Here is a 69,853-nt window from a genome sequence, read left to right as displayed (position 1 = left end):
GTTAGCAAATAAGGAAGTGGTGAAGCGGTGATGCCTGTTGTTGACAAGGTTAAATAAGTTGTTGCCGTCTTGATGCAGACTATACGGAGCCTCCATGCTATTATTTTATCACCTTCATAAAGTGTAGTTGCAACGTAACCCTCGGCTACACAAGCTAAAACAAAAGCAGTCTGTATGTAGTCTAACTGTCTAGCTTAGTTTGCCACATATCTTAAAATGGTTATAAACTAAGCAGCTGGCTGAGAAAAAGCAGCCCCTCCTCCGTCTACTAGCATTACCTGCAGGCAGTGCTTCTAGTTTTACGTCCTTTTTGCTCCTATTTTTGCATACAAAGAATTGAGGGGATGAAAAATAATGATAATAAAAATGTGGCAAAAACAGCCCAACCTTACAGAGTGGAAACAATCTTCATCTTCTTTTCTGTCGTAATTCAAATGACTGTATGGAGAAAACGGGATACACAATACATAACAAAACAAGGTCGATGCCTTCTCAGAAATAATCAGAAGATATCATGAAACAAAATGACACATAAACATATCAAAACTAAATGTAATCTTGTATAACATTACTAATGTGTGTGCAGAACTGCTTCTGGTGCCATGTTCACTATCCTTTGCATGTCATCATTTTTGACTCTAGCTCCCTATTTAAAGCTTTGAGACTTTTATTTGCACACATCTGGACATATGAATAACAAATCACACATAAACAGCTGCGTGAGTTCAGCACACAAATATTTATTTATTTTTATTTTATTTTATCTTTATTTAACCACATAAGTCAATTGAGAACCAATTCTCATTTACAATGACGACGTGGCCAAGAGGCAGCAAGACATTAGAACAGGGTCTCCAACCTGTTTCCCTCTGAGAGCTAATTTGACAAAATGAAAGTGGCTGAGAGCTACTCAAAGCACCAAGTCTTTCTTACTTTTATGGTCCTTTAATAACGTTTCAGCCACCGCAGTCATCGCCTCTATTACAATTCTTTCATAGGTGAAGTTTTTTTTTGTTTCGTTAGGATGTGCGCCACTAAACGATGGCTCTTTGCTTCATCGGCCTTCTTTGGTAAACAGAGACTGTCGTCTTTTAAGTATTGTTTTTGGCTCCTTTACCTTCTTTGATCATAAACTGCTACCAGCCGGAAAGTCCCATGAAAAGTTGCTGTGGACTTGGCGCTCGATGTCACATTTTTTACTGACTGGCACGCTCACACCGCAAATGTGACACATACCGATTCCTCATGAAAGTATTGTATTTTTTTGCCTTTTATTGGCCTGCTATTTTCTGCGGTCATTGTCAATTCTGGTCTCTGTATGTTATGGCGTTACAAACCTGACAGCAGCCTAACTAGTTTAATTGACAGCCGATAGGCATATAATCATTTGGTCTCAGAATGGGGTGGGATGTCTGTGAATTTGATTGGGTCGTAATTTAAGCAGTTTTACAAAAAAACTTTAGCGAGCCGCTCAGAAACGGGTAGCTTGCGAGCTATTTGTTGGAGACCCCTGCATTAGAACATAGAACATAAATACGACTAGTGCAATAAAACAGACAAAATTAAAACATCACAATATATACAGTATATACAACAATATGTATATAGATTCACCGGCGCTTTCTCCCCCAGTCACACCTCAACCTCAGCCTGCGCTGCTTCTGGAGTCAGAAATTCTTTTTTTTGCTTTAATATTATTATTTGCAGCTTTGTCATTCTATTATGCTTCTTTGCATTTATGAAACTCAGACTGATAATCATTAAAATCATATTAGGCACACCTGTTCAATTGCTTGTTAATACAAATAGCTAATCAGCCAATCACATGGCAGCAACTCAATGCATTTGGGCATCTAGACGTGGCTAAGACGACTTGTTGAAGTTCAAACCGAGCATCAGAATGGGGAAGAAAGGGGATTTAAGTGACTTTGAACGTGGCATGGTTGTTGGTGCCAGACGGGCTGGTCTGAGTATTTCAAAAACTGCTGATCTACTGGGATTTTCACGCACAACCATCTCTAGGGTTTACAGAGAATGGTCCAAAACAAGAGAAAATATCCAGTGAGCGGCAGTTGTGTGGATGGGAATGCCTTGTTGATGTCAGAGGTCAGAGGAGAATGGGCAGAGTGGTTCGAGATGATAGAAAGGCAACAGTAACTCAAATAACCACTCGTTACAACCAAGGTATGCAGAATACCACCTCTGAACGTACAACACGTCGAACCTTGAAGCAAATGGGCTACAGCAGCAGAAGACCACCCGGTACTAGCAAGGTGTACCTAATAAAGTGGCCGGTGAGTGTATATGTGCTGTGTTCCAGCAAGGCAAATTCAGAAGCAGGTGCAGTGATCAAAAACTATCGCTTCTAATGAGTCATTAAAGGAGGGTAACAGAATGATGGTGTGGAGTTTTAGCATCTTTTGCAACTCATTCCAGTCACTAGGAGCAGCAAACTGGAGTGAGTGACGACCAAAGGAGGAATGACCATACTGAAGAATTTGATTTGCTAGAACGTAAATTGCAGTTCCTGTTGTAGATATTGAGTAGTGAGCGGAGATATGGAGGGGTTTTGCCAATGATAGTCTTCTGGTCTGACGCCTGCTATGGAGGGATGGCCAGTTGACTAGAGAATACAGGTTACAGTGATGAGTGTTGAAAGGGACACCGGTGACAAAGCGAATGGCAGTATGGTAGATGACGTCCACTTTATTGAGATGATTTTTGGAGGCGAGTCTGTAGATTAAGTCACCATAATCCAGGATTGGGAGAATATGTTGATAACTGACATTGAAAATCTGCAGGATGTGGATGTTTTAAATTTCTCTCCATTGAACTGTAGGCAGCAAAGACAACATTAAGGCACATTAAATATGAACTCTACACAAATGTATTTTTTGTCTTTTAACAAGAGCACTCAGTTTCTCTTCACTTGAGCGTAGAGATCCTCTGGGCCGTCGGCGGTCTTTCTTAAACTATTTGCTGTCTGGGACACTTTGACCTGTGCGTACAGCGTATCCTGCTGCTGTCCACCGTCCTGCACCGAGGCCGAGGACGGCTCAGGTCTCCGCTTGGAGAAGTCGATCTCTCCATAATGGATGTCTTCTTCTGTTTTGCTGGTTGGCATTTGAAGAGTCAGCTCGTCACCTCTTTGACTCTGTGAGAAAAAACGTGTTAAATGATACGTCTGAATACTGATTCAGGTTAAATTAGTTGATGCTGCTAGATTACAGTGCAACCTTTAATATTGTTGTAAAGTACTTCTAGACTGGCTGAAAAATTACACTAAATTACAACCCTCACTAGAGTCAGGCCATATCTTGAAGGTAGGGGCTATGCTGTCGCCCTTAGTGATCATTATTCAGAGTGGAGTCCCCCAGGGTTCGATTCTCGGGCCTCGATTATTTAATCTCTGTGTGCTTCCACTAGGCTAAATCATGAAAGACAAAAAGACTGCTTATCATAGCTATCCAAATAAGACCAGATCCAATCAAATAATATGGATGGAAACTTATTTCCTTCAGTTAAATCAAGATAAGAAAGTTGATTTTGCAACAAGGAGGAAAGACTCAAAGTTATCGCTCAGGTTACATTATAAAGACTAAAGGCAAACATTTTGTATTCATATACTTATCAAAACACAATGCAATTGTACAAAAGGATGACCATAGAAAACTATGAAGAAGAGTAGGCTATACTAATTGTTTGTTTGTTTTTTCTCACTTACATGGGCGCTGTGGGCGGAGGCGGGTAATGTTCCTGTTTCTTAACCGCTTCAATGTTTCATCTTTCTTTAAAGGGACTGTTTGTAACTTCCTACACGTATAAATCAATCTGGGTCGGTGTCCATTGCGCGCTCGTGTGTGGCTACGCTGTTCAGACTCAGACTCCAACACTACACGGAAGCACCAAAAGTTATATCTAGTGAAGCCCGTCGTGCAAAACAGTGTTGGCCGCGGTCGGAGGACGCGGGGGAGAACGTAGCTTTGGTCTCCAGGGCCGGAGTCTCTGCTGTACTCTGATCCTCTGCCTGCTTGCTTTCACTCACACACTGCGTGCGTTCTCGCTCTTTTGGTCCACCTCACGTGCATGCGCGCACACTACACACTGCAAAATAGTTAGTAGCTCTGAGAATATCTAGTAAATGTTCAGTGGACGTTTGTGCAGAAATAAATGCTGCAGCTCCTCCAGACTAACAGAGGTTTTCCGTGTCTTGTGAAGTGACGGGGCTCCGGAGCGAGAAACGTTATCGTCTCCAACCGGGAGCCGGTGTCTTCCCTGTTCCCTTCGGCCGCGGTCGGGAGGCTGAGGCAGGAAAAGTTGACACTAGGATCAGCAGTGATTCATGGAGAGACCTTCGTCTGGTCAGCTAACATTACTGCCAAGCAGGTGAAATATAGAGTGATATTGTGGTTTTAGCTGACGTGTGTCGCCTCACTGTTTTGACGGATGCTCGCTCACATTCATGTAGCGCGTGCACGCGGGCGAGCGTGAGCAACAGGACGCTGACTTTCGTTGACTCAATGGCCACAGGTGTCGCTGTTGCAAACAATTTCTTATTCTTACAAACAGTCCCTTTAAAAAAACAAAGACAAAGGCAAGAGCAAGTCATTCCTAATGTAACTACCAGTCCTTTGTAAATGTATGTATGACTTTAGCAGACTTGGAGAATGTGTGTTTCGGAGAGTATTCATACAGATTAAAATGAGTGGGAAACAAAAATTAAGGTTATGCTAACAAAACTGACGTTATTTTGGTTTTAGTTAATTAGGCTAATGTCATAACCTTTGGTAACTGATGTATACTATGTTATTTCTGTGAAATTTAATTTCAAATCTTCCCAGTTTACATAGTTATTAAATAACACTTTAAGGTAGGATTGATAGTGTTGTTCAAATACATTTTTTGTTATATTTGTTGAAATTCTCATTGCATGACAGGGTGCTCCAACTTTAGCCATTTTCAGATCTAAACTTAACAAAGTTTATATCATCCTCCAAAATTTTTTGGAGGATGATTTCTTACAGGTTCCAAACACAGCATGTTGCCAACAGGTTGTTTTGTCACATTTGTCGTGCTTCCTAATATTAACCTCTCAAAGATTGTCAATTTAGTATCGAGACAGATACTTTCGACATAGTCACTGTGAGCACATTTAAAATATTCACAACACACACTGTACAATGAAGTTTAATATTCACCTGAGTTTGTGGACGTTTCGACTTAAACCACCTGGAAGACATGAGAGAGCTGTCAGAATAATTATTGTACTGTCTGTTTCAGGTTAAATAAATAGTGTGCTGCCAATAGAGAGTAAGGACTGATGGGAGACAGACATTATTGAATGTGCATCAGTGGAAAGAAAATCAAGATTGAAAATCAAGTTTTGTCAAAGTCAATTCACAGAACAGGTGCAGAAATGAACAAAACTGACAGATCACATACTCATCCATGCCCTCAGGGTTACCAACATAGGTTTAGTTGAAACTTTATTGCCAGAAACTGAATTAATTTCATTAATTTACTTACCAAACACAGATAGCAAGGCAGATGAGTATGATGACAAGGATCCCTCCAAGAGCTGAACCCCACTGTAGCGAGCTGACAGAGCTCTCTGTTCATAGAAACACAAAACCAGGTGACTAAAAGAAAACAGTTTATATGTAGACATGTAACAATACAGGTGTAACCATTATTTGTATAAAATCATTTCATAAAAAAAAACTAAAACAAAACAAGTGAAAAACAGAAAAGAGAGGAGAGCAGATTAGATTAAAATAAACAGATTCAGTTCAATTCTACATTTACCTGCATTATTAATCCATGATGACTGATTACCGAGATCATTTGTGGCCACACAGTAATGATCTTCTATATCTGCCACAGAGGTCACCTTGAAGCTGTAAAAGTCTCCTTCAGATACACTGACAGGTCCGTCTTTGCTGGTCTTGAACCAGGTGTAGCGGCTGACGGGAGGATTGGCTCTGCTGGAGCAGGTCAGGTTCACCAGGCTACCTGCTGACACCAAACCTGATGGACTGATGGACACTGAGGTGTTCTTGGGAGCATCTGAGGAAAATGTGAGATTCACTTTATTCATTAAAATCATCCCATGAATCATCATGTGCTGACAGGATCCAATAACAAACACTTATTATCTTACATGAAACACTGAGCGTCGTTCTCTCCTCTGCTGTCTTGACGTCTTCTCCTGCATTTACAGGATATCTGGCTGAACAGGTGATGATGAATCCATCATGTTCGTCTGACAGAGTGAAGGTCTTCTGGATTTTAGTTGTGAAGGTTCGATCTGTGTTTTCCTCTATTTTGTTGTGAGGGTCTTGTTGGAGAGTCCAGGTGAGTTTAGGAGGGGAGTGTGGACAGGGAGTGAAAGCTGAGCAGTTTATAGTAACAGACTGATTCTCCTTCAGATCACCTGAGATCTCAATGCTGGGCCTCGGAGGAGAATCTGGGGTTTCAAATCAAACACAGATTGTACAATAAAAAATAGATCATGATATATTAGAACACTTTTAAAAACCAAAGCTGACACAGAAGGTGACAATCTTGTATTATTGTCTTGTATTTTTATTCTCAACAATAACATTATAGACTGACTGATAAAAAACAAAACTCTCTCACCTTTGACTGTTATTTGAAGACTATCACAAGAAGCTGTTGCCTTGAATGGTCCGTTCTCAATTCTGAAGTAGTACTTGTCTGTGTAACTTGTGATTAAACTGGAAAATAAAGTGGTGCAGTTATTCTGACTCAGGTCTCCAGTAAGACTCATTGGATAGATATTATTCATCCTGCTACTGTTGAAAATCCCATTATGTGGATTTTTAGCAAAATCTGTGGTACTTTTCATCCACACTCCGAAGGTTGGTCGTGTGCTGTTGAATGCCTCTCCTGGTTTAACTGTAAAGTTACATGGGATTTGCAGACAGGATCCACTCAGTGCTTCCATCTGCTTTGGTGTAGTGATGAATATGGATGGTGTTTTAGGACAATCAGCCAAAGCACCTGTGAAACAGACTCATGATGAACAAATTGTGAAGCAAAATCTGCATGAAGAGAAAGTTCATGATGCACAAACTGCAATTCAGCAGCAACATGTTTGGTCTTTTTAACAATGTCAGTATGAAACATTTCACTTTGCAGACAGAGCATGAACAGTTGGAAAAAGTAACGTCTCCAGATAAAAGTGACTGAACAAACAGCTCACCTGAAACTAAGAAGACGCTCAGTAACATGATGGCTGTCAACATTTTCACAGACTGGACTGAAATGACACTCATCACCTGGATTTGACAAAAATGTACTTTTCATAAAACATCTTTTAAACGAAGCATTCATGTTCTTTTAAAGCCACCTCAAATTAATACATTCAAACCAGGAACTCTCCGTGTATAAGCAGATATTACTGTGTTACAATAGTGATTAATTAACTCTAAAAAGTTGAAAACAGTTTAAATATAAAATGATCCAGTGTGAGTTTATGATGTTTCTGCTAAAACAAAACCCAACAAATAAAAGTAGAGTTCATTAAAAACAGCAAAATAAAAAACTCTCTGAGTTAAACATAAAAGCAGCAACATGTTACCTTACCAAAGGAGCCGGCAGCTAAAACGAAGAAACAATTAGTTTTAAAATCAGACAATTTGTGGATGTCAGCAGAACTGCAACAGACCCAGTAGCTACCCGACTTCCCTGCTAAGCCGTTGTGATATAAAAGCAAATATGAAATGACTGAAATACTGCAGAAAAAGAAGAAGTCTTCACCCCTCCTGCTCGCACCCTGTGAATGAGGAAATCATCTTTTGAGACAACTTGATCTCATCAGGGTGCGAATGACATATTTATTCTCAAAGATTATTTTTATCACATGACTCACAGCAAGCCTGTATGACTTATTAGGGGCAGAACAGTTATGCTGCTGGTCCCTCTTGTTTTTGTCAATATTATCTTCTCCTGTAGTTCTTGGAGACTACTAAGACTACTAAACGTCATCATGCCGACTCGTCCACCATTACAGCCTCGTTGTTTATACTCGTGCTCATGTGACCGTGGTGTAGTTTATTTATAGCCTAATGTTAACTTTTTACTTCATAAAAGTGGTGTTCATTTGTGGAGATTATCTTGCTGAACAAAATGTATAAGTATCATAAACGTTTGTTTGCCACGGAGCTTATTTTCTGCAATAATCCAAAACCCAATGTAAAAATCCCATTGGCTTTTTGTCGAGGGAACCAGGGAGATGCTAACTTCCTGGCTGGCCTACAAAAATACGTCATCACTGGAGCACTCTGTAGAGGGAGTTTTATTACGAGTGGTTTAGTTGTTGTGGTACTGTTTTGTTATTACTGAGGAGGATGATTTGAGACCATCAGTACAGAAAGCCAGTGTTCATCATATCAGATCATATAACCAAAGAGTAATTTATTATACAACAAACAGCTTTTTCTTCTGTAGGAAAGCTCAGATAATACAAGTTAATACGTAGCAGCTGTATACTGTGTTGTTGCTGTAACCTTCACTGTTAGCCAACAGAGATTTATAATGTAGATCTGCATGTTGTTCACTGTCAACTATCAAGTGATCCAGTTAGTTTAGATAAAGATCTAGATGTACTCATGCTGAATTTCTTATTTTTAAACATGCAACTTCTCATTAATGTTAGCAAATACAGAAGTGGTGAAGCGGTGATGCTCTGTTGTTGACAAGGTTAATGAAGTTGTTGCCGTCTTGGTGCAGACTATATAGAGCCTCGTTGCTATTATTTTATTACCTTCATATAGTATACCCGCAACGTATTTAGCTTAGTTTTCCACATATCTTAAAATGCTTGTAAACTAAGCAGCTGGCTGAGACAAAGCAGCCCCTCCTCCCTCTACCAGGCTGAAGAGGGAAATGTATAACTAATATACACACTTCAATATTTGTTTATTTGTCGTCGCAATACTGAACAATGTTATCGCACATCTCAGATTTTACTCGTATCCTGCAGGCCTACACTCAGCTTAAATTCAGAGGAGCAAACTAACAAGTCAAGTTCCTCAGAAAGTGTTCCACGTCAAAGAGTAAATAGTCAATAAGTGAATAATAAACACATTCTGGACTGAGGAAGACGTTTTGTCGCTATGACGATCCTGCAGAAGGACTTGTCGATAAAACCCAGCCAACCAACTTCCCCTTTTTACTCAGTTCTCAGCTTTTTCTCAGCGCTCTGTTCATGACTTCACCAGTTTACATCCCACCACTTCTCTTTGGCTGTGAGGTGTCTATGTTTCCTTGTAGAACTGAACAGAATATTTATTAATACCAACATCATGCCTCAACTTATTCTAAAGTGTATTTCACAAATGTAGGTAGCACAGAGTTTATGCTGACTTGTGCACAGTCTGTATCACTGCTGCTCTGCATTGCCGTGCTGATGAGAGAACCTCAGTGATTAAAACGCTTTGTTCACTTCAAATGCTTTTAATGCTTTTAATTCAGCAGGCTTATACACACGTATATACAAAAACATGATATATAATACTACAATATAATCTTGTAGTACATTGTTAATGTGTGAACTGCTTCTTCTCATGTCACCATTTAGAATAGTTCCCCATTAAGAGCCTTTTCGGACTTATACTTACACTGATCTGATATAGAGATTGCTCATCGCACAGCAGCAGTCATATGAGGTCAGTTCACACATATGATTTATTATATCTTGATGGCAAAACTATTTGAGCTGCAGTGTGTGGAGGTTTTGAGTTCCCCTTTAACTGTGGCCAGTGAAGGTTGCATTTTCCTCTCCAGTGTCTTTTCCTACAATAACTGATGTATAAAACTTCTTGTATAAGTAAAAAATAAAGGTATATTACAAATCCCACCCAAACATGATCACAAAACAACACTTATTTTTTCTTCACTTGAGCGTAGAGATCCTCTGGGACGTCAGCAGCCTGTCTTAAGCTGCTCACTGTCTCGGACACGTTGACCTGTGCATACAGCGTATCCTGCTGCTGTCCACTGTTCTGCTCCGAGGCCGAGGACTGTTCAGGTCTCCGCTTGGAGAAGTCTATCTCTCCATAATGGATGTCTTCTTCTGTTTTGCTTGCTGGCATTTCAAGAGTCAGCTCGTCACCTCTTTGACTCTGTGAAAAAAAAGGTGATAAAGGTGTTAAATGATACGTCTGAATACTGATTCAGGTTAAATTAGTTATGATGCTGGTAGATTACAGTGCAACCTTTAATATTGTTGTACAGTACTTCTAGACTGGCTGAAAAATTACACTAAATTACAACCCTCACTAGAGTCAGGCCATATCTTGAAGGTAGGGGCTATGCTGTCGCCCTTAGTGATCATTATTCAGAGAGTGGAGTCCCCCAGGGTTCGATTCTCGGGCCTCGATTATTCAACCTCTGTGTGCTTCCACTAGGCCAAATCATGAAAGACAAAAAGACTGCTTATCATAGCTATCCAAATAACGTCCAAATCGAAATAAATAATATGGATGGAAACTTATTTCCTTCAGTTAAATCAAGATAAGAAAGTTGATTTTGCAACAAGGAGGAAAGACTCAAAGTTATCGCTCAGGTTACATTATAAAGACTAAAGGCCAACATTTTGTATTCATATACTTATCAAAACACAATGCAATTGTACAAAAGGATGACCGTAGAAAACTATGAAGAAGAGTAGGCTACACTAATTTTGTATTTCTCACATACATGGTGGAGGCGGGTAATGTTCCTGTTTCTTAACCACTTCAATGTTTCATCTATTTTCTTTAAAACAATATAGACTAAAGTTAAGAGCAAACCATTCCTAATGTACTAACTACCAATTATTTGTAAATGTATGACTTTAGCAGACTTAGAGAATGTGTGTTTCAGAGAGTATTCATACAGATTAAAATCAGTTAACTCAGTTACTGAACACTTACACCTTGGAGTTACTATAAATATATAGTAGCTAACAACTAATCTCCATGTAAGAAACTGTTTTAATGTAGTGAGGCATTAATCTCCATTTATGTATAATAACAGCTGGTGCATATTCCTCCTGTTCTTAAATCTTTACACTAGCTTACAGTAAGCTATAAAATACATTTTAAACTGCTGCTGCTAGTTTATAAATCATGTCAAAATGTGTTTCTGATATGTGTGAAGAATACAAATGTTGACTTTTAGGAAGCAGCTAGTGTCTCGAGTCAGAACCAAACTCTTTTAGCTATCATGCTGTAAACAGATAAAACCAGCATCCTGTTGATAATGAATGTGCTCCAACTTTAGCCATTTTCAGATCTAAACTTAAAAAAAAAGCTAAAAGATTAATATCTGTGTGTTTTTTTTTGAGGATGATTGCTTACAGTTGCATCACATTTGTCATGCTTCTTATTATTTAACCTCTAAAAGATTGCCAACTTAGTATTAAGACCGATGCTTTCGACATATTCACTGTGAGCAGATTTAAAATATTCACAACACACACTGTACAATGAAGTTTAATATTCACCTGAGTTTGTGGACGTTTTGACTTAAACCACCTGGAAGACATGAGAGAGCTGTCAGAATAATTATTGTACTTTCTGTTTCAGGTTAAATAAATAGTGTGCTGCCAACAAACAGTAAGGACTGATGGGAGACAGACATAGTTGAATGTGCATCAGTGGAAAGAAAATCAAGATTGAAACTAAGGATTTGTAAAGTCAATTCATAGAACAGGTGCAGAAATGAGCAAAATTGATATGCCCTCACCATGAACATAGTTGAAACTTCAGTGCCAGAAACTGAATTAATTTAACTAATTTACTTACCAAACACAGATAGCAAAGCAGATGAGTATGATGACAAGGATCCCTCCAAGAGCTGAACCCCACTGTAGTGAGCTGACAGAGCTCTCTGTTCATAGAAAAAAAAAACAGGTGACTAAAAGAAAAAAAAGAATGAATGTAGACATGTAACAATACAGGTGTAGCCCTTATTTGTATAGCGTCATTTCATAAAAATGCAGTAAAAAAAAGTGCTTAAGAAGAAACTAAAACAAACAAGTGAAAAACAGAAAAGAGAGGAGAGCAGATTCGATTAAAATAAACAGATTCAGTTCAGTTCTACATTTACCTGCATTATTAATCCGTGATGTCTGATTACCGAGATCATTTGTGGCCACACAGTAATAACCTTCTATATCTGTCACAGAGGTCACCTTGAAGCTATAAAAGTCTCCTTCAGCTACACTGATGGGTCCGCTTTTGCTGGTCTTGAACCAGGTGAAGTTGACGGGAGGATTGGCTCTGCTGGAGCAGGTCAGGTTCACCAGGCTACCTGCTGACACCAAACCTGATGGACTGATGGACACTGAGGTGTTCTTGGGAGCATCTGAGGAAAATGTGAGATTCACTTTCTTCATTAAAATCATCCCATGAATCATCATGTGCTGACAGGATCTAATAACGAACACTTTATTATCTTACATGAAACATTGAGCGTCGTTCTCTCCTCTGCTGTCTTGACGTCTTTTCCTTCATTTACAGGATATCTGGCTGAACAGGTGATGTTGAGTTCATCATGTTCGTCTGACAGAGTGAAGGTCGTCTGGATTTTAGTTGTGAAGGTTCGATCCGGGTTTTCCTCTATTTTGTTGTCAGGGTCTTGTTGGAGAGTCCAGGTGAGTTCAGGAGGGGAGTGTGGACAGGGAGTGAAAGCTGAGCAGGTTATAGTGACAGACTGTTTCTCCTTCAGATCACCTGAGACCTCAATGCTGGGCCTCGGAGGAGAATCTGGAGTTTCAAATCAAACACAGATTGTACAATAAAAAATAGATCATGATATATTAGAACACTTTTTAAATGCCAAAGCTGACACAGAAGGCGACGACCTTGTATTGAAATGCATAAAGTATATCAAGTTTGCTTTTAAATATCCCAAAATTTTACCATTTTAATGTGAAACTGTAACAACAGAATCATTGTTAAATCAGAATTTAAATTCATGGCAAAGTGAAAAACCTCCAAAATTAAGAAGTTGCAACTTTCACTTTTTATTCTAAACAATAACGTTATAGACTGACTGATAAATAAGAAACAAAACTCTCTTACCTTTGACTGTTATTTGAAGACTATCACAATAAGTTGTTGCCCTGAATGGTCCGTTCTCAATTCTGAAGAAGTAGTTGTCTGTGTAACTTGTGTTTACACTGGAAAATAAAGTGGTGCAGTTATTCTGACTCAGGTCTCCAGTAAGATTCATTGGATAGATATTATCCATCCTGCTACTGTTGAAAATCACAGAGTTTGGATATTTGTTAGAATCTGTGGTATTTCTCATCCACACTCCGAAGGTTGTTCTTGTGCTGTTGAATTTCTTTCCTTGTTTAACTGTAAAGTTACATGGGATTTGCAGGCAAGATCCACTCAGTGCTTCCATCTGCTTTGGTGCAGTCATGAATAGGCCTGAGGTTCTAGGACAATCAGCCAAAGCACCTGTGAAACAGACTCATGATGAACAAATTGTCGAGCAAAATCTGCATGAAAGAGAAAGTTCATGATGCACAAACTATAATTCAGCAGCAACATTTTCTGTTCTTTTACTTCTAACAATGTCAGTATGAAACATTTCACTTTGCAGACAGAGCATGAACAGTTGGGAAAAGTAACCTCTCCAAATAAAAATGATTGAACAAACAGCTCACCTGAAACTAAGAAGACGCTCAGTAACACGATGGCTGTCACCATTTTCACAGACTGGACTGAAATGACACTCATCACCTGGATTTGATAAAAAGTTAGTTTTCATAAAACATCTTTTCAATGAAAGCATTCATCTTCTTTTATAGCCACCTCAACTTAATACGTTCAAACCAGGAACTCTCCGTGTACAACCAGATATTACTGTGTTATAATAGTGATTCATTATCTCTAAAAAGTTGAAAACAGTTTAAATATAAAATGATCCAGTGTGAGTTTATGATGTTTCTGCTAAAACAAAACCCATCAAATAAAAGTAGAGTTCATGAAAAGCAGCAAAATAAAAAAAACCTCTCTGAGTTAAACATAAAAGCAATAACATGTTACCTTACCAAAGGAGCCGGCAGCTAAAATGAAGAAACAGTTAGTTTTAAAATCAGACAATTTGTGAATATCAGCAGAACTGCAACAGACCCAGTAGCTACCCGACTTCCCTGCTAAGCCGTTGTGATATAAAAGCAAATATGAAATGATTGAAACTCCTCCTGCTCACTTCCTGTGAGAGAGGAAGTCATCTTTTGAGACAACCTGATCTCATCAGGGTGTGAATGACATATTCATTCTCAAAGATTATTTTTTATCACATTACTCACAGCAAGCCTGTATGCCTTATCTTCTCTTGTAGTTCATGTTACATCAATATCAATAGTGACACATTAAACAAGTATAAAAAATATGAACAAGTCAGTAGATATAAAATATAGACATGTACTATATAGAGGGAGTTTTACTACGAGTAGTTTAGTTGTTGTGGTACTGTCTTATTATTACAGAGGAGGATGATTTGAGACCATCAGTACAGAAAGCCAGTGTTCATCATATCAGATCCTATAACCAAAGAGTAATTTATTATACAACAAACAGCTGTTTCTTTTGTAGGAAAGCTCAGATAATACAAGTTAATACGTAGCAGCTGTATACTGTGTTATTGCTGTAACCTTGACTGTTAGCCAACAGAGATTTATAATGTATATCTGCATGTCGTTTACTGTCAACTATCAAGTGATCCAGTTAGTTTAGATAAAGATCTAGATGTACTCATGCTGAATTGCTTATTTTTAAACATGCAACTTCTCATTAATGTTAGCAAATACAGAAGTGGTGAAGTGGTGAAGCGCTGTTGTTGACAAGGTTAATGAAGTTGTTGCCGTCTTGGTGCAGACTATACAGAGCCTCCGTGCTATTATTTTATTACCTTCATAAAGTATAGCTGCAACGTCACCCTCAGCTACACAAGCTAAAACAAAAGCAGTCTGTATGTAGTCTAACTGTTTAGCTTAGTTTGACACATATCTTAAAATAGTTGTAAACTAAGAAGCTGGCTGAGACAAAGCAGCCCCTCCTCCCTCTACCAGGCTGACGAGGGAAATATATAGCTAATATGCACACTTAAATATTTGTCTATTTATTACAAGTCATTTTGTCGTCGCAATACTGAACAATGTTATCGCACATCTCAGATTTTACTCGTATCCTGCAGGCCTACACTCAGCTTAAATCCAGAGGAGCAAACTAACAAATCAAATTCCTCAGAAAGTGTTCCACGTCAAAGAGTAAATAGTCAATAAGTGAATAATAAAAACAATTCTGGACTGATGAAGACGTTTTGTCGCTATGACGATCCTGCAGAAGGACTTGTCGATAAAACCCAGCCAACCAACTTCCCCTTTTTACTCAGTTCTCAGCTTTTTCTCAGCGCTCTGTTCATGACTTCACCAGTTTACATCCCACCTCTTCTCTTTGGCTGTGAGGTGTCTATGTTTCCTTGTAGAACTGAAAAGAACATTTATTAATACCAACATCATGCCTCAACTTATTGTAAAGTGTATTTCACACATGTAGGTAGCACAGAGTTTATGCTGACTTGTGCACAGTCTGTATCACTGCTGCTCTGCATTGCCGTGCTGATGAGACAACCTCAGTGATTAAAACGCTTTGTTCACTTCAAATGCTTTTAATTCAGCAGTCTCATACACATGTATATACAAAAACAAATGAGAAAATACCTGATAAAAATTAACACACTCTGCTTCCTCATCACCTGAATTTAACTGTCCTGTTGTCAAAGATATATATATTCACATGCAAAGAAATCCCGTTGAGGCAATGAAAAATAATTACCATAATAATGCCATAAATCAGCACAATCTTACACAAACTAATGATGAAGCTGCTATATATTATGTTCATGTAATCTAATGCCCTGTTTGCACTCTGTTCATCTTACCAATCTTCTGCAAAGTAAAGCCATTTAATATTTATGAACTAGCTGAATAAGAAATAGAGAAATATTCCATTTATGGTGAACATGACATCATCTTCTTCTCCTTCATGATCCTTGGATCTCAATCACTCTGTTGACATAGTCTGCTTCTACTGCGTCCTGTGGACATGAAACAACAGAGAGAGAGAGAGAGAGAGAGAGAGAGAGAGAGAGAGAGAGAGAGAGAGAGAGAGAGAGGTGTTAAGTGCTCTGTGAGTCTACCGTGGTTTGAAGAGAAATGCCAGCAGCACATTTTATTGTTGAAGGAATAATGTACCTGTTGCTCACCTTCACTGGTTTGTTGCAGCATCTTGATCTAAACCACCTGAAAGAAAAGGAAACGAAGGAATAAAAGTAATAAATGAACTTTTCAAAGAGACCAATAAGTCTTTAGCTGCAAATGACCACATCATACAAAAGTTTGTCTCACCACTCAAAGATGATGATTGTACTGTAGAGCGCTACGATTCCCAGGATCTTCAGTGTAACGTAGACGACAGTCCCAAACTCTGGATTATCTGTAACAAGACAGCATGGTCACCTTCTCCTTAATGGGAAATGTTACGGCTCTAAAACATCATCAACCTGAATTCCTTCTGTTTACCTCAAACATAAACTGGTTTATAGCATCATTTCATACAAATGCAATAAAAGGTGTTTTACAGGGTACTCAAACAAACAAACAAACAAACAAACAAACAAACAAACAAACAAACAAACAAAGCAATACAGAAAATGAGGAAAACTGAAAAAAGAGGAGAGCAGATTAGATTAAATTAAACAGATTCAGTTCAGTTCTACATTTACCTGCATTATTAATCCGTGATGACGTCTGACTACCGAGAATATTTGTGGCCACACAGTAATAATCCTCTATATCTGTCACAGAGGTCACGCTGAAGCTGTAAAAGTCTCCATCAGATACACTGACAGGTCCGTCTTTGCTGGTCTTGAACCAGGTGTAGCGGCTGACGGGAGGATTGGCTCTGCTGGAGCAGGTCAGGTTCACCAGGCTTCCTGCTGACAACAAACCTGATGGACTGATGGACACTGAGGTGTCTTTGGGAGCATCTGAGGAAAATGTGAGATTCACTTTATTCATTAAAATCATCCCATGAATCATCATGTGCTGACAGGATCTAATAACAAACACTTATTATCTTACATGAAACACTGAGCGTCGTTCTCTCCTCTGCTGTCTTGACGTCTTTTCCTTCATTTACAGGATATCTTGCTGAACAGGTGATGATGAATCCATCATGTTCGTCTGACAGAGTGAAGGTCTTCTGGATTTTAGTTGTGAAGGTTCGATCTGTGTTTTCCTCTATTTTGTTGTGAGGGTCTTGTTGGAGAGTCCAGGTGAGTTCAGGAGGGGAGTGTGGACAGGGAGTGAAAGCTGAGCAGTTTATAGTGACAGACTGATTCTCCTTCAGATCACCTGAGATCTCAATGCTGGGCCTCGGAGGAGAATCTGGAGGTTCAAATCAAACACAGATTGTACAATAAAAAATAGTTTATTATAGATAGAACTCTTTAAAAACCAAAGCTGACACAGAAGGTGCCAATCTTGTATTGAAAATGCATAAAATGTCTAAGGTTTACTTTTAATATCCCAAAATGTGACCATTTTAATGTCAAACTGTAACAACAGAATCAGTGTTTAATCAGAATTTAAATTCATGGCAAAGTGAAAAACCTCCAAAATTAAAAAGTTGCAACTTTCACTTTTTATTCTAAACAATAACGTTATAGAATCACTGATAAAAAACAAAGCTCTCTTACCTTTGACTGTTATTTGAAGAGGATCACAAGGAGCTGTTGCCACAAATGGTCCATTCTCAATTCTGAAGTAGTACCAGTCTGTGTAACTTGTGTTTACACTGGAAAATAAAGTGGTGCAGTTTTTCTGACTCAGGTCTCCAGTAAGACTCATTGGATAGATATTATTCATCCTGCTACTGTTGAAAATCACATCATTTGGTTTGTTTGCAAAATCTGTGGTATTTTTCAGCCACACTCCAAAGGTTGTTCTTGTGCTGTTGAATTCCTCTTCTGGTTTAACTCTAAAGTTACATGGGATTTGCAGACAAGATCCACTCAGTGCTTCCATCTTATTTGGTGCAGTAATGAATAGGGCTGTTCTTTCAGGACAAACAGCCAAAGCACCTGTGAAACAGACTCATGATGAACAAATTGTGGAGCAAAATCTGCATGAAGAGAAAGTTCATGATGCACAAACTGTAATTCAGCAGCAACATGTTTGGTCTTTTTAACAATGTCAGTATGAAACATTTCACTGCAGACAGAGCATGAACAGTTGGAAAAAGTAACATCTCCAAATAAAAGTGACTTAACAAACAGCTCACCTGAAACAAAGAAGAAGCTCAGTAACACGATGGCTGTCACCATTTTCACAGACTGGACTGAAATGACACTCATCACCTGGATTTGGCAAAAAGTTACTTTTCATAAAATATATTTTTAAACAAAGCATTCATGTTCTTTTAAAGCCACCTCAAATGAATACATTCAAACCAGGAACTCTCCATGTACAAGCAGATGTTACTATGTTATAATAGTGATTAATAATCTCTGCAGAGTTAAAAACAGTTTAAATATAAAACGATCCAGTGTGAGTTTATGATGTTTCTGCTAAAACAAAACTCAACAAATAAAAGTAGAGTTCATGAAAATCAGCAAAATAAAAAAAACTTCCCTGAGATAAACATAAAAGCAGTAACATGTTACCTTACCAAAGGAGCCGGCAGCTAAAATGAAGAAACAGTTAGTTTTAAAATCAGACAATTTGTGAATGTCAGCAGAACTGCAACAGACCCAGTAGCTACCCGACTTCCCTGCTAAGCCGTTGTGATATAAAAGCAAACATGAAATGACTGAAATACTGCCGAAGAAAAAGAAGAAGAAGTCTTGACTCCTCCTGCTCACACCCTTTGAGTGAGGAAGTCATCTTTTGAGACAACTTGATTTCATCAGGGTGCAAATTACTTATTTATTCTCAAAGATTATTTTTATCACATGACTCACAGCAAGCCTGTATGCCTTATTAGGGGCCGAACAGTTATGCTGCTGGTCCCTCTTGTTTTTGTCAATATTATCTTCTCCTGTAGTTTTTGGAGACTACTACGACTACTAAACGTCATCATGCCGACACATCCGCCATTACAGCCTCGTTGTTTATACTCGCGCTCATGCGACCGTGGTCTAGTTTATTTATAGCCTAATGTCAGCTTTTTACTTCATAAAAGTGGTGTTCAGTTGTGGAGATTATCTTGCTGAACAAAACGTGTAAGTATCATAAACATTTGTTTGCCACAGAGCTTGTTTTCTGCAATAATCCAAAACCCAATGTAAAAATCCCATTGGCTTTTTGTCGAGGGAACCAGGGCGATGCTAACTTCTTGGCTGGCCTACAAAAATATGTCATCCCTGGAGCACTCTAAAGAGGGAGTTTTATTATGAGTAGTTTAGTTGTTGTGGTACTGTTTTGTTATTACAAAGGAGGATGGTTTGCTGTTACCTTGACTGTTAGCCACAGAGATTTATAATGTATATCTGCATGTCGTTCACTGTCAACTATCAAGTGATCCAGTTAGTTTAGATAAAGGTCTAGATGTACTCATGCTGAATTTCTTCATTTTAAACATGCAACTTCTCAGTAATGTTAGCAAATACAGAAGTGGTGAAGCGGTGATGCTCTGTTGTTGACAAGGTTAAAGAAGTTGTTGCCGTCTTGGTGCAGACTATACGGAGCCTCCGTGCTATTATTTTGTTACCTTCATAAAGTATAGTTGCAACGTAACCCTCAGCTACACAAGCTGAAACAAAAGCAGTCTGTATGTAGTCTAACTGTTTAGCTTAGTTTGCCACATATCTTAAAATGGTTGTAACCTAAGCAGCTGGCTGAGACCAAGCAGCCCCTCCTCCCTCTACTAGCATTACCTGCAGGCAGTGCTTCTAGTTTTACGTCCTTTTGGCTCCGATTTTTGCATAGAAAGAATTTAGGAGAAGAAAAATAATGATGATAAAAATGTGGCAAAAAAAGCCCAACCTTACAGAGAGGAAACAATCTTCATCTTCATTTCTGCAGTAATTAAAATGACTGTATGGTGAAAAGGGGATACACAATACATAACAAAACAAGGTCGATGCCTTGTCAGAAATAATCAGAAGATATCACGAAACAAAATGACACATAAACATATCAAAACTAAATGTAATCTCGTACAACATTACGAATGTGTGTGCAGAACTGCTTATGGTGCCATGTTCACTATCCTTTGCATGTCATCATTTTTTACTATAGCTCCCTATTTAAAGCTTTGGGACTTTTATTTGCACACATCTGGACATATGAATAACAAATCACACATAAACAGCTGCGTGAGTTCAGCACACAAATATTTATTTATTTTTATTTTATTTTATCTTTATTTAACCACATAAGTCAATTGAGAACCAATTCTCATTTACAATGACGACGTGGACAAGAGGCAGCAAGACATTAGAACAGGGTCTCCAACCTGTTTCCCTCTGAGAGCTAATTTGACAAAATGAATGTGGCTGAGAGCTACTCAAAGCACCAAGTCTGTCTTACTTTTATGGTCCTTTAATAACGTTTCAGCCACCGCAGTCATCGCCTCTTTTACAATTCTTTCATAGGTGAAGGGCTTTTTTGTTTCGTTAGGATGTGCGCCACTAAACGATGGCTCTTTCCTTCATCGGCCTTCTTTGGTAAACAGAGACTGTCGTCTTTTAAGGATTGTTTTTGGCTCCTTTACCTTCTTTGTTCATAAACTGCTACCAGCCGGAAAGTCCCATGAAAAGTTGCTTTGGACTTGGCGCTCGACGATACATCTTTTACTGACTAACACGCTCACACTGCAAATGTGAGACATACCGATTCCTCATGAAAATAATGTATTTTTTGCCTTTTATTGGCCTGCGGTCATTGTCAAATCCGGTCTCTGTATGTTATGGCGTTAAAAACCTGACAGCAGCCTAACTAGTTTAATTGACAGCCGATAGGCATATAATCATTTGGTCTCAGAATGGGGTGGGATGTCTGTGAATTTGATTGGGTTGTAATTTGAACAGTTTTACAAAGAACTGTTAGCGAGCCACTCAGAAACTGGTAGCGAGCGAGCTACTTGTTGGAGACCCCTGCATTAGAACATAGAACATAAATACGACTACTGCAATAAAACAGACAAAATTAAAACATCACAATAAATACAGTATATACAACAATATATATATATATATATATATATATATATATATATATATATGTGTTGCAGAGAGGCAAATTCAGAAGCAGGTGCAGCGATCAGAAACTATCACTTGTAATGAGTCATTAAAGGAGGGTAACAGAATAAGGGTGTGGAGTTTTAGCATCTTTTGCAACTCATTCCAGTCACTAGGAGCAGCAAACTGGAATGAGAGACGACCAAAGGAGGAATGACCATACTGAAGAATTTGCTAGAATGTAAATTGCAGTTCCTGTTGTAGATATTGAGTAGTGACCGGAGGTATGGAGGGGTTTTGCCAATGATAGTCTTCTGGTCTGACGCCTGCTATAGAGGGATGGCCAGTTGACTATAGAGAATACAGGTTACAGTGATGAGTGTTGAAAGGGACACCGGTGACAAAGCGAATGGCAGTATGGTAGATGACGTCCAGTTTATTGAGATGATTTTTGGAGGCGAGTCTGTAGATTAAGTCACCATAATCCAGGATTGGGAGAATATGTTGATAATTGACATTGAAAATCTGCAGGATGTGGATGTTTTAAATTTCTCTCCATTGAACTGTAGTCAGCAAAGACAACATTAAGGCACATTAAATATGAATTCTACACAAATATATTTTTTGTCTTTTAACAAGAGCACTCATTTTCTCTTCACTTGAGCGTAGAGATCCTCTGGGCCGTCGGCGGTCTGTCTTAAGCTGTTTGCTGTCTGGGACACTTTGACCTGTGCGTACAGCGTATCCTGCTGCTGTCCACCGTCCTGCACCGAGGCCAGTTCAGGTCTCGTGGAGAAGTTGATCTCTCCATAATGGATGATTTCTTCTTCTGTTTTACTTGCTGGCTCTTCAGCAGCCGCCTCTTCACCCGTTTGACTCTGCAAAAAAATAATCCAAACAGGAAGTGTTGTGAGGTGAAGCTTCAGCTGGATCCTTCCATGTTAAATAATTACCAACACTGCGTCAGGTAGACTCTACAGCCAATGTGAAGAGACGTAAAACATTCAAAACACAGGCCTGCTGTAGAGGGAAGTTTAGTATGGTCTCACCTGAGTCTGTTGTGCAGTTGCATGTGATGACTTTAAACGCCTGGAAGACATTAGAGTGATTATACTGTATACTTTAGGTTCAGCATACAGTGTGCCAGTAAAGTGTCAACACAGGTGGGAAACAGATATTATTGAGTCATCTGCTTTGATTTGTGACACTTACCAAACACATACAATCAGGCAGATGAGTGCGATGAACCCAACGATTCCTCCAATAAACGGCCCCAATTCTAGAGAGCCAACTTCACCTTAAGACAAGAAAACAAAGCCAATATAAGTGACTAAAAAAGTGTTGAATGTTGACGTGCAACAATATTGATGCAGCATCGCGGAAGTCCCACTTTTTACCTTTCATAGTCAGATGGATCTCTCTTGATGTTCCATTACCAAGCTCATTTGTGGCCACGCAGATATAAACTCCTCCATCAGTGACATTAAAGCTGTAAAAATCTCCTTCAGATACATTGACAGGTCCGTTCTCGCTGGTCTTGAACCAGGTGAAGCGGCTGACAGGAGGATTGGCTCTGCTGGAGCAGGTCAGGTTCACCCGGCTACCTACTGACACCAAACCTGGCGGACTGATGGATACTGAGGTGTTTTTGGGAGCATCTGAGGAAAATGTGATAGAGATGTGAGATAAGAGAGTAGCACCAGAGCCGTGAGAAAGGAGAATAATCGTGGAAACACTGGTTGTCTTACATGAAACATTGAGCGTCGTTCTCTCCTCTGCTGTCTTGACATCTTTTCCTTCATTTACAGGATATCTGGCTGAACAGGTGATGTTGAATCCATCATGTTCGTCTGACAGAGTGAAGGTCTTCTGGATTTTAGTTGTGAAGGTTCGATCTGTGTTTTCCTCTATTTTGTTGTGAGGGTCTTGTTGGAGAGTCCAGGTGAGTTCAGGAGGGGAGTGTGGACAGTGAGTGAAAGCTGAGCAGGTTATAGTGACAGACTGCTTCTCCTTTAGATCACCTGAGATCTCAATGCTGGGCCTCGGAGGAGAATCTGGAGTTTCAAATCAAACGCAAATTGTACAATAAAAAAAGGGTTATGATGGATAGAACTCTTTTAAATGCAAAAGCTGACACAGAAGGTGACAACCTTGTATTGAAAATGCATAAAGTATATAAAGTTTGCTTTTTAATATCCCAAAATTCGACAATTTTAATGTCAAACTGTAACAACAGAATCAGTGTTTAATCAGAATTTAAATTCATGGCAAAGTGAAAAACCTCCAAAATTAAAAAGTTGCAACTTTCACTTTTTATTCTTAACAATAACGTTACAGACTGACTGATAAAAAAACAAAACTCACTTACCTTTGACTGTTATTTGAAGAGGATCACATTCAGCTGTTGCCCTGAATGGTCCGTTCTTAATTCTGAAGAAGTACCTGTCTGTGTAACTTGTGTTTACACTGGAAAATAAAGTGGTGCAGTTATTCTGACTCAGGTCTCCAGTAAGATTCATTGGATAGATATTATCCATCCTGCTGCTGTTGAAAATCACATTATGTGGTTTGTTGGCAAAATATTGGCTACTTTTCAGCCACACTCCGAAGGTTGTTCTTGTGCTGTTGAATTCCTCTTCTGGTTTAACTCTAAAGTTACATGGGATTTGCAGACAAGATCCACTCAGTGCTTCCATCTTATTTGGTGCAGTAATGAATAGGGCTGTTCTTTCAGGACAAAAAGCCAAAGCACCTGTGAAACAGACTCGTGATGAACAAATTGTGGAGCAAAATCTGCATGAAGAGAAAGTTCATGATGCACAAACTGTAATTCAGCAGCAACATGTTTGGTCTTTTTAACAATGTCAGTATGAAACATTTCACTGCAGACAGAGCATGAACAGTTGGAAAAAGTAACGTCTCCAAATAAATGTGACTGAACAAACAGCTCACCTGAAACTAAGAAGACGCTCAGTAACACGATGGCTGTCACCATTTTCACAGACTGGACTGAAATGACACTCATCACCTGGATTTGACAAAAAGTTACTTTTCATAAAGCATCTTTTAAACGAAACATTCATGTTATTTTTAAGCCACCTCAACCTAATACATTCATACCAGGAACTTTCCATGTACAACCTGATGTTACTGTGTTATAATAGTGATTAATAATCTCTGCAGAGATAAAAACAGTTTAAATATAAAATGATCCAGTGTAAGTTTATGATGTTCCTGCTATAACAAAACCCAACAAAAAAAGTAGAGTTTATGAAAAGCAGCAAAATAAAAAAACCTCTCTGAGTTAAACATAAAAGCAGTAACATGAAATGACTGCATGTTAACACAGCCGGTGACTCTTGCTTCTCTCTTTTATGAAGAGATTTCTTTTAGGATACGACTTCACACTAATGCTGTAACCTTGACGGAGACTGGTGTGAGGTTAATGGTAGGAGGGATGTTTGGAGGTTAGATTTCTGTGACGTCAAACTTATGTAGAGAAGCTAATGTCGATACCTCCATTCACTCACAAGACCCTGTATGGTACTAAAGCACAATCAACATGGCCTCGTGGTGCCTTTTAGACATTAAACAATACAATGTTTACAGGCTGAGGCCCAAAGATTTTCTTTTTTTGGCAAAATTCTGACAAAAAGTAGATAAAGTTTTAACATTTTTACTCATAAAAAGTTTTTCAATTAATTTTAGTACCAGATCTTTTAATACACCATTGACTGAGTCTCATGAAATGCCCTTTTATTTTTGATTGAGCTTGATATTCAAATATATATATATATATATCAGAAGTCCATTAACTTCTCCAAAACACCGTAGCAGGTTTCCAGTGGGAATTACTATGCATAATTCATCTTGCCACTTTTGTAATGTTTGTGATTAATTTGTTTGATTTCAGGTGATGTTTACACACAATTATGTGAAATGTTGGACCAATAAATGCAACTGAGATTAATAGGTATTTTTTAGAAGTTGTATTTCATGGTTTTTATTACAGTGCAATGAATAAATATCTTCAAATGCAGAAAATGTCTCATGTTTATTTTTTTAAGTAATTAAAATACAAATAAAATGTGGGACACAAAATATGAAAGAAAAATAATGGATAACTAAATGAGATTAAATATGCTTCGTTAAAAATGATCTGTAAAATATCACAAAATTACACAAACCTTTCCAGAAAATATGATCTTGTAGTACTTTGTTAATGTGTGAACTGCTTCTTCTCATGTCGCTATTTAGAATAGTTCCCCATTAAGAGCCTTTTCAGACTTATACTTGAACTGATCTGATGTACAGATTGCTAGTTCTCCTTTATTTAACTGTGGCCAGTGAAGATTGCATTTTCTTCTCAAGTGTATTTTCCTACACTAACTGACATATAAAACTTCTTGTATAAGTAAAAAATAAAGGTATATTACAAATACGACCCAAAAATGATCACAAAACAACACTCATTTTTTCTTCACTTGAGCGTAGAGATCCTCTGGGACGTCAGCAGCCTGTCTTAAGCTGCTCGCTGTCTCTGACACGTTGACCTGTGCATACAGCGTATCCTGCTGCTGTCCACTGTCCTGCTCCGAGGCCGAGGACGGTTCAGGTCTCCGCTTGGAGAAGTCGATCTCTCCATAATGGATGTCTTCTTCTGTTTTGCTGGTTGGCATTTGAAGAGTCAGCTCGTCACCTCTTTGACTCTGTGAGAAAAAAGGTGCTAAATGATACGTCTGAATACTGATTCAGGTTAAATTAGTTGCTGCTAGATTACAGTGCAACCTTTAATATTGTTGTACAGTACTTCTAGACTGGCTGATAAATTATACTAAATTACAACCCTCACTAGAGTCAGGCCATATCTTGAAGGTAGGGGCTATGCTGTCGCCCTTAGTGATCATTATTCAGAGAGTGGAGTCCCCCAGGGTTCGATTCTCGGGCCTCCATTATTCAACCTCTGTGTGCTTCCACTAGGCCAAATCATGAAAGACAAAAAGACTGCTTATCATAGCTATCCAAATAACGTCCAAATCCAAATAAATAATATGGATGGAAACTTATTTCCTTCAGTTAAATCAAGATAAGAAAGTTGATTTTGCAACAAGGAGGAAAGACTCAAAGTTATCACTCAGGTTACATTATAAAGACTAAAGGCAAACATTTTATATTCATATACTTATCAATGCAATTGTACAAAAGGATGAACATAGAAAACTATGAAGAAGAGTAGGCTACACTAATGGTTTGTCTGTTTTTTCTCACTTACATGGGCGGGGTGGGCGGAGGCGGGTAATGTTCCTGTTTCTTAACCGCTTCAACATTTCATCTTCCTTTAAAAAATATAGACTAAAGGCAAGAGCAAGTCATTCCTAATGTACTAACTACCAGACCTTCGTAAATGTATGTATGACTTTAGCAGACTTGGAGAATGTGTTTCAGAGAGTATTCATACATATTAAAATGAGTGGGAAATAACAATTAAGGTTATGCTAACAAAACTGACGTTATTTTGGTTTTAGTTGATTAGGCTAATGTCATAACCTTTGGTAATTTGATATATATTTCGTTTTTTTTGTGAAATTTAATTTTGAATCTTCCCAGTTTACATAGCTATTGAATAATACTTAAAGGTAGGATTGATAGTGTTGTTCAAATACATTTTTTGTTATATTTGTTGAAATTCTCATTGCATGACAGGGTGCTCCAACTTTAGCCATTTTCAGATCTAAACTTAAAACAGTTTAGATTTCTTACAGTTTCCAAACACAGCATGTTGCTAACAGGTTGTTTTGTCACATTTGTTGTACTTCTTAATATTTAACCTCTCAAAGATTGTCAACTTAGTATTAAGACAGATGCTTTCGACATAGTCACTGTGAGCAGATTTAAAATATTCACAACGCACACTGTACAACGAAGTTTAATATTCACCTGAGTTTGTGGACGTTTCGACTTAAACCACCTGGAAGATATGAGAGAGCTGTCAGAATAATTATTGTACTGTCTGTTTCAGGTTAAATAAATAGTGTGCTGCCAATAGAGAGTAAGGACTGATGGGAGACAGACATTATTGAATGTGCATCAGTGGAAAGAAAATCAAGATTGATACTTAAGTTTTGTCAAAGTCAAGTCGCAGAACAGGTGCAGAAATGAGCAAAACTGACAGATCACATACTCATCCATGCCCTCGGGGTTACCAACATCGGTTTAGTTAAAACGTTATTGCCAGAAACTGAATTAATTTAACTAATTTACTTACCAAACACAGATAGCAAGGCAGATGAGTATGATGACAAGGATCCCTCCAAGAGCTGAACCCCACTGTAGTGAGCTGACAGAGCTCTCTGTTCATAGAAACACAAAACCAGGTGACTAAAAGAAAACAAAGGATGAATGTAGATATGTAACAATACAGGTGTAACCATTATTTGTATAGGGTCATTTCATAAAAATGCAGTAAAAAAAGTGCTTCACAGAGAACTAAAAAAAACAAGTGAAAAACAGAAAAGAGAGGAGAGCAGATTAGATTCAATTAAACAGATTCAGTTCAGTTCTACATTTACCTGCATTATTAATCCGTGACGACGTCTGATTACCGAGATCATTTGTGGCCACACAGTAATAATCTTCTATATCTGTCACAGAGGTCACCTTGAAGCTGTAAAAGTCTCCTTCAGATACACTGACCGGTCCGTCTTTGCTGGTCTTAATCCAGGTGTAGCGGATGACGGGAGGATTGGCTCTGCTGGAGCAGGTCAGGTTCACCCGGCTACCTGCTGACACCAAACCTGATGGACTGATGGACACTGAGGTGTCTTTAGGAGCATCTGAGGAAGACGTGAGATTCACTTTATTCATTAAAATCATTCCATGAATCATCATGTGCTGACAGGATCTAATAACAAACACTTTATTATCTTACATGAAACATTGAGCGTTTTTCTCTCCTCTGCTGTCTTGACGTCTTTTCCTTCATTTAAAGGATATCTGGCTGAACAGGTGATGTTGAATCCATCATGTTCGTCTGACAGAGTGAAGGTCTTCTGGATTTTAGTTGTGAAGGTTCGATCTGTGTTTTCCTCTATTTTGTTGTGAGGGTCTTGTTGGAGAGTCCAGGTGAGTTCAGGAGGGGAGTGTGGACAGGGAGTGAAAGCTGAGCAGGTTATAGTGACAGACTGATTCTCCTTCAGATCACCTGAGATCTCAATGCTGGGCCTCGGAGGAGAATCTGGAGTTTCAAGTCAAACACAGATTGTACAATAAAAAATAGATTATGATATTAGAACACTTTTGTGAAAGCTGACACAAAAGGTGTCAATCTTGTATTGAAAATGCATAAAGTGTCTAAGGTTTGCTTTTTAATATCCCCAAAATGTGATCATTTTAATGTCAAACTTTAACAACAGAATCAGTGTTTAATCAAAATTTAAGTTCATGTCAAAGTGAAAAACCTCCAAAATTAAAAAGTTGCAACTTTCACTTTTTATTCTAAACAATAACGTTATAGACTGACTGATAAAAAAACAAAACTCTCTTACCTTTGACTGTTATTTGAAGAGGATCACAAGAAGCTGTTGCCCTGAATGATCCGTTCTCAATTCTGAAGTAGTACCAGTCTGTGTAACTTGTGTTCACAATGGAAAATAAAGTGGTGCAGTTATTCTGACTCAGGTCTCCAGTAAGACTCATTGGATAGATATTATCCGTACTGCTACTGTTGAAAATCACATTATGTGGATTTTTAGCAAAATCTTGGTTACTTTTAATCCACACGCCGAAGGTTGATCTTGTGCTGTTGAATTCCTCTTCTGATTTAACTGTAAAGTTACATGGGATTTGCAGACAGGATCCACTCAGTGCTTCCATCTGCTTTGGTGTAGTGATGAATAGGGATGGGCTTTTAGGACAAACAGCCAAAGCACCTGTGAAACAGACTCGTGATGAACAAATTGTGGAGCAAAATCTGCATGAAGAGAAAGTTCATGATGCACAAACTGTAATTCAGCAGCAGCATGTTCGGTCTTTTTTAACAATGTCAGTATGAAACATTTCACTTTGCAGACAGAGCATGAACAGTTGGAAAAAATAACGTCTTCACATTAAAGTGACTGAACAAACAGCTCACCTGAAACTAAGAAGACGTTCAGTAACACGATGGCTGTCACCATTTTCACAGACCGGACTGAAATGACACTCATCACCTGGATTTCACAAAAAGTTACTTTTGATAAAACATCTTTTAAAAAAAGCATTCATGTTATTTTAAAGCCACCTCAAATTAATACATTCAAACCAGGAACTCTCCGTGTACAAGCAGGTGTTACTGTGTTATAATAGTGATCAATAAGCTCTGCAGCATTGAAAAGAGTTTAAATATAAAACGATCCAGTGTGAGTTTATGATGTTTCTGCTAAAACAAAACCCAACAAATAAAAGTAGAGTTCATGAAAATCAGCAAAATAAAAAAAACTTCCCTGAGTTAAACATAAAAGCAGTAACATGTTATCTTACCAATTTGTGAATGTCAGCAGAACTGCAACAGACCCAGTAGCTACCCGACTTCCCTGCTAAGCCGTTGTGATATAAAAGCAAACATGAAATGACTGAAATACTGCCGAAAAAGAAGAAGAAGTCTTCACTCCTCCTGTTCGCACCCTGTGAATGAGGAAGTCATCTTTTGAGACAACTTGATCTCATCAGGGTGCGAATAACATATTTATTTTCAAACATGATTTTTATCACATGACTCACAGCAAGCCTGTATGCCTTATTAGGGGCAGAACAGTTATGCTGCTGGTCCCTCTTGTTTTTGTCGATATTATCTTCTCCTGTAGTTCTTGGAGACTACTAAGACTACTAAACGTCATCATGCAGACTCATCCGCCATTACAGCCTCGTTGTTTATACTCGCGCTCATGCGACCGTGGTGTAGTTTATTTATAGCCTAATGTGAGCTTTTTACTTCATAAAAGTGGTGTTCATTTGTGGAGATTATCTTGCTGAACAAAATTTGTAAGTATCATAAGTGTTTGTTTGCCACCGAGCTTGTTTTCTTCAATAATCCAAAACCCAATGTAAAAATCCCATTGGCTTTTTGTCAAGGGAACCAGGGCGATGCTAACTTCCTGGCTGGCCTACAAAAATATGTCATCACTGGAGCACTCTATAGAGAGAGTTTTATCATGAGTAGTTTAGTTGTTGTGGTACTGTTTTGTTATTACAAAGGAGGATGGTTTGCTGTTACCTTGACTGTTAGCCACAGAGATTTATAATGTAGATCTGCATGTCGTTCACTGTCAACTATCAAGTGATCCAGTTGGTTTACATAAAGGTCTAGATGTACTCATGCTGAATTTCTTCATTTTAAACATGCAACTTCTCAGTAATGTTAGCAAATACAGAAGTGGTGAAGCGGTGAAGTGGTGAAGCGGTGATGCCTGTTGTTGACAAGGTTAAAGAAGTTGTTGCCGTCTTGATGCAGACTATACGGAGCCTCCGTGCTATTATTTTATTACCTTCATAAAGTATAGTTGCAACGTAACCCTCGGCTACACAAGCTAAAACAAAAGCAGTCTGTATGTAGTCTAACTGTTTAGCTCAGTTTGCCACATATCTTAAAATGGTTATAAACTAGGCAGCTGGCTGAGACCAAGCAGCCCCTCCTCCCTCTACTAGCATTACCTGCAGGCAGTGCTTCTAGTTTTACGTCCTTTTTGCTCCTATTTTTGCATAGAAAGAATTTAGGAGAAGAAAAATAATGATAATAAAAATGTGGCAAAAAACAGCCCAACCTTACAGAGAGGAAACAATCTTCATCTTCTTTTCTGTCGTAATTAAAATGACTGTATGGAGAAAACGGGATACACAATACATAACAAAACAAGGTCGATGCCTTGTCAGAAATAATCAGAAGATATCATGAAACAAAATGACACATAAACATGTCAAAACTAAATGTAATCTTGTACAACATTACGAATGTGTGTGCAGAACTGCTTATGGTGCCATGTTCACCATCCTTTGCATGTCATCATTTTTGATTATAGCTCCCTATTTAAAGCTTTGGGACTTTTATTTGCACACATCTGGACATATGAATAACAAATCACACATAAACAGCTGCGTGAGTTCAGCACACAAATATTTATTTATTTTTATTTTATTTTATCTTTATTTAACCACACAAGTCAATTGAGAACCAATTCTCATTTACAATGACGACGTGGCCAAGAGGCAGCAAGACATAAGAACAGGGGTCTCCAACCTGTTTCCCTCTGAGAGCTAATTTGACAAAATGAATGTGGCTGAGAGCTACTCAAAGCACCAAGTCTGTCTTACTTTTATAGTCCTTTAATAACATTTCAGCCACCGCAGTCATCGCCTCTATTACAATTCTTTCATAGGTGAAGGGCTTTTTTGTTTCGTTAGGATGTGCACCACTAAACGATGGCTGTTTGCTTCATCGGCCTTCTTTGGTAAACAGAGACTGTCGTCTTTTAAGGATTGTTTTTGGCTCCTTTACCTTCTTTGTTCATAAACTGCTACCAGCCGGAAAGTCCCATGAAAAGTTTCTGTGGACTTGGCGCTCGATGTTACATTTTTTACTGACTAACACGCTTACACCGCAAATGTGACACATACCGATTCCTCATGAAAATAATGTATTTTTTTCCTTTTATTGGCCTGCGGTCATTGTCAAATCCAGTCTCTGTATGTTATGGCGTTACAAACCTGACAGCAGCCTAACTAGTTTAATTGACAGCCGATAGGCATATAATCATTTGGTCTCAGAATGGGGTGGGATGTCTGTGAATTTGATTGGGTTGTAATTTAAACAGTTTTACAAAGAACCATTAGCGAACCACTCAGAAACTGGTAGCGAGCTACTGGTAGCGAGCGAGCTACTTGTTGGAGACCCCTGCATTAGAACATAGAACATAAATACGACTACTGCAATGTCGTTCACTGTCAACTATCAAGTGATCCAGTTGGTTTACATAAAGGTCTAGATGTACTCATGCTGAATTTCTTCATTTTAAACATGCAACTTCTCAGTAATGTTAGCAAATACAGGAGTGGTGAAGTGGTGAAGCAATGATGACTGTTGTTGACAAGGTTAAAGAAGTTGTTGCCGTCTTGGTGCAGACTATACAGAGCCTCTTTGCTATTATTTTATTACCTTCATAAAGTATATCTGCAACGTAACCCTCGGCTACACAAGCTAAAACAAAAGCAGTCTGTATGTAGTCTAACTGTTTAGCTTAGTTTGACACATATCTTAAAAAGGTTGTAAACTAAGCAGTTGGCTGAGACAAAGCAGCCCCTCCTCCCTCTACCTGGCAGATGTGGGAAATGTATAGCTAATATGCACACTTCAATATTTATTTATTTATTACAAATCATATTGTCATCGCAATACTGAACAATGTTATCGCACATCTCAGATTTTACTCGTATCCTGCAGGCCTACACTCAGCTTAAATCCAGAGGAGCAAACTAACAAGTCAAATTCCTCAGAAAGTGTTCCACGTCAAAGAGTAAATAGGCAATAAGTGAATAATAAAAACAATTCTGGACTGATGAAGATGTTTTGTCGCTATGACGATCCTGCAGAAGGACTTGTCGATAAAACCGAGCCAACCAACTTCCCCTTTTTACTCAGTTCTCAGCTTTTTCTCACGCTCTGTTCATGACTTCACCAGTTTACATCCCACCACTTCTCTTTGGCTGTGAGGTGTCTATGTTTCCTTGTAGAACTGAAAATAATATTTATTAATACGAACATCATGCCTCAACTTATTCTAAAGTGTGTTTCACACATGTAGGTAGCACAGAGTTTATGCTGACTTGTGCACAGTCTGTTTCACTGCTGCTCTGCATTGCCGTGCTGATGAGAGAACCTCAGTGATTAAAACACTTTGTTCACTTCAAATGCTACTGCAAATGAAAACACCTGATCAAAATCAGCACTTTCTGCTTCCTCATCACCAGAATTTAACTGTCCTGTTGTCAAAGATATATATATATTCACATGCAAAGAAAGCCATTTGAGATAATGAAAAATAATTACCATAATAATGCCATAAATACGCACAATCTTACACAAACTAATGATGAAGCTGCTATATATTATATTCATGTTATCTAATGCCCTGTTTGCACTCTGTTCATCTTACCAATCGTCTGCAAAGTAAAGCCATTTAATATTGAAGAACTAGCTGAATAAGAAATAGAGAAATATTCCATCTATGGTGAACATGACATCATCTTCATCTCCTTCATGATGCTTGGATCTCAATCACTCTGTTGACATAGTCTGCTTCTACTGCGTCCTGTGGACATGAAACAACAGAGAGAGAGAGAGAGAGAGAGAGAGAGAGAGAGAGAGAGAGAGAGAGAGACGTTGTGATATAAAAGCAAACACAAAATGACTGAAATACTGCAGAAAAAGAAGAAGTCTTCACTCCTCCTGCTCGCACCCTGTGAGGGAGGAAGTCATCTTTTGAGACAACTCGTCCGCCATTACAGCCTCGTTGTTTATACTCGCGCTCATGTGACCGTGGTGTAGTTTATTTATAGCCTAATGTTAGCTTTTTACTTCATAAAAGTGGTGTTCATTTGTGAAGATTATCTTGCTGAACAAAACGTATAAGTATCATAAACGTTTGTTTGCCGAGGAGCTTATTTTCTGCAATAATCCAAAACCCAATGTAAAAATCCCATTGGCTTTTTGTCGAGGGAACCAGGGCGATGCTAACTTCCTGGCTGGCCTACAAAAATACGTCATCCCTGGAGCACTCTATAGAGCAGGGGTGGGCAATTAATTTTTACAAGGGGCCACATGAGAAACCTGAGTTGTGTTGGAGGGCCGAACCAACAATAACTTGAACTCAATTCTGCGCAGTATTAATTTTCCCCATTGTAAAAAGCATTAAATTATATATTTTTGATTAGTTGCTACTCGTAATCAGAAGAATAAGGATATTCTGTAAATATTTATATAAATATATGAAATTGTGGTGTAGGTCATATAGGAAAATACTCCTATAGAAGTAATAAACAGTAAAAACAATAATTGCATCAGTGTTTCATTTTATTTTTAACATGTTAATCTTCCCAAATACTGAATAGGTGTTTTACAGTATGTTAAAGATAGGCAATTGTCAACTTGATGCAAAAAGCAATAAATGCTTTTAATGTTTTACACTTCATTTTACTTGTTCAGTGGGAAAAATCCAGCCTGCTCTGGGCTTGAACAAGTGCATTGAAATCTGGCTGAATGTCTGAGGTGGATATGCGAAGGACAGCTGAGAGGTGGTCATCAGTGATAGAGGATCTGTATCTGGATTTGTTGAACTTCATCACTGAGAATGTCTGTTCACATACTGTACGTAGGTAGATCCAAAGAGGACTAGAATCTTCTGAGCATGACTCCTCATGTGTGGAAAGTTCTCCTCTTTGAGGGAAGAGTAGAAGTCAAGTAGTGAGACTGACCTAAAGTGCTCTGCCAGAAGTGTGTCAGACTGCAGGTCAATCAGTTCCATCTGAACATCACTGGGTGCATTCTCCACACTGCAGGTGAAGGGAGAACCTGCCAGCTTGTCCCATTTTAGTCCCAACTTGTCCAAACATGCATTTACCTCCGTGAATAAATCACTCCCGGTTGTTGTCCCTTTCATTGACTGCATGGTTGCCAGCTCCTCCGTGATTTTAAAGTCCGTAGATATCCCACGTATGAAAATGAGTAGCTGGGCAGTGTCACGTACATCGCAGCTCTCATCCAAAGCCAGGGAAAAATAGTCGAAGCTGACCGCTCTGTTCTTCAGCTGAAGTTCCAGATTCCCCGCGATGTCCTCAACCTTCCTCGTTACAGTCCGATGGGAGAGGGGGATGTCCTCAACCTTCCTCGTTACAGTCCGATGGGAGAGGGGGATGTCTTCAACCTTCCTCGTTACAGTCCGATGGGAGAGGGGGACGTTCTCAAAAGCTCCCTTTTTCTCCGGGCATATTAGGGCAGCAGAGTCCAGCAAACATTCCTTAATAAACTCCCCGTCAGAAAACGGTTTACTTTTTCTGGCGATTTTGTGGGATATGACATAACTTGTCTTGACAGCTGCATCTCTGGATGTGCAACGTTTAGTAAAAAGTCCTTGTTGGTTTTGCGGCTTAGCTAGCAAAGCATCCGACTCCCTTGCGCGCTCTTGTTTAGACAAGTTCTTGTATTTCTCCTCGTGTTTGGTCACGTAGTGGCGATTCAAATTGTAATCCTTGAACACGGCGACCTGCACACCACAAACTAAGCAAACGCCTTTACCTTTGACTTCTGTAAATAGATATTTAGCAGTCCATGTCTTGTTGAAAACGTGGCATTCGGTATTGATTTTTCTTTTGTTGCCGTGGGCTGACATGTTGAGGGCGAGCTTAGCTTACCAGCATCACATGTAGCTGTTTACCTACGCATGTGCGTGACTAAGTAAATAAAAAAACCTTTTCAAAAGAAAAGCAACACAGCCGTATTGCGTGCACAGCATAAATAGGCCTATTTTTTTATGTATGTTCTAATTTACTTGACCTCACGCGGGCCAGACAGGGACAGCCAACGGGCCGAATGTGGCCCGCGGGCCGTAAAATGCCCAGGTCTGCTATAGAGGGAGCTTTATTACGAGTAGTTTAGTTGTTGTAGTACCGTTTTGTTATTACAGAGGAGGATGATTTGAGACCATCAGTACAGATAGCCAGTGTTCATCATATCAGATCATATAACCAAAGAGAAATTAATTATACAACAAACAGCTGTTTCTTCTGTAGGAAAGCTCAGATAATACAAGTTAATACATAGCAGCTGTATACTGTGTTATTGCTGTAACCGTGACTGTTAGCCAACAGAGATCTATAATATAGATCTGTATGTCGTTCACTGTCAACTATCAAGTGATCAGTTAGTTTAGATAAAGATCTAGACGTACTCATGCTGAATTTCTTCATTTTTACACATGCAACTTCTCAGTAATGTTAGCAAATACAGAAGTGGTGAAGTGCTGTTGTTGATAAGGCGTGGGAAATGTACAGCTAATATGAACACTTCAATATTTATTTATTTATTACAAGTCATATTGTCGTCGCAATACTGAACAATGTTATCGCACATCTCAGATTTTACTCGTATCCTGCAGGCCTACACTCAGCTTAAAACCAGAGGAGCAAACTAACAAGTCAAGTTCCTCAGAAAGTGTTCCACGTCAAAGAGTAAATAGTCAATGAGTGAATAATAAAAACAATTCTGGACTGATGAAGACGTTTTGTCGCTATGACGATCCTGCAGAAGGACTTTTCGATAAAACAGAGCCAACCAACTTCCCCTTTTTACTCAGTTCTCAGCTTTTTCTCAGCGCTCTGTTCATGACTTCACCAGTTTACATCCCACCACTTCTCTTTGGCTGTGAGCTGTCTGTTTCCTTGTAGAACTGAAAATAATATTTATTAATACCAACATCATGCCTCAACTTATTGTAAAGTGTATTTCACACATGTAGGTAGCACAGAGTTTATGCTGACTTGTGCACAGTCTGTATCACTGCTGCTCTGCATTGCCGTGCTGATGAGACAACCTCAGTGATTAAAACACTTTGTTCACTTCAAATGCTTTTAATTCAGCAGTCTCATACACATGTATATACAAACACAAATGAGAAAACACCTGATCAAAATTAACACTTTCTGCTTCCTCATCACCTGAATTTAACTGTCCTTTAGTCAAACATATATATATTCACATGCAAAGAAAGCCATTTGAGACAATGAAAAATAATTACCATAAGAATGCCATAAATCAGCACAATCTTACACAAACTAATGATGAAGCTGCTATATATTATGTTCATGTTATCTAATGCCCTGTTTGCACTCTGTTCATCTTACCAATCGTCTGCAAAGTAAAGCCATTTAATATTTAAGAATTAGCTGAATTAGAAATAGAGAAATATTCCATTTATGGTGAACATGACATCATCTTCTTCTCCTTCATGATGCTTGGATCTCAATCACTCTGTTGACATAGTCTGCTTCTACTGCGTTCTGTGGACATGAAACAACAGAGAGAGAGAGAGAGAGAGAGAGAGAGAGAGAGAGAGAGGTGTTAAGTGCTCTGTGGTGAGTCTACTGTGGTTTGAAGAGAAATACCAGCAGCACATTTTATTGTTGAAAGAATAATGTACCTGTTGCTCACCTTCACTGGTTTGTTGCAGCATCTTGATCTAAACCACCTGAAAGAAAAGGAAACGAAGGAATAAAAGTAATAAATGAACTTTTCAAAGAGACCAATAAGTCTTTAGCTGCAAATGACCATATCATACAAAAGTTTGTCTCACCACTCAAAGATGATGATTGTACTGTAGAGCGCTACGATTCCCAGGATCTTCAGTGTAACGTAGACGACAGTCCCAAACTCTGGATTATCTGTAACAAGACAGCATGGTCACCTTCTCCTTAATGGGAAATGTTACGGCTCTAAAACATCATCAACCTGAATTCCTTCTGTTTACCTCAAACATAAACTGGTTTATAGCATCATTTCATACAAATGCAATAAAAGGTGTTTTACAGGGTACTCAAACAAACAAACAAACAAACAAACAAACAAACAAACAAACAAACAAACAAACAAACAAACAAACAAACAAACAAACAAAGCAATACAGAAAATGAGGAAAACTGAAAAAAGAGGAGAGCAGATTAGATTAAATTAAACACATTCAGTTCAGTTCTACATTTACCTGCATTATTAATCCGTGATGACGTCTGATTACCGAGAATATTTGTGGCCACACAGTAATAATCCTCTATATCTGTCACAGAGGTCACGCTGAAGCTGTAAAAGTCTCCATCAGATACACTGACAGGTCCGTCTTTGCTGGTCTTGAACCAGGTGTAGCGGCTGACGGGAGGATTGGCTCTGCTGGAGCAGGTCAGGTTCACCAGGCTACCTGCTGACAACAAACCTGATGGACTGATGGACACTGAGGTGTCTTTGGGAGCATCTGAGGAAAATGTGAGATTCACTTTATTCATTAAAATCATCCCATGAATCATCATGTGCTGACAGGATCTAATAACAAACACTTATTATCTTACATGAAACACTGAGCGTCGTTCTCTCCTCTGCTGTCTTGACGTCTTTTCCTTCATTTACAGGATATCTTGCTGAACAGGTGATGATGAATCCATCATGTTCGTCTGACAGAGTGAAGGTCTTCTGGATTTTAGTTGTGAAGGTTCGATCTGTGTTTTCCTCTATTTTGTTGTGAGGGTCTTGTTGGAGAGTCCAGGTGAGTTCAGGAGGGCAGTGTGGACAGGGAGTGAAAGCTGAGCAGTTTATAGTGACAGACTGACTCTCCTTCAGATCACCTGAGATCTCAATGCTGGGCCTCGGAGGAGAATCTGGAGGTTCAAATCAAACACAGATTGTACAATAAAAAATAGTTTATTATAGATAGAACTCTTTAAAAACCAAAGCTGACACAGAAGGTGACAATCTTGTATTGAAAATGCATAAAATGTCTAAGGTTTACTTTTAATATCCCAAAATGTGACCATTTTAATGTCAAACTGTAACAACAGAATCAGTGTTTAATCAGAATTTAAATTCATGGCAAAGTGAAAAACCTCCAAAATTAAAAAGTTGCAACTTTCACTTTTTATTCTAAACAATAACGTTATAGAATCACTGATAAAAAACAAAGCTCTCTTACCTTTGACTGTTATTTGAAGAGGATCACAAGGAGCTGTTGCCACAAATGGTCCATTCTCAATTCTGAAGTAGTACCAGTCTGTGTAACTTGTGTTTACACTGGAAAATAAAGTGGTGCAGTTTTTCTGACTCAGGTCTCCAGTAAGACTCATTGGATAGATATTATCCGTACTGCTACTGTTGAAAATCACATTATGTGGATTTTTAGCAAAATCTTGGTTACTTTTAATCCACACGCCGAAGGTTGATCTTGTGCTGTTGAATTCCTCTTCTGATTTAACTGTAAAGTTACATGGGATTTGCAGACAGGATCCACTCAGTGCTTCCATCTTATTTGGTGCAGTAATGAATAGGGCTGTTCTTTCAGGACAAACAGCCAAAGCACCTGTGAAACAGACTCATGATGAACAAATTGTGGAGCAAAATCTGCATGAAGAGAAAGTTCATGATGCACAAACTGTAATTCAGCAGCAACATGTTTGGTCTTTTTAACAATGTCAGTATGAAACATTTCACTGCAGACAGAGCATGAACAGTTGGAAAAAGTAACATCTCCAAATAAAAGTGACTTAACAAACAGCTCACCTGAAACAAAGAAGAAGCTCAGTAACACGATGGCTGTCACCATTTTCACAGACTGGACTGAAATGACACTCATCACCTGGATTTGGCAAAAAGTTACTTTTCATAAAATATATTTTTAAACAAAGCATTCATGTTCTTTTAAAGCCACCTCAAATGAATACATTCAAACCAGGAACTCTCCATGTACAAGCAGATGTTACTATGTTATAATAGTGATTAATAATCTCTGCAGAGTTAAAAACAGTTTAAATATAAAACGATCCAGTGTGAGTTTATGATGTTTCTGCTAAAACAAAACTCAACAAATAAAAGTAGAGTTCATGAAAATCAGCAAAATAAAAAAAACTTCCCTGAGATAAACATAAAAGCAGTAACATGTTACCTTACCAAAGGAGCCGGCAGCTAAAATGAAGAAACAGTTAGTTTTAAAATCAGACAATTTGTGAATGTCAGCAGAACTGCAACAGACCCAGTAGCTACCCGACTTCCCTGCTAAGCCGTTGTGATATAAAAGCAAACATGAAATGACTGAAATACTGCCGAAGAAAAAGAAGAAGAAGTCTTGACTCCTCCTGCTCACACCCTTTGAGTGAGGAAGTCATCTTTTGAGACAACTTGATTTCATCAGGGTGCAAATTACTTATTTATTCTCAAAGATTAATTTTTATCACATGACTCACAGCAAGCCTGTATGCCTTATTAGGGGCCGAACAGTTATGCTGCTGGTCCCTCTTGTTTTTGTCAATATTATCTTCTCCTGTAGTTTTTGGAGACTACTATGACTACTAAACGTCATCATGCCGACACATCCGCCATTACAGCCTCGTTGTTTATACTCGCGCTCATGCGACCGTGGTCTAGTTTATTTATAGCCTAATGTTAACTTTTTACTTCATAAAAGTGGTGTTCAGTTGTGGAGATTATCTTGCTGAACAAAACGTGTAAGTATCATAAACATTTGTTTGCCACAGAGCTTGTTTTCTGCAATAATCCAAAACCCAATGTAAAAATCCCATTGGCTTTTTGTCGAGGGAACCAGGGCGATGCTAACTTCCTGGCTGGCCTACAAAAATATGTCATCCCTGGAGCACTCTAAAGAGGGAGTTTTATTATGAGTAGTTTAGTTGTTGTGGTACTGTTTTGTTATTACAAAGGAGGATGGTTTGCTGTTACCTTGACTGTTAGCCACAGAGATTTATAATGTATATCTGCATGTCGTTCACTGTCAACTATCAAGTGATCCAGTTAGTTTAGATAAAGGTCTAGATGTACTCATGCTGAATTTCTTCATTTTAAACATGCAACTTCTCAGTAATGTTAGCAAATACAGAAGTGGTGAAGCGGTGATGCCTGTTGTTGACAAGGTTAAAGAAGTTGTTGCCGTCTTGGTGCAGACTATACGGAGCCTCCGTGCTATTATTTTGTTACCTTCATAAAGTATAGTTGCAACGTAACCCTCGGCTACACAAGCTAAAACAAAAGCAGTCTGTATGTAGTCTAACTGTTTAGCTCAGTTTGCCACATATCTTAAAATGGTTGTAACCTAAGCAGCTGGCTGAGACCAAGCAGCCCCTCCTCCCTCTACTAGCATTACCTGCAGGCAGTGCTTCTAGTTTTACGTCCTTTTGGCTCCGATTTTTGCATAGAAAGAATTTAGGAGAAGAAAAATAATGATGATAAAAATGTGGCAAAAAAAGCCCAACCTTACAGAGAGGAAACAATCTTCATCTTCATTTCTGCAGTAATTAAAATGACTGTATGGTGAAAAGGGGATACACAATACATAACAAAACAAGGTCGATGCCTTGTCAGAAATAATCAGAAGATATCACGAAACAAAATGACACATAAACATGTCAAAACTAAATGTAATCTCGTCCAACATTACGAATGTGTGTGCAGAACTTCTTCTGGTGCCATGTTCACTATCCTTTGCATGTCATCATTTTTTACTATAGCTCCCTATTTAAAGCTTTGGGACTTTTATTTGCACACATCTGGACATATGAATAACAAATCACACATAAACAGCTGCGTGAGTTCAGCACACAAATATTTATTTATTTTTATTTTATTTTATCTTTATTTAACCACATAAGTCAATTGAGAACCAATTCTCATTTACAATGACGACGTGGACAAGAGGCAGCAAGACATTAGAACAGGGTCTCCAACCTGTTTCCCTCTGAGAGCTAATTTGACAAAATGAATGTGGCTGAGAGCTACTCAAAGCACCAAGTCTGTCTTACTTTTATGGTCCTTTAATAACGTTTCAGCCACCGCAGTCATCGCCTCTTTTACAATTCTTTCATAGGTGAAGGGCTTTTTTGTTTCGTTAGGATGTGCGCCACTAAACGATGGCTCTTTCCTTCATCGGCCTTCTTTGGTAAACAGAGACTGTCGTCTTTTAAGGATTGTTTTTGGCTCCTTTACCTTCTTTGTTCATAAACTGCTACCAGCCGGAAAGTCCCATGAAAAGTTGCTTTGGACTTGGCGCTCGACGATACATCTTTTACTGACTAACACGCTCACACTGCAAATGTGAGACATACCGATTCCTCATGAAAATAATGTATTTTTTGCCTTTTATTGGCCTGCGGTCATTGTCAAATCCGGTCTCTGTATGTTATGGCGTTAAAAACCTGACAGCAGCCTAACTAGTTTAATTGACAGCCGATAGGCATATAATCATTTGGTCTCAGAATGGGGTGGGATGTCTGTGAATTTGATTGGGTTGTAATTTGAACAGTTTTACAAAGAACTGTTAGCGAGCCACTCAGAAACTGGTAGCGAGCGAGCTACTTGTTGGAGACCCCTGCATTAGAACATAGAACATAAATACGACTACTGCAATAAAACAGACAAAATTAAAACATCACAATAAATACAGTATATACAACTATATATATATATATATATATATATATATATATATATATATATGTGTTGCAGAGAGGCAAATTCAGAAGCAGGTGCAGCGATCAGAAACTATCACTTGTAATGAGTCATTAAAGGAGGGTAACAGAATAAGGGTGTGGAGTTTTAGCATCTTTTGCAACTCATTCCAGTCACTAGGAGCAGCAAACTGGAATGAGAGACGACCAAAGGAGGAATGACCATACTGAAGAATTTGCTAGAATGTAAATTGCAGTTCCTGTTGTAGATATTGAGTAGTGACCGGAGGTATGGAGGGGTTTTGCCAATGATAGTCTTCTGGTCTGACGCCTGCTATAGAGGGATGGCCAGTTGACTATAGAGAATACAGGTTACAGTGATGAGTGTTGAAAGGGACACCGGTGACAAAGCGAATGGCAGTATGGTAGATGACGTCCAGTTTATTGAGATGATTTTTGGAGGCGAGTCTGTAGATTAAGTCACCATAATCCAGGATTGGGAGAATATGTTGATAATTGACATTGAAAATCTGCAGGATGTGGATGTTTTAAATTTCTCTCCATTGAACTGTAGTCAGCAAAGACAACATTAAGGCACATTAAATATGAATTCTACACAAATATATTTTTTGTCTTTTAACAAGAGCACTCATTTTCTCTTCACTTGAGCGTAGAGATCCTCTGGGCCGTCGGCAGTCTGTCTTAAGCTGTTTGCTGTCTGGGACACTTTGACCTGTGCGTACAGCGTATCCTGCTGCTGTCCACCGTCCTGCACCGAGGCCAGTTCAGGTCTCGTGGAGAAGTTGATCTCTCCATAATGGATGATTTCTTCTTCTGTTTTACTTGCTGGCTCTTCAGCAGCCGCCTCTTCACCCGTTTGACTCTGCAAAAAAATAATCCAAACAGGAAGTGTTGTGAGGTGAAGCTTCAGCTGGATCCTTCCATGTTAAATAATTACCAACACTGCGTCAGGTAGACTCTACAGCCAATGTGAAGAGACGTAAAACATTCAAAACACAGGCCTGCTGTAGAGGGAAGTTTAGTATGGTCTCACCTGAGTCTGTTGTGCAGTTGCATGTGATGACTTTAAACGCCTGGAAGACATTAGAGTGATTATACTGTATACTTTAGGTTCAGCATACAGTGTGCCAGTAAAGTGTCAACACAGGTGGGAAACAGATATTATTGAGTCATCTGCTTTGATTTGTGACACTTACCAAACACATACAATCAGGCAGATGAGTGCGATGAACCCAACGATTCCTCCAATAAACGGCCCCAATTCTAGAGAGCCAACTTCACCTTAAGACAAGAAAACAAAGCCAATATAAGTGACTAAAAAAGTGTTGAATGTTGACGTGCAACAATATTGATGCAGCATCGCGGAAGTCCCACTTTTTACCTTTCATAGTCAGATGGATCTCTCTTGATGTTCCATTACCAAGCTCATTTGTGGCCACGCAGATATAAACTCCTCCATCAGTGACATTAAAGCTGTAAAAATCTCCTTCAGATACATTGACAGGTCCGTTCTCGCTGGTCTTGAACCAGGTGAAGCGGCTGACAGGAGGATTGGCTCTGCTGGAGCAGGTCAGGTTCACCCGGCTACCTACTGACACCAAACCTGGCGGACTGATGGATACTGAGGTGTTTTTGGGAGCATCTGAGGAAAATGTGATAGAGATGTGAGATAAGAGAGTAGCACCAGAGCCGTGAGAAAGGAGAATAATCGTGGAAACACTGGTTGTCTTACATGAAACATTGAGCGTCGTTCTCTCCTCTGCTGTCTTGACATCTTTTCCTTCATTTACAGGATATCTGGCTGAACAGGTGATGTTGAATCCATCATGTTCGTCTGACAGAGTGAAGGTCTTCTGGATTTTAGTTGTGAAGGTTCGATCTGTGTTTTCCTCTATTTTGTTGTGAGGGTCTTGTTGGAGAGTCCAGGTGAGTTCAGGAGGGGAGTGTGGACAGTGAGTGAAAGCTGAGCAGGTTATAGTGACAGACTGCTTCTCCTTTAGATCACCTGAGATCTCAATGCTGGGCCTCGGAGGAGAATCTGGAGTTTCAAATCAAACGCAAATTGTACAATAAAAAAAGGGTTATGATGGATAGAACTCTTTTAAATGCAAAAGCTGACACAGAAGGTGACAACCTTGTATTGAAAATGCATAAAGTATATAAAGTTTGCTTTTTAATATCCCAAAATTCGACAATTTTAATGTCAAACTGTAACAACAGAATCAGTGTTTAATCAGAATTTAAATTCATGGCAAAGTGAAAAACCTCCAAAATTAAAAAGTTGCAACTTTCACTTTTTATTCTTAACAATAACGTTACAGACTGACTGATAAAAAAACAAAACTCACTTACCTTTGACTGTTATTTGAAGAGGATCACATTCAGCTGTTGCCCTGAATGGTCCGTTCTTAATTCTGAAGAAGTACCTGTCTGTGTAACTTGTGTTTACACTGGAAAATAAAGTGGTGCAGTTATTCTGACTCAGGTCTCCAGTAAGATTCATTGGATAGATATTATCCATCCTGCTGCTGTTGAAAATCACATTATGTGGTTTGTTGGCAAAATATTGGCTACTTTTCAGCCACACTCCGAAGGTTGTTCTTGTGCTGTTGAATTCCTCTTCTGGTTTAACTCTAAAGTTACATGGGATTTGCAGACAAGATCCACTCAGTGCTTCCATCTTATTTGGTGCAGTAATGAATAGGGCTGTTCTTTCAGGACAAAAAGCCAAAGCACCTGTGAAACAGACTCGTGATGAACAAATTGTGGAGCAAAATCTGCATGAAGAGAAAGTTCATGATGCACAAACTGTAATTCAGCAGCAACATGTTTGGTCTTTTTAACAATGTCAGTATGAAACATTTCACTTTGCAGACAGAGCATGAACAGTTGGAAAAAGTAACGTCTCCAAATAAATGTGACTGAACAAACAGCTCACCTGAAACTAAGAAGACGCTCAGTAACACGATGGCTGTCACCATTTTCACAGACTGGACTGAAATGACACTCATCACCTGGATTTGACAAAAAGTTACTTTTCATAAAGCATCTTTTAAACGAAACATTCATGTTATTTTTAAGCCACCTCAACCTAATACATTCATACCAGGAACTTTCCATGTACAACCTGATGTTACTGTGTTATAATAGTGATTAATAATCTCTGCAGAGATAAAAACAGTTTAAATATAAAATGATCCAGTGTAAGTTTATGATGTTCCTGCTATAACAAAACCCAACAAAAAAAGTAGAGTTTATGAAAAGCAGCAAAATAAAAAAACCTCTCTGAGTTAAACATAAAAGCAGTAACATGAAATGACTGCATGTTAACACAGCCGGTGACTCTTGCTTCTCTCTTTTATGAAGAGATTTCTTTTAGGATACGACTTCACACTAATGCTGTAACCTTGACGGAGACTGGTGTGAGGTTAATGGTAGGAGGGATGTTTGGAGGTTAGATTTCTGTGACGTCAAACTTATGTAGAGAAGCTAATGTCGATACCTCCATTCACTCACAAGACCCTGTATGATACTAAAGCACAATCAACATGGCCTCGTGGTGCCTTTTAGACATTAAACAATACAATGTTTACAGGCTGAGGCCCAAAGATTTTCTTTTTTTGGCAAAATTCTGACAAAAAGTAGATAAAGTTTTAACATTTTTACTCATAAAAAGTTTTTCAATTAATTTTAGTACCAGATCTTTTAATACACCATTGACTGAGTCTCATGAAATGCCCTTTTATTTTTGATTGAGCTTGATATTCAAATATATATATATATATATCAGAAGTCCATTAACTTCTCCAAAACACCGTAGCAGGTTTCCAGTGGGAATTACTATGCATAATTCATCTTGCCACTTTTGTAATGTTTGTGATTAATTTGTTTGATTTCAGGTGATGTTTACACACAATTATGTGAAATGTTGGACCAATAAATGCAACTGAGATTAATAGGTATTTTTTAGAAGTTGTATTTCATGGTTTTTATTACAGTGCAATGAATAAATATCTTCAAATGCAGAAACTGTGTCTCATGTTTATTTTCTTAAGTAATTAAAATACAAATAAAATGCGGGACACAAAATATGAAAGAAAAAGAATAGATAACTAAATGAGATTAAATATGCTTTGTTAAAAATGATCTGTAAAATATCACAAAATTACACAAACTTTTCCAAAAAAATGATCTTGTAGTACTTTGTTAATGTGTGAACTGCTTCTCATGTCGCTATTTAGAATAGTTCCCCATTAAGAGCCTTTTCAGACTTATACTTGAACTGATCTGATGTACAGATTGCTAGTTCTCCTTTATTTAACTGTGGTCAGTGAAGATTGCATTTTCTTCTCAAGTGTCTTTTCCTACACTAACTGACATATAAAACTTCTTGTATAAGTAAAAAATAAAGGTATATTACAAATACGACCCAAAAATGATCACAAAACAACACTCATTTTTTCTTCACTTGAGCGTAGAGATCCTCTGGGACGTCAGCAGCCTGTCTTAAGCTGCTCACTGTCTCTGACACGTTGACCTGTGCATACAGCGTATCCTGCTGCTGTCCACTGTCCTGCTCCGAGGCCGAGGACGGTTCAGGTCTCCGCTTGGAGAAGTCGATCTCTCCATAATGGATGTCTTCTTCTGTTTTGCTGGTTGGCATTTGAAGAGTCAGCTCGTCACCTCTTTGACTCTGTGAGAAAAAAGGTGCTAAATGATACGTCTGAATACTGATTCAGGTTAAATTAGTTGCTGCTAGATTACAGTGCAACCTTTAATATTGTTGTACAGTACTTCTAGACTGGCTGATAAATTATACTAAATTACAACCCTCACTAGAGTCAGGCCATATCTTGAAGGTAGGGGCTATGCTGTCGCCCTTAGTGATCATTATTCAGAGAGTGGAGTCCCCCAGGGTTCGATTCTCGGGCCTCCATTATTCAACCTCTGTGTGCTTCCACTAGGCCAAATCATGAAAGACAAAAAGACTGCTTATCATAGCTATCCAAATAACGTCCAAATCCAAATAAATAATATGGATGGAAACTTATTTCCTTCAGTTAAATCAAGATAAGAAAGTTGATTTTGCAACAAGGAGGAAAGACTCAAAGTTATCACTCAGGTTACATTATAAAGACTAAAGGCAAACATTTTATATTCATATACTTATCAATGCAATTGTACAAAAGGATGAACATAGAAAACTATGAAGAAGAGTAGGCTACACTAATGGTTTGTCTGTTTTTTCTCACTTACATGGGCGGGGTGGGCGGAGGCGGGTAATGTTCCTGTTTCTTAACCGCTTCAACATTTCATCTTCCTTTAAAAAATATAGACTAAAGGCAAGAGCAAGTCATTCCTAATGTACTAACTACCAGACCTTCGTAAATGTATGTATGACTTTAGCAGACTTGGAGAATGTGTTTCAGAGAGTATTCATACATATTAAAATGAGTGGGAAATAACAATTAAGGTTATGCTAACAAAACTGACGTTATTTTGGTTTTAGTTGATTAGGCTAATGTCATAACCTTTGGTAATTTGATATATATTTCGTTTTTTTTGTGAAATTTAATTTTGAATCTTCCCAGTTTACATAGCTATTGAATAATACTTAAAGGTAGGATTGATAGTGTTGTTCAAATACATTTTTTGTTATATTTGTTGAAATTCTCATTGCATGACAGGGTGCTCCAACTTTAGCCATTTTCAGATCTAAACTTAAAACAGTTTAGATTTCTTACAGTTTCCAAACACAGCATGTTGCTAACAGGTTGTTTTGTCACATTTGTTGTACTTCTTAATATTTAACCTCTCAAAGATTGTCAACTTAGTATTAAGACAGATGCTTTCGACATAGTCACTGTGAGCAGATTTAAAATATTCACAACGCACACTGTACAACGAAGTTTAATATTCACCTGAGTTTGTGGACGTTTCGACTTAAACCACCTGGAAGATATGAGAGAGCTGTCAGAATAATTATTGTACTGTCTGTTTCAGGTTAAATAAATAGTGTGCTGCCAATAGAGAGTAAGGACTGATGGGAGACAGACATTATTGAATGTGCATCAGTGGAAAGAAAATCAAGATTGATACTTAAGTTTTGTCAAAGTCAAGTCGCAGAACAGGTGCAGAAATGAGCAAAACTGACAGATCACATACTCATCCATGCCCTCGGGGTTACCAACATCGGTTTAGTTAAAACGTTATTGCCAGAAACTGAATTAATTTAACTAATTTACTTACCAAACACAGATAGCAAGGCAGATGAGTATGATGACAAGGATCCCTCCAAGAGCTGAACCCCACTGTAGTGAGCTGACAGAGCTCTCTGTTCATAGAAACACAAAACCAGGTGACTAAAAGAAAACAAAGGATGAATGTAGATATGTAACAATACAGGTGTAACCATTATTTGTATAGGGTCATTTCATAAAAATGCAGTAAAAAAAGTGCTTCACAGAGAACTAAAAAAAACAAGTGAAAAACAGAAAAGAGAGGAGAGCAGATTAGATTCAATTAAACAGATTCAGTTCAGTTCTACATTTACCTGCATTATTAATCCGTGACGACGTCTGATTACCGAGATCATTTGTGGCCACACAGTAATAATCTTCTATATCTGTCACAGAGGTCACCTTGAAGCTGTAAAAGTCTCCTTCAGATACACTGACCGGTCCGTCTTTGCTGGTCTTAATCCAGGTGTAGCGGATGACGGGAGGATTGGCTCTGCTGGAGCAGGTCAGGTTCACCCGGCTACCTGCTGACACCAAACCTGATGGACTGATGGACACTGAGGTGTCTTTAGGAGCATCTGAGGAAGACGTGAGATTCACTTTATTCATTAAAATCATTCCATGAATCATCATGTGCTGACAGGATCTAATAACAAACACTTTATTATCTTACATGAAACATTGAGCGTTTTTCTCTCCTCTGCTGTCTTGACGTCTTTTCCTTCATTTAAAGGATATCTGGCTGAACAGGTGATGTTGAATCCATCATGTTCGTCTGACAGAGTGAAGGTCTTCTGGATTTTAGTTGTGAAGGTTCGATCTGTGTTTTCCTCTATTTTGTTGTGAGGGTCTTGTTGGAGAGTCCAGGTGAGTTCAGGAGGGGAGTGTGGACAGGGAGTGAAAGCTGAGCAGGTTATAGTGACAGACTGATTCTCCTTCAGATCACCTGAGATCTCAATGCTGGGCCTCGGAGGAGAATCTGGAGTTTCAAGTCAAACACAGATTGTACAATAAAAAATAGATTATGATATTAGAACACTTTTGTGAAAGCTGACACAAAAGGTGTCAATCTTGTTTTGAAAATGCAGAAAGTGTCTAAGGTTTGCTTTTAATATCCCAACATGTGACCATTTTAATGTGAAACTGTAACAACAGAATCAGTGTTTAATGAGAATTTAAATTCATGGCAAAGTGAAAAACCTCCAAAATTAGAAAGTTGCAAATTTCACTTTTTATTCTAAACAATAACGTTATAGACTCAATGATAAATAATAAAAGTAGAACTCTCTTACCTTTGACTTTTATTTGAAGACTATCACAATAAGCTGTTGCCCTGAATGATCCGTTCTCAATTCTGAAGAAGTACCTGTCTGTGTAACTTGTGTTTACACTGGAAAATAAAGTGGTGCAGTTTTTCTGACTCAGGTCTCCAGTAAGACTCATTGGATAGATATTATCCGTACTGCTACTGTTGAAAATCAAATTATGTGGATTTTTAGCAAAATCTTGGTTACTTTTAATCCACACGCCGAAGGTTGATCTTGTGCTGTTGAATTCCTCTTCTGATTTAACTGTAAAGTTACATGGGATTTGCAGACAGGATCCACTCAGTGCTTCCATCTGCATTGGTGTAGTGATGAATAGGGATGGGCTTTTAGGACAAACAGCCAAAGCACCTGTAAAACAGACTCTTGATGAACAAATTGTGGAGCAAAATCTGCATGAAGAGAAAGTTCATGATGCACAAACTGTAATTCAGCAGCAGCATGTTCGGTCTTTTTTAACAATGTCAGTATGAAACATTTCACTTTGCAGACAGAGCATGAACAGTTGGAAAAAATAACGTCTTCACATTAAAGTGACTGAACAAACAGCTCACCTGAAACTAAGAAGACGTTCAGTAACACGATGGCTGTCACCATTTTCACAGACCGGACTGAAATGACACTCATCACCTGGATTTCACAAAAAGTTACTTTTGATAAAACATCTTTTAAAAAAAGCATTCATGTTATTTTAAAGCCACCTCAAATTAATACATTCAAACCAGGAACTCTCCGTGTACAAGCAGGTGTTACTGTGTTATAATAGTGATCAATAAGCTCTGCAGCATTGAAAAGAGTTTAAATATAAAACGATCCAGTGTGAGTTTATGATGTTTCTGCTAAAACAAAACCCAACAAATAAAAGTAGAGTTCATGAAAATCAGCAAAATAAAAAAAACTTCCCTGAGTTAAACATAAAAGCAGTAACATGTTATCTTACCAATTTGTGAATGTCAGCAGAACTGCAACAGACCCAGTAGCTACCCGACTTCCCTGCTAAGCCGTTGTGATATAAAAGCAAACATGAAATGACTGAAATACTGCCGAAAAAGAAGAAGAAGTCTTCACTCCTCCTGTTCGCACCATGTGAGTGAGGAAGTCATCTTTTGAGACAACTTGATCTCATCAGGGTGCGAATAACATATTTATTTTCAAACATGATTTTTATCACATGACTCACAGCAAGCCTGTATGCCTTATTAGGGGCCGAACAGTTATGCTGCTGGTCCCTCTTGTTTTTGTCGATATTATCTTCTCCTGTAGTTCTTGGAGACTACTAAGACTACTAAACGTCATCATGCCGACTCGTCCACCATTACAGCCTCGTTGTTTATACTCGCGCTCATGTGACCGTGGTGTAGTTTATTTATATCCTAATGTTAGCTTTTTACTTCATAAAAGTGGTGTTCATTTGTGGAGATTATCTTGCTGAACAAAACGTATAAGTATCATAAACGTTTGTTTGCCGAGGAGCTTATTTTCTGCAATAATCCAAAACCCAATGTGAAAATCCCATTGGCTTTTTGTCAAGGTAACCAGGGAGATGCTAACTTCCTGGCTTGTCTACAAAAATACGTCATCCCTGGAGCACCCTAAAGAGGGAGTTTAATTACGAGTAGTTTATTTGTTGTGGTACTGTTTTGTTATTACTGAGGAGGATGATTTGAGACCATCAGTACAGAAAGCCAGTGTTCATCATATCAGATCATATAACCAAAGAGTAATTTATTATACAACAAACAGCTGTTTCTTCTGTAGGAAAGGTCAGATAATACAAGTTAATACGTAGCAGCTGTATACTGTGTTGTTGCTGTTACCTTGACTGTTAGCCAACAGAGATTTATAATGTAGATCTGCATGTCGTTCACTGTCAACTATCAAGTGATCCAGTTAGTTTAGATAAAGATCTAGATGTACTCATGCTGAATTTCTTATTTTTAAACATGCAACTTCTCAGTAATGTTAGCAAATACAGAAGTGGTGAAGTGCTGTTGTTGACAGGGCGTGGGAAATGTAGAGCTAATATGAACACTTCAATATTTATTTATTTATTACAAGTCATGTTGTCGTCGCAATACTGAACAATGTTATCACACATCTCAGATTTTACTCGTATCCTGCAGGCCTACACTCAGCTTAAATCCAGAGGAGCAAACTAACAAGTCAAGTTCCTCAGAAAGTGTTCCACGTCAAAGAGTAAATAGTCAATAAGTGAATAATAAACACAATTCTGGACTGATGAAGACGTTTTGTCGCTATGACGATCCTGCAGAAGGACTTGTCGATAAAACCCAGCCAACCAACTTCCCCTTTTTACTCAGTTCTCAGCTTTTTCTCAGCGCTCTGTTCATGACTTCACCAGTTTACATCCCACCACTTCTCTTTGGCTGTGAGGTGTCTATGTTTCCTTCTAGAACTGAAAATAATATTTATTAATACCAACATCATGCCTCAACTTATTCTAAAGTGTATTTCACACATGTAGGTAGCACAGAGTTTATGCTGACTTGTGCACAGTCTGTATCACTGCTGCTCTGCATTGCCGTGCTGATGAGAGAACCTCAATGATTAAAACGCTTTGTTCACTTCAAATGCTTTTAATTCAGCAGTCTTATACACATGTATATACAAACACAAATGAGAAAATACCTGATAAAAATTAACACTTTCTGCTTCCTCATCACCTGAATTTAACTGTCCTGTTACCAAACATATATATATTCACATACAAAGAAACCCTGTTGAGGCAATGAAAAATAATTACCATAAGAATGCCATAAATCAGCACAATCTTACAAAAACTAATGATGAAGCTGCTATATATTATATTCATGTTATCTAATGTCCTGTTTGCACTCTGTTCATCTTACCAATCTTCTGCAAAGTAAAGCCATTTAATATTTAACAATAAGCTGAATGAGAAATAGAGAAATATTCCATCTATGGTGAACATGACATCATCTTCTTCTCCTTCATGATGCTTGGATCTCAATCACTCTGTTGACATAGTCTGCTTCTACTGCGTCCTGTGGACATGAAACAACAGAGAGAGAGAGAGAGAGAGAGAGAGAGAGAGAGAGAGGTGTTAAGTGCTCTGTGAGTCTACCGTGGTTTGAAGAGAAATGCCAGCAGCACATTTTATTGTTGAAAGAATAATGTACCTGTTGCTCACCTTCACTGGTTTGTTGCAGCATCTTGATCTAAACCACCTGAACGAAAAGGAAACGAAGGAATAAAAGTAATAAATGAACTTTTCAAAGAGACCAATAAGTCTTTAGCTGCAAATGACCATATCATAGAAAAGTTTGTCTCACCACTCAAAGATGATGATTGTACTGTAGAGCGCTACGATTCCCAGGATCTTCAGTGTAACGTAGACGACAGCCCCAAACTCTGGATTATCTGTAACAAGACAGCATGGTCACCTTCTCCTTAATGGGAAATGTTACGGCTCTAAAACATCATCAACCTGAATTCCTTCTGTTAACCTCAAACATAAACTGGTTTATAGCATCATTTCATACAAATGCAATAAAAGGTGTTTTACAGGGTACTCAAACAAACAAACAAACAAACAAACAAACAAACAAACAAACAAAGCAATACAGAAAACTAGAAAAACAGAAAAGAGAGGAGAGCAGATTAAATTAAACACATTCAGTTCAGTTCTACATTTACCTGCATTATTAATCCGTGATGTCTGATTACCGAGATCATTTGTGGCCACACAGTAATAATCTTCTATATCTGTCACAGAGGTCACCTTGAAGCTGTAAAAGTCTCCTTCAGCTACACTGACAGGTCCGTCTTTGCTGGTCTTGAACCAGGTGAAGCTGACGGGAGGATTGGCTCTGCTGGAGCAGGTCAGGTTCACCAGGCTACCTGCTGACACCAAACCTGATGGACTGATGGACACTGAGGTGTTCTTGGGAGCATCTGAGGAAAATGTGAGATTAACTTTATTCATTAAAATCATCCCATGAATCATCATGTGCTGACAGGATCTAATAACAAACACTTATTATCTTACATGAAACACTGAGCGTCGTTCTCTCCTCTGCTGTCTTGACGTCTTTTCCTTCATTTACAGGATATCTGGCTGAACAGGTGATGATGAATCCATCATGTTCGTCTGACAGAGTGAAGGTCTTCTGGATTTTAGTTGTGAAGGTTCGATCTGGGTTTTCCTCTATTTTGTTGTGAGGGTCTTGTTGGAGAGTCCAGGTGAGTTTAGGAGGGGAGTGTGGACAGGGAGTGAAAGCTGAGCAGGTTATAGTGACAGACTGCTTCTCCTTCAGATCACCTGAGATCTCAATGCTGGGCTTTGGAGGAGAATCTGGAGTTTCAAATCAAACACAGATTGTACAATAAAAAATAGATCATGATAGATTAGAACACTTTTTTAAAAACCAAAGCTGACACAGAAGGTGACAATCTTGTTTTGAAAATGCAGAAAGTGTCTAAGGTTTGCTTTTAATATCCCAACATGTGACCATTTTAATGTGAAACTGTAACAACAGAATCAGTGTTTAATGAGAATTTAAATTCATGGCAAAGTGAAAAACCTCCAAAATTAGAAAGTTGCAAATTTCACTTTTTATTCTAAACAATAACGTTATAGACTCAATGATAAATAATAAAAGTAGAACTCTCTTACCTTTGACTTTTATTTGAAGACTATCACAATAAGTTGTTGCCCTGAACGGTCCGTTCTCAATTCTGAAGAAGTAGTTGTCTGTGTAACTTGTGTTTACACTGGAAAATAAAGTGGTGCAGTTATTCTGACTCAGGTCTCCAGTAAAACTCATTGGATAGATATTATCCATCCTGCTGCTATTGAAAATCACAGAGTTTTGATATTTGGCAAAATCTTTGCTACTTTTCATCCACACTCCGAAGGTTGTTCTTGTGCTGTTGAATTTCTTTCCTTGTTTAACTGTAAAGTTACATGGGATTTGCAGGCAAGATCCACTCAGTGCTTCCATCTGCTTTGGTGCAGTCATGAATAGGCCTGAGGTTCTAGGACAATCAGCCAAAGCACCTGTGAAACAGACTCATGATGAACAAATTGTCGAGCAAAATCTGCATGACAGAGAAAGTTCATGATGCACAAACTATAATTCAGCAGCAACATTTTCTGTTCTTTTACTTCTAACAATGTCAGTATGAAACATTTCACTTTGCAGACAGAGCATGAACAGTTGGGAAAAGTAACCTCTCCACATAAAGGTGACTTAACAAACAGCTCACCTGAAACTAAGAAGACGCTCAGTAACATGATGGCTGTCACCATTTTCACAGACTGGACTGAAATGACACTCATCACCTGGATTTGAAAAAAAGTTACTTTTCATATAACACCTTTTAAATGAAGCATTCATGTTCTTTTATAGCCACCTCAAATTAATACATTCAAACCAGGAACTCTCCGTGTACAACCAGATATTACTGTGTTATAATAGTGATTCATTATCTCTAAAAAGTTGAAAACAGTTCAAATATAAAATGATCCAGTGTGAGTTTATGATGTTTCTGCTAAAACAAAACCCAACAAATAAAAGTAGAGTTCATGAAAAGCAGCAAAATAAAGAAACCTCTCTGAGTTAAACATAAAAGCAGTAACATAGGAGCCGGCAGCTAAAATGAAGAAACAGTTAGTTTTAAAATCAGACAATTTGTGAATGTCAGCAGAACTGCAACAGACCCAGTAGCTACCCGACTTCCCTGCTAAGCCGTTGTGATATAAAAGGAAATATGAAATGACTGAAATACTGCAGAAAAAGAAGAAGAAGAAGTCTTCACTCCTCCTGCTCACACCCTTTGAGTGAGGAAGTCATCTTTTGAGACAACTTGATCTTATCAGGGTGCGAATGACATTTATTCTCAAAGATTATTTTTATCACATGACTCACAGCAAGCCTGTATGCCTTATTAGGGGCCAAACAGTTATGCTGCTGGTCCCTCTTGTTTTTGTCAATATTATCTTCTCCTGTAGTTCTTGGAGACTACTAAGACTACTAAACGTCATCATGCCGACTCGTCCACCATTAGAGCCTTGTTGTTTATACTCGCGCTCATGTGACCGTGGTGTAGTTTATTTATAGCCTAATGTGAGCTTTTTACTTCATAAAAGTGGTGTTCATTTGTGGAGATTATCTTGCTGAACAAAATTTGTAAGTACACGTTTGTTTGCCACAGAGCTTGTTTTCTGCATTAATCCAAAACCCAATGTAAAAATCCCATTGGCTTTTTGTCGAGGTAACCAGGGCGATGCTAACTCCCTGGCTGGCCTTGAAAAATACGTCATCACTGGAGCACTCTATAGAGGGAGATTTATTACGAGTAGTTTATTTGTTGTGGTACTGTTTTGTTATTACTGAGGAGGAGGATTTGAGACCATCAGTACAGATAGCCAGTGTTCATCATATCAGATCATATAACCAAAGAGTAATTTATTATACAACAAACAGCTGTTTCTTCTGTAGGAAAGCTCAGATAATACAAGTTAATACGTAGCAACTGTATACTGTGTTATTGCTGTAACCTTCACTGTTAGCCAACAGAGATTTATAATGTATATCTGCATGTCGTTCACTGTCAACTATCAAGTGATCCACTTAGTTTAGATAAAGATCTAGATGTACTCATGCTGAATTTCTTATTTTTAACCATGCAACTTCTCATTAATGTTAACAAATACAGAAGTGGTGAAGTGGTGACGCGCTGTTGTTGACAAGGTTAAAGAAGTTGTTGCCGTCTTGTTGCAGACTATACAGAGCCTCCGTGCTATTATTTTATTACCTTCGTAAAGTATAGCAGCAACATAACCCTCAGCTACACAAGCTAAAACAAAAGCAGTCTGTATGTAGTCTAACTGTTTAGCTTAGTTTTCCACATATCTTAAAATGGTTATAAACTAAGCAGCTGGCTGAGACAAAGCAGCCCCTCCTCCCTCTACCAGGCTGAAGAGGGAAATGTATAGCTCATATAAACACTTCAATATTAGTTTATTTATTACAAATCATATTGTCATCGCAATACTGGACAATGTTATCGCACATCTCAGATTTTACTCGTATCCTGCAGGCCTACACTCAGCTTAAATCCAGAGGAGCAAACTGACAAGTCAAGTTCCTCAGAAAGTGTTCCACGTCAAAGAGTAAATAGGCAATAAGTGAATAATAAAAACAATTCTGGACTGATGAAGATGTTTTGTCGCTATGACGATCCTGTAGAAGGACTTGTCGATAAAACCCAGCCAACCAACTTCCCCTTTTTACTCAGTTCTCAGCTTTTTCTCACGCTCTGTTCATGACTTCACCAGTTTACATTCCACCACTTCTCTTTGGCTGTGAGGTGTCTATGTTTCCTTGTAGAACTGAAAAGAATATTTATTAATACCAACATCATGCCTCAACTTATTCTAAAGTGTATTTCACACATGTAGGTAGCACAGAGTTTATGCTGACTTGTGCACAGTCTGTATCACTGCTGCTCTGCATTGCCGTGCTGATGAGAGAACCTCAGTGATTAAAACGCTTTGTTCACTTCAAATGCTTTTAATGCTTTTAATTCAGCAGTCTTATACACATGTATATACAAAAACATGATATATAATACTACAATATAATCTTGTAGTACATTGTTAATGTGTGAACTGCTTCTTCTCGTGTCACCATTTAGAATAGTTCCCCATTAAGAGCCTTTCGGACTTATACTTGCACTGATCTGATGTACAGATTGCTAATTTCACAGCAACAGTCATATGAGGTCAGTTCAGACATAAGATTTATTATACCTTGATGGCAAAACTATTTGAGCTGCAATGTGTGGAGGTTTAGAGTTCCCCTTTAACTGTGGCCAGTGAAGATTGCATTTTCCTCTCCAGTGTATTTTCCTACAATAACTGACATATAACACTTCTTGTATAAGTAAAAAATAAAGGTATATTACAAATACCACCCAAACATGATCACAAAACAACACTCAGTTTTTCTTCACTTGAGCGTAGAGATCCTCTGGGACGTCAGCAGCCTGTCTTAAGCTGCTCGCTGTCTCGGACACGTTGACCTGTGCATACAGCGTATCCTGCTGCTGTCCACTGTCCTGCTCCGAGGCCAAGGACGGTTCAGGTCTCCGCTTGGAGAAGTCGATCTCTCCATAATGGATGTCTTCTTCTGTTTTGCTGGCTGGCATTTCAAGAGTCAGCTCGTCACCTCTTTGACTCTGTGAAAAAAAAGGTGATAAAGGTGCTAAATGATATGTCTGAATACTGATTCAGGTTAAATTAGTTGATGCTGCTAGATTACAGTGCAACCTTTAATATTGTTTTACAGTACTTCTAGACTGGCTGAAAAATTACACTAAATTACAACCCTCACTAGAGTCAGACCATATCTTGAAGGTAGGGGCTATGCTGTTGCGCTTAGTGATCATTATTCAGAGAGTGGAGTCCCCCAGGGTTCGATTCTCGGGCCTCCATTATTCAACCTCTGTGTGCTTCCACTAGGCCAAATCATGAAAGACAAAAAGACTGCTCATCATAGCTATCCAAGTAACGACCAAATCCAAATAAATAATATGGATGGAAAGTTATTTCCTTCAGTTAAATCAAGATGAGAAAATTGATTTTGCAACAAGGAGGAAAGACTCAAAGTTATCACTCAGGTTACATTATAAAGACTAAAGGCAAACATTTTGTATTCATATACTTATCAATGCAATTGTACAAAAGTATGACCATAGAAAACTATGAAGAAGAGTAGGCTACACTAATGGTTTGTTTGTTTTTTCTCACTTACATGGGCGGGGTGGGCGGAGGCGGGTAATGTTCCTGTTTCTTAACCGCTTCAACATTTCATCTTCCTTTAAAAAATATAGACTAAAGGCAAGAGCAAGTCATTCGTAATGTACTAACTACCAGTCCTTTGTAAATGTATGTATGACTTTAGCAGACTTGGAGAATGTGTGTTTCAGAGAGTATTCCTACAGATTAAAATGAGTGGGAAATAACAATTAAGGTTATGCTAACAAAACTGATGTTATTTTTGTTTTAGTTAATTAGGCTAATGTCATAACCTTTGGTAATTTGATATATATTTCGTTATTTTTGTGCAATTTAATTTTTAATCTTCCCAGTTTACATAGTTATTGAATAACACTTAAAGGTAGGATTGATAGTGTTGTTCAAATAATTTTTTTTTTATATTTGTTGAAATTCTCATTGCATGACAGGGTGCTCCAACTTTAGCCATTTTCAGATCTAAACTTAAAACAGTTTAGATTTCTTACAGTTTCCAAACACAGCATGTTGCTAACAGGTTGTTTTGTCACATTTGTTGTACTTCTTAATATTTAACCTCTCAAAGATTGTCAACTTAGTATTAAGACAGATGCTTTCGACATAGTCACTGTGAGCAGATTTAAAATATTCACCACACACACTGTACAATGAAGTTTAATATTCACCTGAGTTTGTGGACGTTTCGACTTAAACCACCTGGAAGACATGAGAGAGCTGTCAGAATAATTATTGTACTGTCTGTTTCAGGTTAAATAAATAGTGTGCTGCCATTAGAGAGTAAGGACTGATGGGAGACAGACATTATTGAATGTGCATCAGTGGAAAGAAAATCCAGATTGAAACTAAAGTTTTGTCAAAGTCAAGTCGCAGAAATGAGCAAAACTGACAGATTACATACTCATCCATGCCCTCAGGGTTACCAACATAGGTTTGGTTGAAACTTTAATGCCAGAAACTGAATTAATTTACTTACCAAACACAGATAGCAAGGCAGATGAGTATGATGAAAAGGATCCCTCCAAGAGCTGAACCCCACTGTAACGAGCTGACAGAGCTCTCTGTTCATAGAAACACAAAACCAGGTGACGAAAAAAAACAAAGGATAATTGTAGACATGTAACAATACAGGTGTAACAATTATTTGTATACGGTCATTTCATAAAAAAAACTAAAACAAAACAAGTGAAAAACAGAAAAGAGAGGAGAGCAGATTAAATTAAACACATTCAGTTCAGTTTTACATTTACCTGCATTATTAATCCGTGATGTCTGATTACCGAGATCATTTGTGGCCACACAGTAATAATCTTCTATATCTGCCACAGAGGTCACCTTGAAGCTGTAAAAGTCTCCTTCAGATACATTGACAGGTCCGTCTTTGCTGGTCTTGAACCAGGTGAAGCTGACGGGAGGATTGGCTCTGCTGGAGCAGGTCAGGTTCACCAGACTACCTGCTGACACCAAACCTGATGGACTGATGGACACTGAGGTGTCTTTGGGAGCATCTGAGGAAAATGTGAGATTCACTTTATTCATTAAAATCATCCCATGAATCATCATGTGCTGACAGGATCTAATAACAAACACTTATTATCTTACATGAAACACTGAGCGTCGTTCTCTCCTCTGCTGTCTTGACGTCTTTTCCTTCATTTACAGGATATCTGGCTGAACAGGTGATGATGAATCCATCATGTTCGTCTGACAGAGTGAAGGTCTTCTGGATTTTAGTTGTGAAGGTTCGATCTGTGTTTTCCTCTATTTTGTTGTGAGGGTCTTGTTGGAAAGTCCAGATGAGTTCAGGAGCGGAGTGTGGACAGGGAGTGAAAGCTGAGCAGGTTATAGTGACAGACTCCTTCTCCTTCAGATCACCTGAGATCTCAATGCTGGGCCTCGGAGGAGAATCTGGAGTTTCAAATCAAACACAGATTGTACAATAAAAAAATAGATTATGATATTAGAACACTTTTGTGAAAGCTGACACAGAAGGTGTCAATCTTGTATTGAAAATGCATAAAGTGTCTAAGGTTTGCTTTTTAATATCCCCAAAATGTGACCATTTTAATGTGAAACTGTAACAACAGAATCAGTGTTTAATAAGAATTTAAGTTCATGGCAAAGTGAAAAACCTCCAAAATAAAAAAGATGCAACTTTCACTTTTTATTCTAAACAATAACATTATAGACTGACTGATAAAAAACAAAACTCTCTTACCTTTGACTTTTATTCTGCAATTATCCAAAACCCAATGTAAAAATCCCATTGGCTTTTTGTCGAGGGAACCAGGGCGATGCTAACTTCCTGGCTGGCCTACAAAAATACGTCATCCCTGGAGCACTCTATAGAGCAGGGGTGGGCAATTAATTTTTACAAGGGGCCACATGAGAAACCTGAGTTGTGTTGGAGGGCCGAACCAACAATAACTTGAACTCAATTCTGCTCAGTATTAATTTTCCCCATTGTAAAAAGCATTAAATTATATATTTTTGATTAGTTGCTACTCGTAATCAGAAGAATAAGGATATTCTGTAAATATTTATATAAATATATGAAATTGTGGTGTAGGTCATATAGGAAAATACTCCTATAGAAGTAATAAACAGTAAAAACAATAATTGCATCAGTGTTTCATTTTATTTTTAACATGTTAATCTTCCCAAATACTGAATAGGTGTTTTACAGTATGTTAAAGATAGGCAATTGTCAACTTGATGCAAAAAGCAATAAATGCTTTTAATGTTTTACACTTCATTTTACTTGTTCAGTGGGAAAAATCCAGCCTGCTCTGGGCTTGAACAAGTGCATTGAAATCTGGCTGAATGTCTGAGGTGGATATGCGAAGGACAGCTGAGAGGTGGTCATCAGTGATAGAGGATCTGTATCTGGATTTGTTGAACTTCATCACTGAGAATGTCTGTTCACATACTGTACGTAGGTAGATCCAAAGAGGACTAGAATCTTCTGAGCATGACTCCTCATGTGTGGAAAGTTCTCCTCTTTGAGGGAAGAGTATAAGTCAAGTAGTGAGACTGACCTAAAGTGCTCTGCCAGAAGTGTGTCAGACTGCAGGTCAATCAGTTCCATCTGAACATCACTGGGTGCATTCTCCACACTGCAGGTGAAGGGAGAACCTGCCAGCTTGTCCCATTTTAGTCCCAACTTGTCCAAACATGCATTTACCTCCGTGAATAAATCACTCCCGGTTGTTGTCCCTTTCATTGACTGCATGGCTGCCAGCTCCTCCGTGATTTTAAAGTCCGTAGATATCCCACGTATGAAAATGAGTAGCTGGGCAGTGTCACGTACATCGCAGCTCTCATCCAAAGCCAGGGAAAAATAGTCGAAGCTGACCGCTCTGTTCTTCAGCTGAAGTTCCAGATTCCCCGCGATGTCCTCAACCTTCCTCGTTACAGTCCGATGGGAGAGGGGGATGTCCTCAACCTTCCTCGTTACAGTCCGATGGGAGAGGGGGACGTTCTCAAAAGCTCCCTTTTTGTCCGGGCATATTAGGGCAGCAGAGTCCAGCAAACACTCCTTAATAAACTCCCCGTCAGAAAACGGTTTACTTTTTCTGGCGATTTTGTGGGATATGACATAACTTGTCTTGACAGCTGCATCTCTGGATGTGCAACGTTTAGTAAAAAGTCCTTGTTGGTTTTGCGGCTTAGCTAGCAAAGCATCCGACTCCCTTGCGCGCTCTTGTTCAGACAAGTTCTTGTATTTCTCCTCACGTAGTGGCGATTCAAATTGTAATCCTTGAACACGGCGACCTGCACACCACAAACTAAGCACACGCCTATACCTTTGACTTCTGTAAATAGATATTTAGCAGTCCATGTCTTGTTGAAAACGCGGCATTCGGTATCGAGTTTTCTTTTGTTGCCGTGGGCTGACATGTTGAGGGCGAGCTTAGCTTACCAGCATCACATGTAGCTGTTTACCTACGCATGTGCGTGACTACGTAAATAAAAAAACCTTTTCAAAAGAAAAGCAACACAGCCGTATTGCGTGCACAGCATAAATAGGCCTATTTTTTTATTTATGTTCAGATTTACTTGACCTCACGCGGGCCAGACAGGGACAGCCAACGGGCCGGATGTGGCCCGCGGGCCGTAAAATGCCCAGGTCTGCTATAGAGGGAGTTTTATTACGAGTAGTTTAGTTGTTGTAGTACCGTTTTGTTATTACAGAGGAGGATGATTTGAGACCATCAGTACAGATAGCCAGTGTTTAATTAGACAAATATGCAAGAAACTCATCATATCAGATCATATAACCAAAGAGAAATTAATTATACAACAAACAGCTGTTTCTTCTGTAGGAAAGCTCAGATAATACAAGTTAATACATAGCAGCTGTATACTGTGTTATTGCTGTAACCGTGACTGTTAGCCAACAGAGATTTATAATGTAGATCTGTATGTCGTTCACTGTCAACTATCAAGTGATCAGTTAGTTTAGATAAAGGTCTAGATGTACTCATGCTGAATTTCTTCATTTTTACACATGCAACTTCTCAGCAATGCTAGCAAATACAGAAGTGGTGAAGTGCTGTTGTTAATAAGGCGTGGGAAATGTAAAGCTAATATGAACACTTCAATATTTATTTATTTATTACAAGTCGTATTGTCATCACAATACTGAACAATGTTATCGCACATCTCAGATTTTACTCGTATCCTGCAGGCCTACACTCAGCTTAAATCCAGAGGAGCAAACTGACAAGTCAAGTTCCTCAGAAAGTGTTCCACGTCAAAGAGTAAATAGTCAATAAGTGAATAATAAACACAATTCTGGACTGAGGAGGACGTTTTGTCGCTATGACGATCCTGCAGAAGGACTTGTCGATAAAACCCAGCCAACCAACTTCCCCTTTTTACTCAGTTCTCAGCTTTTTCTCACGCTCTGTTCATGACTTCACCAGTTTACATCCCACCACTTCTCTTTGGCTGTGAGGTGTCTATGTTTCCTTGTAGAACTGAAAAGAATATTTATTAATACCAACATCATGCCTCAAATTATTCTAAAGTGTATTTCACAAATGTAGGTAGCACAGAGTTTATGCTGACTTGTGCACAGTCTATATCACTGCTGCTCTGCATTGCCGTGCTGATGAGAGAACCTTAGTGATTAAAACACTTTGTTCACTTCAAATGCTTTAAATCTTTTAATTCAGCAGTCTTATATACATGTATATTAAAAAAAACGGTATATAATACTACAATATAATCTTGTAGTACATTGTTAATGTGTGAACTGCTTCTTCTCATGTCACCATTTAGAATAGTTCCCCATTAAGAGCCTTTTCGGACTTATACTTACACTGATCTGATGTACAGATTGCTAATCGCACAGCAACAGTCATATGAGGTCAGTTCACACATATGATTTATTATATCTTGATGGCTAAACTATTTGAGCTGCAGTGTGTGGAGGATTTGAGTTCCCCTTTATATAAACTGTGGCCAGTGAAGATTGCATTTTCCTCTCCAGTGTCTTTTCCTACAATAACTGACATATAAAACTTCTTATATAAGTAAAAAATGAAGGTATATCACAAATCCCACCCAAACATGATCACAAAACAACACTCATTTTTTCTTCACTTGAGCGTAGAGATCCTCTGGGACGTCAGCAGCCTGTCTTAAGCTGCTCGCTGTCTCTGACACGTTGACCTGTGCATACAGCGTATCCTGCTGCTGTCCACTGTCCTGCTCCGAGGCCGAGGACGGTTCAGGTCTCCGCTTGGAGAAGTCGATCTCTCCATAATGGATGTCTTCTTCTGTTTTGCTGGCTGGCATTTGAAGAGTCAGCTCGTCACCTCTTTGACTCTGTGAGAAAAAAGGTGTTAAATGATACGTCTGAATACTGATTCAGGTTAAATTAGTTGATGCTGCTAGATTACAGTGCAACCTTTAATATTGTTGTAAAGTACTTCTAGACTGGCTGAAAAATTATACTAAATTACAACCCTCACTAGAGTCAGGCCATATCTTGAAGGTAGGGGCTATGCTGTCGCCCTTAGTGATCATTATTCAGAGTGGAGTCCCCCAGGGTTCGATTCTCGGGCCTCGATTATTTAACCTCTGTGTGCTTCCACTAGGCTAAATCATAAAAGTCAAAAAGACTGCTTATCATAGCTATACAAATAATGTTTAGATCAAAATAAATAATATGGATGGAAAGTTATTTCTTTCAGTTAAATCAAGATAAGAAAGTTGATTTTGCAACAAGGAGGAAAGACTCAAAGTTATCGCTCAGGTTACATTATAAAGACTAAAGGCAAACATTTTGTATTCATATACTTATCAAAGCACAATGCAATTGTACAAAAGGATGACCTTAGAAAACTATGAAGAAGAGTAGGCTACACAAATTTTTTTTCCCTCACTTACATGGGCGGGGTAATATTCCTGTTTCTTAACCACTTCAATGTTTCATCTATTTTCTTTAAAACAATATAGACTAAAGTTAAGAGCAAACCATTCCTAATGTACTAACCACCAATTATTTGTAAATGTATGTATGACTTTAGCAGACTTGGAGAATGTGTGTTTCAGAGAGTATTCATACAGATTAAAATGAGTGGGAAATAACAATTAAGGTTATGCTAACAAAACTGACGTTATTTTGGTTTTAGTTAATTAGGCTAATGTCATAACCTTTGGTAATTTGATATATATTTCGTTATTTTTGTGAAATTTTATTTTTAATCTTCCCAGTTTACATAGTTATTAAATAACACTTAAAAGTCGGATTGATAGTGTTGTTCAAATACATTTTTTGTTATATTTGTTGAAATTCTTATTACATGGCTTGACATGACTTGACGTGTGCTTACAGTTTGCGTACAGTTTCCAAACACAGCATGTTGCTAACAGGTTGTTTTGTCACATTTGTTGTGCTTCTTAATATTTAACCTCTCAAAGATTGTCAACTTATTATTAAAACTGATGCTTTTGACATAGTCACTGTGAGCAGATTTAAAATATTCACAATACACACTGTACAATGAAGTTTAATATTCACCTGAGTTTGTGGACGTTTCGACTTAAACCACCTGGAAGATATGAGAGAGCTGTCAGAATAATTATTGTACTGTCTGTTTCAGGTTAAATAAATAGTGTACTGCCAACAGACAGTAAGGACTGATTGGAGACAGACATAATTGAATGTGCATCAGTGGAAAGAAAATCAAGATTGAAACTAAAGTTTTGTCAAAGTCAAGTCGCAGAAATGAGCAAAACTGACAGATTACATACTCATCCATGCCCTCGGGGTTACCAACATCGGTTTGGTTGAAACTTTATTGCCAGAAACTGAATTAATTTACTAATTTACTTACCAAACACAGATAGCAAGGCAGATGAGTATGATGACAAGGATCCCTCCAAGAGCTGAACCCCACTGTAGCGAGCTGACAGAGCTCTCTGTTCATAGAAACACAAAACCAGGTGACGAAAAAAAAAAGGATAAAAGTAGACATGTAACAATACAGGTGTAACCATTATTTGTATAAGGTCATTTCATAAAAAAAACTAAAACAAAACAAGTGAAAAACAGAAAAGAGAGGAGAGCAGATTAGATTAAAATAAACAGATTCAGTTCAGTTCTACATTTACCTGCATTATTCATCCGTGATGACTGATTACCGAGATCATTTGTGGCCACACAGTAATAATCTTCTATATCTGCCACAGAGGTCACGTGGAAGCTGTAAAAGTCTCCTTCAGATACATTGACAGGTCCATCTTTGCTGGTCTTGAACCAGGTGAAGCTGACGGGAGGATTGGCTCTGCTGGAGCAGGTCAGGTTCACCAGGCTACCTGCTGACACCAAACCTGATGGACTGATGGACACTGAGGTGTCTTTGGGAGCATCTGAGGAAAATGTGAGATTCACTTTATTCATTAAAATCATCCCATGAATCATCATGTGTTGACAGGATCCAATAACAAACACTTATTATCTTACATGAAACATTGAGCGTCGTTCTCTCCTCTGCTGTCTTGACGTCTTTTCCTTCATTTACAGGATATCTGGCTGAACAGGTGATGATGAATCCATCATGTTCGTCTGACAGAGTGAAGGTCTTCTGGATTTTAGTTGTGAAGGTTCGATCTGTGTTTTCCTCTATTTTGTTGTGAGGGTCTTGCTGGAGAGTCCAGGTGAGTTCAGGAGGGGAGTGTGGACAGGGAGTGAAAGCTGAGCAGGTTATAGTGACAGACTGCTTCTCCTTCAGATCACCTGAGATCTCAATGCTGGGCCTCGGAGGAGAATCTGGGGTTTCAAATCAAACACAGATTGTACTATAAAAAAAAAGATCATGATATATAGAACTCTTTTTAAAAACTAAAGCTGACACAGAAGGTGACAACCTTGTATTGAAAATGCATAAAGTATATAAAGTTTGCTTTTTAATATCCCAAAATTCGACAATTTTAATGTCAAACTGTAACAACAGAATCAGTGTTTAATCAGAATTTAAATTCATGGCAAAGTGAAAAACCTCCAAAATTAAAAAGTTGGAACTTTAACTTTTTATTCTAAACAATAACATTATAGACTGACTGATAAAAAAACAAAGCTCTCTTACCTTTGACTGTTATTCGAAGAGGATCACATTCAGCTGTTGCCCTGAATGGTCCGTTCTCAATTCTGAAGAAGTACCAGTCTGTGTAACTTGTGTTTACAATGGAAAACAAAGTGGTGCAGTTATTTTGACTCAGGTCTCCAGTAAGACTCATTGGATAGATATTATCCATCCTGCTACTGTTGAAAATCACATTATGTGGTTTGTTGGCAAAATATTGGCTATTTTTAATCCACACTCCGAAGGTTGATCTTGTGCTGTTGAATTCTTCTTCTGATTTAACTCTAAAGTTACATGAGATTTGCAGACAAGATCCACTCAGTGCTTCCATCTCCTTTGGAGCAGTAATGAATAGGGCTGACTCTTCGGGACAATCAGCCAAAGCACCTGTGAAACAGACTCATGATGAACAAATTGTGGAGCGAAATCTGCATGACAGAGAAAGTTCATGATGCACAAACTGTAATTCAGCAGCAACATGATTGGCCCTTTTAACAATGTCAGTCTGAAACATTTCACTTTGCAGACAGAGCATGAACAGTTGAAAAAAATAACGTCTCCAAATAAAAGTGATTGAACAAACAGCTCACCTGAAACTAAGAAGACGCTCAGTAACACAAAGGCTGTCACCATTTTCACAGACAGGACTGAAATGACACTCATCACCTGGATTTGATAAAAAGTTACTTTTCATAAAACATCTTTTAAAGGGACTGTTTGTAACTTTCAGAAATGCTTGTTAACAGCGACACCTGTGGCCGCTAAGTCAAAGAAAGTCAGCGTCGGGCTTGTGCTTGTGCTCTTGCTTGTATTCGCGCTTGTGCTCGCTCTAAATAGACATAAACGAGCATCGCTCAAAACAGTGAGGCGACACGCGTCAGCTAAAACCACAATATCACTCTATCTTTCACCTGCTTGGCAGTAATGTTAGCTGGCGAAAGTTTCTCCATGAATCAATGCTGATTCTAATGTTGGCTTTTCCTACCTCAGCCTCCCGACCGCGGCCGGAGGGAACAGGGGAGACACCGGCACCCGGTCAGAGACGATAACGTAACTCGCTGTGGAGCCCCGTCACTTCACAAGACACGGGAAACTTCTGTTGGTCTGGAGGAGCTCCAGCATTTGTTTCTGCACAAACGTCCACTGTACATTCGCTAGATATTCTCAGAGCTACGAAGTCTTCTGCAGTGTGTACTGTGCGCGCATGCACGTGAGATTAGAGAGAGCTGAGTGAAGGCAAGCAGGCAGAGGAGCAGAGGAGAAAAGTCTCCGGACCTGGAGACCAAAGCTAGGGTCTCCCCCGCGTACTACGACCGCGGCCAACACTGTTTTGCAAGACGTGCTTCACTAGATATAACTTTGCGGTTTTGGTGCTTCCGTGTAGTTTGTGTTGGAGTCTGAGTCTGAACAGCGTAGCCACACACGAGCGCACATGGGACACCGACCCGGGTGATTTATACGTTTAAGAAGTTACAAACAGTCCCTTTAAACGAAGCATTCATGTTCTTTTAAAGCCACCTCAAATTAATACATTCAAACCAGGAACTCTCCGTGTACAACCAGGTGTTACTGTGTTATAATAGTGATCAATAAGCTCTGCAGAGTTGAAAACAGTTTAAATATAAAACGATCCAGTGTGAGTTTATGATGTTTCTGCTAAAACTAAACCCAACAAATAAAAGTACAGTTCATGAAAAGCAGCAAAATAAAAGGAAACTCTCAGAGTTAAACATAAAAGCAGTAACATGTTACCTTACCAAAGGAGCCGGCAGCTAAAATAAAGAAACAGTTAGTTTTAAAATCAGACAATTTGTGGATGTCAGCAGAACTGCAACAGACCCAGTAGCTACCCGACTTCCCTGCTAAGCCGTTGTGATATAAAAGCAAATATGAAATGACTGAAATACTGCAGAAAAAGAAGAAGACTTCACTCCTCCTGCTCACATCCTGTGAGTGAGGAAGTCATCTTTTGAGACAACTTGATCTTATCAGGGTGCAAATTACTTTTTTATTTTCAAAGATTATTTTTATCACATGACTCACAGCAAGCCTGTATGACTTATTAGGGGCCGAACAGTTATGCTGCTGGTCCCTCTTGTTTCTGTCGATATTATCTTCTCCTGTAGTTCTTGGAGACTACTAAGACTACTAAACGTCATCATGCAGACTCGTCCGCCATTACAGTCTCGTTGTTTATACTTACGCTCATGCGACCGTGGTGTAGTTTATTTATAGCCTAATGTTAGCTTTTTACTTCATAAAAGTGGTGTTTATTTGTGGAGATTATCTTGCTGAACAAAACGTAAAGAATCATAAACATTTGTTTGCCACCGAGCTTATTTTCTGCAATAATCCAAAACCCAATGTAAA

At 38.5% G+C, this 69,853-nt stretch overlaps 7 protein-coding genes across 7 annotated transcripts; all 7 read right to left on the bottom strand.

Annotated features, from left to right (window-relative positions):
- Positions 1 to 2,914: 2,914 nt before the first annotated feature.
- On the bottom strand, positions 2,915 to 7,268 carry LOC141760059 (sialic acid-binding Ig-like lectin 12). Its single transcript, XM_074622703.1, has 7 exons — positions 7,226 to 7,268; positions 6,640 to 7,023; positions 6,161 to 6,466; positions 5,806 to 6,066; positions 5,527 to 5,611; positions 5,199 to 5,229; positions 2,915 to 3,154 (listed from the first exon to the last, which is right to left on the bottom strand). Exons 1-7 carry the CDS (start codon positions 7,266 to 7,268, stop codon positions 2,915 to 2,917), a joined length of 1,350 nt encoding a protein of 449 aa, XP_074478804.1.
- A 9,876-nt stretch (positions 7,269 to 17,144) lies between these two features.
- On the bottom strand, positions 17,145 to 18,444 carry LOC141759618 (myelin-associated glycoprotein-like). Its single transcript, XM_074621810.1, has 3 exons — positions 18,372 to 18,444; positions 17,788 to 18,171; positions 17,145 to 17,476 (listed from the first exon to the last, which is right to left on the bottom strand). Exons 1-3 carry the CDS (start codon positions 18,442 to 18,444, stop codon positions 17,145 to 17,147), a joined length of 789 nt encoding a protein of 262 aa, XP_074477911.1.
- A 1,963-nt stretch (positions 18,445 to 20,407) lies between these two features.
- LOC141759615 (B-cell receptor CD22-like) lies at positions 20,408 to 24,293 on the bottom strand. The gene is made up of 7 exons (XM_074621807.1): positions 24,223 to 24,293; positions 23,639 to 24,022; positions 23,019 to 23,324; positions 22,668 to 22,928; positions 22,483 to 22,567; positions 22,320 to 22,359; positions 20,408 to 22,148 (listed from the first exon to the last, which is right to left on the bottom strand). Exons 1-7 carry the CDS (start codon positions 24,263 to 24,265, stop codon positions 21,915 to 21,917), a joined length of 1,353 nt encoding a protein of 450 aa, XP_074477908.1. The 5' UTR covers positions 24,266 to 24,293; the 3' UTR covers positions 20,408 to 21,914.
- A 3,861-nt stretch (positions 24,294 to 28,154) lies between these two features.
- On the bottom strand, positions 28,155 to 29,474 carry LOC141759994 (myeloid cell surface antigen CD33-like). The gene is made up of 3 exons (XM_074622568.1): positions 29,402 to 29,474; positions 28,815 to 29,198; positions 28,155 to 28,504 (listed from the first exon to the last, which is right to left on the bottom strand). Exons 1-3 carry the CDS (start codon positions 29,472 to 29,474, stop codon positions 28,155 to 28,157), a joined length of 807 nt encoding a protein of 268 aa, XP_074478669.1.
- Positions 29,475 to 31,400: 1,926 nt separating this feature from the next.
- LOC141759612 (B-cell receptor CD22-like) lies at positions 31,401 to 45,503 on the bottom strand. The gene is made up of 8 exons (XM_074621803.1): positions 45,461 to 45,503; positions 44,875 to 45,258; positions 44,255 to 44,560; positions 43,904 to 44,164; positions 43,719 to 43,803; positions 43,556 to 43,595; positions 42,410 to 43,384; positions 31,401 to 32,177 (listed from the first exon to the last, which is right to left on the bottom strand). The coding sequence occupies exons 1-7, from the start codon at positions 45,501 to 45,503 to the stop codon at positions 43,151 to 43,153; spliced, it is 1,353 nt and encodes a 450-aa protein (XP_074477904.1). The 3' UTR covers positions 31,401 to 32,177; positions 42,410 to 43,150.
- LOC141759613 (myelin-associated glycoprotein-like) lies at positions 38,381 to 40,111 on the bottom strand. Its single transcript, XM_074621804.1, has 4 exons — positions 39,995 to 40,111; positions 39,608 to 39,683; positions 39,024 to 39,407; positions 38,381 to 38,712 (listed from the first exon to the last, which is right to left on the bottom strand). The coding sequence occupies exons 2-4, from the start codon at positions 39,678 to 39,680 to the stop codon at positions 38,381 to 38,383; spliced, it is 789 nt and encodes a 262-aa protein (XP_074477905.1). The 5' UTR covers positions 39,681 to 39,683; positions 39,995 to 40,111.
- Positions 45,504 to 46,975: 1,472 nt separating the features above from the next.
- Positions 46,976 to 55,406, bottom strand: LOC141760058 (sialic acid-binding Ig-like lectin 10). The gene is made up of 7 exons (XM_074622702.1): positions 55,337 to 55,406; positions 54,744 to 55,127; positions 54,117 to 54,422; positions 53,765 to 54,022; positions 53,401 to 53,488; positions 53,259 to 53,295; positions 46,976 to 47,215 (listed from the first exon to the last, which is right to left on the bottom strand). The coding sequence occupies exons 1-7, from the start codon at positions 55,377 to 55,379 to the stop codon at positions 46,976 to 46,978; spliced, it is 1,356 nt and encodes a 451-aa protein (XP_074478803.1). The 5' UTR covers positions 55,380 to 55,406.
- Between the last annotated feature and the right edge of the window lie 14,447 nt (positions 55,407 to 69,853).

The sequence above is a fragment of the Sebastes fasciatus genome, chromosome 21 (assembly GCF_043250625.1).
Source record: "Sebastes fasciatus isolate fSebFas1 chromosome 21, fSebFas1.pri, whole genome shotgun sequence".
NCBI lineage: Eukaryota > Metazoa > Chordata > Actinopteri > Perciformes > Sebastidae > Sebastes > Sebastes fasciatus.
Note: the sequence above shows the minus strand (reverse complement) of the source record. Positions and strands in the feature narration are given on the sequence as shown.

What these genes read in the sequence shown, in the direction of transcription:
- LOC141759612 (XM_074621803.1), bottom strand. Translation starts at nt 45,503, where the DNA reads ATGGTGACAGCCATCGTGTTACTGAGCGTCTTCTTAGTTTCAG. An exon ending in AACGACGCTCAATGTTTCAT is followed by an intron (nt 44,165 to 44,254) that starts GTAAGACAACCA and finishes CATTTTCCTCAG; the next exon opens with ATGCTCCCAAAAACACCTCA. An exon ending in GATCCATCTGACTATGAAAG is followed by an intron (nt 43,804 to 43,903) that starts GTAAAAAGTGGG and finishes TCTTGTCTTAAG; the next exon opens with GTGAAGTTGGCTCTCTAGAA.
- LOC141760058 (XM_074622702.1), bottom strand. Translation starts at nt 55,379, where the DNA reads ATGGTGACAGCCATCATGTTACTGAGCGTCTTCTTAGTTTCAG. An exon ending in TCTTCAAATAAAAGTCAAAG is followed by an intron (nt 54,423 to 54,743) that starts GTAAGAGAGTTC and finishes TTGAAACTCCAG; the next exon opens with ATTCTCCTCCAAAGCCCAGC. An exon ending in ACAATCATCATCTTTGAGTG is followed by an intron (nt 53,296 to 53,400) that starts GTGAGACAAACT and finishes CTTTTCGTTCAG; the next exon opens with GTGGTTTAGATCAAGATGCT.
- LOC141760059 (XM_074622703.1), bottom strand. Translation starts at nt 7,268, where the DNA reads ATGTTGACAGCCATCATGTTACTGAGCGTCTTCTTAGTTTCAG. An exon ending in AACGACGCTCAGTGTTTCAT is followed by an intron (nt 6,067 to 6,160) that starts GTAAGATAATAA and finishes CATTTTCCTCAG; the next exon opens with ATGCTCCCAAGAACACCTCA. An exon ending in ATCATGGATTAATAATGCAG is followed by an intron (nt 5,612 to 5,805) that starts GTAAATGTAGAA and finishes TTCTATGAACAG; the next exon opens with AGAGCTCTGTCAGCTCGCTA.
- LOC141759613 (XM_074621804.1), bottom strand. Translation starts at nt 39,680, where the DNA reads ATGAGTGTCATTTCAGTCCAGTCTGTGAAAATGGTGACAGCCATCGTG. An exon ending in GAGCTTCTTCTTTGTTTCAG is followed by an intron (nt 39,408 to 39,607) that starts GTGAGCTGTTTG and finishes TCTGTTTCACAG; the next exon opens with GTGCTTTGGCTGTTTGTCCT. An exon ending in TCTTCAAATAACAGTCAAAG is followed by an intron (nt 38,713 to 39,023) that starts GTAAGAGAGCTT and finishes TTGAACCTCCAG; the next exon opens with ATTCTCCTCCGAGGCCCAGC.
- LOC141759994 (XM_074622568.1), bottom strand. Translation starts at nt 29,474, where the DNA reads ATGAGTGTCATTTCAGTCCGGTCTGTGAAAATGGTGACAGCCATCGTG. An exon ending in GAACGTCTTCTTAGTTTCAG is followed by an intron (nt 29,199 to 29,401) that starts GTGAGCTGTTTG and finishes TCTGTTTCACAG; the next exon opens with GTGCTTTGGCTGTTTGTCCT. An exon ending in TCTTCAAATAACAGTCAAAG is followed by an intron (nt 28,505 to 28,814) that starts GTAAGAGAGTTT and finishes TTGAAACTCCAG; the next exon opens with ATTCTCCTCCGAGGCCCAGC.
- LOC141759615 (XM_074621807.1), bottom strand. Translation starts at nt 24,265, where the DNA reads ATGGTGACAGCCATCGTGTTACTGAGCGTCTTCTTAGTTTCAG. An exon ending in GATCCATCTGACTATGAAAG is followed by an intron (nt 22,568 to 22,667) that starts GTAAAAAGTGGG and finishes TCTTGTCTTAAG; the next exon opens with GTGAAGTTGGCTCTCTAGAA. An exon ending in CAACTGCACAACAGACTCAG is followed by an intron (nt 22,149 to 22,319) that starts GTGAGACCATAC and finishes ATTTTTTTGCAG; the next exon opens with AGTCAAACGGGTGAAGAGGC.
- LOC141759618 (XM_074621810.1), bottom strand. Translation starts at nt 18,444, where the DNA reads ATGAGTGTCATTTCAGTCCAGTCTGTGAAAATGGTGACAGCCATCGTG. An exon ending in GAGCTTCTTCTTTGTTTCAG is followed by an intron (nt 18,172 to 18,371) that starts GTGAGCTGTTTG and finishes TCTGTTTCACAG; the next exon opens with GTGCTTTGGCTGTTTGTCCT. An exon ending in TCTTCAAATAACAGTCAAAG is followed by an intron (nt 17,477 to 17,787) that starts GTAAGAGAGCTT and finishes TTGAACCTCCAG; the next exon opens with ATTCTCCTCCGAGGCCCAGC.